This window comes from Accipiter gentilis, chromosome 34 (assembly GCF_929443795.1).
Source record: "Accipiter gentilis chromosome 34, bAccGen1.1, whole genome shotgun sequence".
NCBI lineage: Eukaryota > Metazoa > Chordata > Aves > Accipitriformes > Accipitridae > Astur > Astur gentilis.
Window position 1 is genome coordinate 12032879 of NC_064913.1, and position 72089 is coordinate 12104967.

General features: G+C 40.2%; 1 long non-coding RNA gene across 2 annotated transcripts; it reads left to right on the top strand.

Moving 5' to 3' along the window:
• Nucleotides 1-19822: 19822 nt before the first annotated feature.
• LOC126034427 (uncharacterized) lies at nucleotides 19823-41075 on the top strand. 2 transcript variants are annotated; one of them, XR_007504623.1, is made up of 6 exons: nucleotides 19823-21081; nucleotides 21509-21575; nucleotides 30274-30727; nucleotides 36982-37176; nucleotides 38248-39181; nucleotides 39314-41075. It is a non-coding gene; the product is annotated as an uncharacterized LOC126034427 (long non-coding RNA). The 2 variants fall into 2 exon arrangements; XR_007504622.1 differs by lacking the exon at nucleotides 30274-30727 and having other exon boundaries at nucleotides 19831-21081; nucleotides 36982-37145.
• The last annotated feature ends 31014 nt before the right edge of the window (nucleotides 41076-72089 follow it).

The following is a 72089-nucleotide window of genomic DNA, read 5'->3' on the forward strand; positions in this document are numbered from 1 at the left end:
AGAAATGTGTGAGTGTGCATATGTGAGAGTGGGGGAGCACATCCTCCCCCATTTCTTGAATGTAGAGCAGTAAAATATATCAATAGGGCAAAAGACAGTAATTTAAATACAGTTTAGTTTTGTCTGTCACATAAAAAAACTGTCTGGAGTTCAAATTTGTTCCATTTGCCCAGTGTCTGTCAATGTCTTGCCAACAACTGAACAGAGGATGAAAGATTTTATTTTTCTTCTTTCAGGTGTAACAAAATTGCTCTCCAACAAGTAAGAATCCAGAAATTTAACTCAGTTTTGTCCCGAGAAGGCACCTCATTAAGCTTCCTGACAGGAGAAAGCAGTCTGTTAAATGTTGCTCAGCAGCATGCCAGAGCTTCAAAGAGATAGTACTTTCCTTCTCAGAGGGGCCTTATTCTTAAAGTATGCACTCATAAAAAAATGAGGATTTAACACAATGAACTCCTGTGGTTTAAGAGTTAGTTGGAGCTAAAAAAGTAAATAAATTCTATCTACTAGACTTTGGTATCAGTTAGATCAGTACACTCACCATTGAGAACATGTGTTTAAAGCTTCTTTATCAGGCAAACAATGACCAGATATACCTTCTGTGCTGATGCTAAAAAGCAATAATCTTACAAAGGGCTTCCTTCCATCTACAAAGTTCAAAGGAGGAAAAAAACTCAAAAACCAAACTCACATCATGAACACAAAACAAACTCCAGGTTGACTAATGAATGCATGCACAGAAACTCATCTGTTAACAATATCAGCTTACAAAATCAACTGGTTTAATGCATGTGAAAACATGTAGGAGGGATCACACATCAGCAGAGCTATTTAAATTAGAAAAACTTGTGCTTCAAGCAGAGAAGTTTTTGATGTACGATAAAAAAAAATAATTATATTGGCCATAATATGTCTTATTTTGTTATCAGACCTCAGCTCAGCTGACACATTAAATCATCTCTCTTGTACCTATTAGACATGGAACAAAACCAGATCCAAGCCTTAGTCCAAACTTTGGGAAACTTCGTTTGAGATACAGACTTTGCACTTTCACCATTTCTGATTATTTGGTTTTCAGGTTTTGGCTTTAGTTTTTATTAACTGTAACAAATAGTTCTGATTCACCAAAGTCGCCGTCCAAGTCTATTGAGCTTGTCCCTGAGTAGTGATTAAGGACCACTAAGCTAATTCACTCTGTCTTCCCTTTCAGCCTTCTGCTTGGTCTCATGTACTCTCATTGAATTTTTTCTGCACTTACTTTATTCTCATCTTCTTGTTACCACAGGAAAAATTTATGGATGTCTTACAGAGCTACATTGACTTGTTCGGTGTAACCTTTGTACTGACATCCTGAAGCTTCCCTCTAGGCACTGAATTCAGGTATGAATCATTATGAACAATCCGAGGAGCTATCCTAACTCAGACCTCCCTATCTCCTCTTTTTTTTCTTGTCTGTCAATTGACCAGTACAAATGGCACCTAAAGAAGTCTATCAAATAATTCCTTCCTTTTTTTTGTTTACTTTTTGCCAAATGTCAAGGCATAACCTTGGATCGTGCCTATCATAGCAAGGCTGTCCAAGTCATTTCCCATCCAAGAAGAAGAGAAGATTTTGAAGCAAGCCTGCCTGAATTTTCTCAAAGGATAAACACACAAAGTGTCTGTGAACTACCCACACAGTCATGGGTTTGCCAAACAACTTTCTTTCTTTGGCCATACCTGTTCTGAAAGCTGAACAAAATACCACAGGTATTCAAATTCGTGACTGCAATTGCAGTTGCACCTCCCTGACGCTGAAATGGCTGAAACAGCTTCAACAACTGGAACTGCCATATATAGTCCACTCATGGGGTCGTGGTCAGTAAGTCATTTGACTTTCAGGAACACCATCCTAATTTTCAGCCACGGTCAAACAGAGAAATTGATGAGATCTATAGAGATATTGAGCAAAATTCCACCTTACTAGGGAATACCATGAGATATTGTGGTGAAGGTAGAAGAAAAGTTATTTCAATTATGCCTTTCCTTTAGATCAGACCTTTTATTCTCTTTTCCAACATTTTCTAAGAACTATAGTTAGATTTGTAATGGCATACATAGTTGTTATTTTCTTTGAAGGTTGGGTAAAAACTTTCAGCAGCTTTCCATCACTGTGTCTTTAACCTTATATTGTCTTTCCTGAAAAAAAATATCCACTTAAATATTGGATGCTGCAGAACCTGACTCATTTTTCCCCTTTGGAAGAGTAAGTAGTGTGTTAGCGCCAAACAAAAGGTGATGAAAGGTCTGTCTCCAGATGGCATTGTAAAAGCTATAAGCTTTGCTTTGTCAAAGACAAGCTCAGTTTGCCAAATCCACCAGCTGCACATAATGAAGTATTGCTGTACCAGTTTTCTTGAACCCATGTCTTGCAAGGTGAGAAGGATTTATTGATCCTTTCTTACTATTTCAGTCCCTTTGCCTGTTTAGCATCCAGCTGATAAGAGCACATGTGCATTTTTCATTAAAAGTATCAGAGGGACACCACTTCTCTGGATTAGGGAAGTATCAAGCACTTTTCTTCAGTGGTATTCTGCCAAATCACTGCTTCACAATCTACCCGTTTTGGAGACTGGTAAGCTCAGGACCCTTGAAGAGACACTGGACTACAGATCATGGCCAATTCTTTGAATGTGATCAACACCACCTCTTAACTTGTGCAGGCTATATCCAGTTTCTGTGGTTGTGATCTGAATTTTAGGAAATTATTTTTAATGAACCACATAAGCATAAGTTAAAGAACATGAAACTTGTACCAATGTTAAGAAAGCCAAGAAGTTATAGGTTTCCCTGGACTATTTTCACAGTTGCTGTGAGTATATCAGATTAGGGTACATTTCTTCTAAACCTCTTGAGAAATTGGTTATTTCTGATCCAAGTTTGATTTTAAATGAAATATTCATGTATATTTTGATTCTAATTGTTCAGCCTGTTCAGGTGGGGGATCTGAGTGGTTGAACAATAACCTGAATCTTTAGGACAGAAACTTCAGAAAATAAGTCAAATAAATGTAAGAAGTAACAGTGATACTGGTTTTTTTTGGTCTGGCAAACACATTTACAAGGTCTTTTTTCTTATATTTCTCTATACGCTTCTGTTCAATGAGACTATCTCAGGCCAGAATAGCTTCAGTTTGTCCCAGGATAATTACTGTGAAAGCATTAATACAAGTACACTCATCTTTTAACAATACCTGGGTAAAACTGCTTTGAGCAGCACACATTGTCCTACTGCTTAGAGGTAAAGCCATTAAGTAAGCAACCAGTTCCACTTAGTGTCTTGGCTTATGTAGAAGGTCATAAAGAAGAGGAGAGAGGGAGCTGGTGCTGGTGTCTCCTTGGATGGAGATCCCACTGGTTTCCTTGCCAATGCCTTGATCCTGTCAGTTATGCTACACGACAGGTGCATAAAATGATAGCCAGTGTCTGGACCCATTTTGGCATTATTAGGTCCATCACTAGACCCTTGGAAATATGAACATGTCATTAAAATACATAAATATATATCAATGGAAAATTATCTATAATATCCATCCAACCCTCACATGAGAATTTGAAATCCTCTTTATATTAATGGTACATAATGAATTGAACATACCCAACGCAGGCAGATGGAAAATCAATGAACAACGTGTACATATTTTTAAGGTGGTCTTGAAGTCTCTCCAACATAAAAAGGAACTTCCCAAGAGCGAACTTGTACTTTTTCTCATTTGTGAATAGCATACCCAGACAATAAATCACGCATAAATTTCCAGCTTGTGATGGTCAGAATTTTAAACAATTCTGACTTCAGCTGGTTTGTTCATTTGTTTCTCTTCTAAACTTGGGGGAAACATTTCAGTGATTATGAATTTGGGCTTAATTTCTATCTTATGTTCCACAGACTGACTTCCAAGAATGGCTGCAGTGCAAAGGTATGATTACTGTGTGAGACAGGTGCTTGTAAAACCCTTGAGCAAGAAAATCAAGGTCAGTGTTACTGATCCAATAGGAAATTCCATTTTGAATGTTTTTCTTTCTCCTAATGCTTTCCAGTAATGTCACTTTACAGAATACAAGCAAACCACAGTTAGTATAGAAACCAAGTATTCTATAGAACCCTTTACGCACAGAAAATTACTATCTATGTATAAGTTTGAAATACTCCTGAAAAGAGTAATTATTTTGGCTGTCATAAACATTGTGTCTGCCACATCTCTAGAGGTGATTCTCGTCTTTAGCTGAGTGACTGATTCATCTTTAACAGACTCTAAGAATCAGAAATTGAATTAAAACAAATATATTGCCTGGATTCAAGTGCTCTTGTACTTCTCAGAGTAATATTCTATATTTACTTTTCAATTGGAGGACGTTCTGGTTTCGTCTGGGCCAGCCAGCTGGGATAAGCCACGAGTTTCACTTGGTTTTGATTCTCTTCCCCATCCCACTGCGGGCAGGGGGAGAGGAGTGAGCCAGCAGCTGCGTGGCACTTAGTTGCTGGCTGGGGTTAAACCACGACAGAGGATCATGTCTTCTCCTCTGATTGAAAGAATATAATCTCTTATTATGCCACACAATCTGCTTCAAATTCTGTGCGCAAGGCACAGCCTTCTTCACATCATTCCAGGCCAAATGCAACAGTTGCTCAGTGGTAAAACTACACAAATTAAACAAACCACAAGAAACGGATTGTGTTGCGGGGAGCACAGAACAGGGGAAAGGAAAGCAGGGGCTCAAGTAAATGTTGTGTTTGCTGAAGTGAATCATCTAAAGGAAGGTTATGTCATGGATCTAACTTCAGGAAGAACAGGGGACACAGAAGTCCAACCAAAAAATATCAACATTTGAGATATTAATTTCTGACCTTTTCTTAAGGTTTTTCCTTTAACAAACCCGGTTGATTTTTCCATTCAGTGACATTTCCACAGCACCTTGCAGCAAAACCCCTTAGGATTACAGAAAACAAACAAAATCTTTGCTCAGATAGCATGTGGTCCATGATATTTCCCAGTGCATCATATGCACAGGACCATGTGGCTGGTCATGCCCCGTGGAAGGATGGTCCTTCCAGTTACAGATGTCACACCCCTTCCATTACCCCAAGGTGGTGATGATCCAGGATGATTCATGTTGGATCCCAAGTTCTACCTGTCCCCCCTCTCTCCCTGCTGCTTAAACCCCCTCAGTTCCCTGGCTTGAAATTCATTTACATGACTAAGATTTATAGAAGCAGCTTTCATTTCCTTCGATTAATAATTTTTCTCTAACCAAAAACACAGGGTAAAGTTTAGTAATGATGGCTTAGACCTTCTTCTCCAGAGAGCAAATCTGTGCTTCTTTTCTGCTAATCTCTAAAGAATATCTGCAGAAACAGACACATAGTCCATGGGCATGGGGATGGCTGGTAAAACAGACAATATGTACAACTGAAAGAAAAATCAAACCTTTTCTTACTTTTTCAAAGTTTATCATTTAAAAATGCTCAGGTATTCACATCAGATTTAGATTACTTGAAATTTCTGGCCACAAAATAGCACAGTCATGCTGAAAGGACTAATGAATCCAAATTATAAATAGAATGTTCTTTCAGCTGTAAGAAAGTTAAGACATCTGCGTCTTTTGTGGTTTAGAGGTGAAAGTCGATTTTGAGGAAGAAGCTGTTTGCAGCCAAAAAGGTTGAATATCTTTTAACTATGATCCACTGTATGAGGTTAGGAACTACAGGGTCTGCTTGCAAATACTTCTGTTTGGCTGAAATATTTCCATTTCATTTTAAGGTCTGGCACAAATGTCTGTTTGGCTATCCATGGATGCTCCTACAGAAACTGATGTAAAACTAGTGGAGTTAAAGTCAATTTATGCTAGGGCAGCTGAAAAATATAATGTAGTTCTTGATGTCTGTGATCTGGGATGAAATGATGAAACAAAGCCACCCTGTTATTTCAGCCTTGAATGGTGGATTTAAAGCTAGTAGTACCATCTAGTGGGCAAAGAAAGAATTGAAGAGTACAGATACAAGCAGCCAGAATCCTGAAAATCTATTGTATTGAGATTTAGGAAATATAATGGCAATAGACACCACTTATAAGATTATAAGATTTATCAGATTTTAAATTAATGTGACAAATATATTTAATTGAAGACATTTGGGAAAAAAATGTAAAAGATTTTGGTACAAATTTTTCATTACCAGTGACATATTTCAGCCAAATGTGATTGCTCTATAGATTCTTTCACATAATTGTCAAACCTGCTGGTTTAGCCCTTTAACTCTGTTGGTTTTGGACTGTCTCATAAATCTGCATAGATTCATTTAACTTTGGTTTAGATTCTTTCTTCTCTTTCTTTTCCAAAATCTACATCATAGTTCTTATTGCCTAATTGTTATTTTAATGTAGCTCAAGAGAAAGTACAACATATTTCAGTTTTCTTTTCGAATTTATATAGGAGATTTTGTCTTTTTATCATCATCTGGCTTAGCTATTTTCACAGCTCCTGGCTACGTATAGTATGTCAGTCTTAAGAACTACTGAATTCTTACAGTACAGACTGCTCAGTACACTTGGTACTGTAAAACGGGAGGGTAAAATGCTATTTCCAATTCTTCATCTCACTCTTTGTGTGACTCTGGGTAAACAAATTTATAGATTGCTCTTTCCTTTCCCTGTCTCTGAAAACTGATGAATCTTTTTGTCTCTTCTAGGAAATCTGAATTAAGTTTTGATAAAAATTCTTCACAAAATAGCTTCCCTTTTCAATGACTTCTGCTTTTCTTCCTTCATAAAAGACATTTATGTTTATGCATACAAATCACTACAGAAAAATAACATTCTTCAACAAGTAGAGTGCTAGTAACTGATAACTAGTTCTTCACTTGGGACAGTGTCTCATGAGCAAGGATAACTGCAGTATTTCATGAACATTTCTGTGTGCCAGCCAATATTCTTCTCTGATCTTTTACTTCTGTCTTGCTGATGGTGAGTCACCAAATTACAGCTATCTCAAGAGGACCATGCTATTCTCACAGGATGATTTATGAGTGAAGAGTGTGAGCAAAATTCCCCTTGAGTGCCCATCCCTGTTCGCAGCCAGGCTGAGGAACCTGAGAGGACTACGCATTCCTGGATAGCTTCAACCAGCCAGTAGTGCCTGAGGATGTCTCAGAGCAGCAAAGTTTGTACAGGTTTACTTAAACTTCCTGGGGCAAATTCTTAGCTCACGTTAATTGTCATCTGTTCATCTCAGACAGAGCTAAGTCCATTTACAACGTCTGTGTATCTTCCTCTCCCTGCCCCCCCCCCCCCCCGCCCAACTTATGCAGTGAGTTATTAATAATGAACATGTAGCATATGTTCCTGGGGTTTATGGGACTTTTCTTGCCAGTCATGAAACGGTAGTCAGTTATGAGCAAAAGCACAGAGGAGGGACAAGACTAAAGATTATTTGGAAGGATGCTACTGCAGAAGTTGCTGAAACGGCTGTGAACGTCTGGATTATTGCTATTAGACAGTATTTGAATCTGGTGGCAATGGCAAGAAGGTGGCAGACAGAACTTGTCCTATAAAGAGCTTACAAGCCATTCACCTCCTTTTACTGAAATGAAACTCAGGTTTAACTTACAGAAAATGCAGACGTTTAATAAAACACAAAATCAGCAGGTGACAACTCCCTGTGTTGAATCGCAAATTTAATTTCAGTTAGAGTAGGTTCTACAGGCTTCAATTTTACACTGTCACTTTTGGGGGAACTAGAAATAAATCAATAAATAGTAGTCTTAGCTTTAAAGTGTTCTCCATGTAAAAGGTAATACAAGCCCTTAGTAGGAGACTTTTTCACGTGTCGTATATAAATTCTCCTACAAAATCCATACTCTAGTCATAACCTGCCATTTACCACCTCGTAGGGTATCCAGGACTTTAAAACTACATTCTTCTTTTATTGCTGTTTGCTTCAGGGGAGAGCAAGGGTGACATCCAGTGGTCTATTAAGTTATCTGTACAGATGGACTCAGCCTTCAGTGAAGTGAGATCTCACTGAGGCCTTAGAGACATGACATGGTAGCTATTAAAGCTTTGATCAAATTGAGACTGCATGATTTCCCACGTGGGTCCCAGACTGTCTCTTCTAATAAATCATTTCCATTTGTCCATACATTTTAATTCAGAATTAGAAAGCAGACAGTAAACAACAGGAGGCTAAAGAAATATTCTGAAAACTGACTTTTGGTCAGATGAAATAATAAGGTTTCTCCCCAAATTCAGCAGCTTCCCTAGGATGGATGTTCAAGCCAGAACTGTCACTGATCAATGGTATCTGTGGATGTGTCATTTATATTTGTAGGGCTTCCCCACCCCAGCTTTGCAACAGAGAAACAGTGAGAAAAACTCGCTATTTTCTTTGTTTCCTTATTTTCTTGCTGGTTTTGAGTTTTTCAATATCAGAGCAGGTATTATATAGAAGTATGAAGAGGGCAGTATTATTTCAGCTTAAATCACTTAAATTAATTCTTCCAAACAATATATTACAGAAGGCTATCTCTGTCATTCCATATTCACAGAGCTCCTAGAACTGGGGTCACTTTACTGGCCAGAAGTATGCAGTGAATATATTTCTGAAACTCATAGCAGCACGTATTCAACATTTAATTTTGGGAACAGAAGTAAGCATAATGTTTCCCCTGATCTGCCTGCCTTCCAGCCCTATATATGCCTCAGGGACAGCCTGCAGCATCCCTAAGGCTGATCAGGCATGTATTACAGCATGGAAAAATGCCATACGTGTGGGGTCTTGTATGCTCTGCAGGGCATCTTCCAGCTGTATGTCAGGCTGTCTTTGGGAGTGTGCTCGCTGTAGGTCTCGATGATCCACAGAAGACAGACTAGATATCATACAGGGGAGGTAGATTACTCAGTATTAAGTAACTTTCACAAATGAGACAGGCCTAAAATTTGGGGGTTATATGAGAGCCTGCCTTTCCCTGAAATATAATATAGTCAACATTACAACTACTAAAAGTATTCCTGTTACCTTCCCTTTAGGGGAAAAAAAAGGTGGCTTTTAAATCTCAAACAGGATTTGAAAAATTTACAGTGAGGCCAAAATAGAAAGATTTTTTTTTAAACAAAAGCAAATAGCTTTGCAAATAGATTAATTAATTACTGGAAAAACTGGGAGAAAAAATTATTGAAGTACATCTGTTCATTCTAATATTTCTATCTATGTCCCCAGTTCTGTAATGTCAGGATAAGAATTTCTATGACAAGCGGATTGACTCCATCTCTCTTCAATGTACTTAAAGGTTAATTAACTCCTGAAGATTTGACAGTTGGTACATTCATTCACTAATAATCTGGACTGCATCCGCTTTATCAGAATGTCTTTTCTGGACATATGACATTGTGATACAACTTCTGATGTCAGGGTTAACAAAAAGCAATCTTAATAAGGTCTGTAAAACCAAACCTCCAATAAAAAGGTGATTTTGCATGCACCTTCATGTACCATTTCTGTCTGATGCTGGCAATGCCAAGAGTACCATGATCCAGATCAACAAAATTACCTCTGTGTCCAAACTGCCTGGTGGTATCCCAAGCCCTGATTTAGGCAGGTAGGACACCAATAAAGTGAGGAGGTCTCGGAGAGTGAAGTAGCATCTTTCATTAGACCAGCTGATGCTGTTAGAAAAAGTAGATGAGCCTCTGACCTCATGACTCCAGACTGAACTTGGTGTAATGATTGAGGCATCCTACAAACAGAAGCAGAAAACCCCATGAGGGGGGATATGCCTGCACTTTAGAAGTTCAGATGTATTATTTGAGCTGCTTCTCTGCAAGAAGGTGTTACATGGGGCTGACAGGACGTGCTGGTCTCAAGATGATGATTTTGAGCACTAACCTTGATCCCTGTCCGTCACACAAAGCCAAGGGGGAGGAAGGAGTACATCTCCTCCTTCTGCATGGTGATCCACTGCTAGGTCTCCACTCCAGCAGGAGGGAGACCTAGGCTACGTTCCTCTTTGGTGCCTGTGGAGAACTGAAGGTCCATCTAAAAAAAAGCCCCAAGTGGATGCTCCAGCAAAAAAGGTATTTTGAGTTACAGAGGAGAGACAAGGCTTCCGCCTCTGCTCTCGCAAGTGTCTGAGTATTTTACATTTAGTGTTCAATAGAGCTTGTGCAGGAGTCAAGCCACCCCCATCCTTGTCCCCAGGCCACAGACTCATGCTTTCTCTGCCCTAATAATTACTTAATTATTGCCGCATGGAAAAGTTTCAACAGATGGTCTGGAGCTGAATAAATTCTATTCCTGCAGGCCAAGGATTCAACAAAATTTGGACCCCACGCCCCAGTGAGCCCTCTAGCAGCTGAGCCTGTGGAGCTGGCAACAAGCCCTGAGCTGGCAACAAGCCCTAAGTGGGATGACGTATTTTGTGGGTGTTTTCTGTGAGTGCCTACCAAGATTGTAGATAAAGGGGCACAGGGATCTGGGCAGCAGCTGAGCAAGCATTTTAAGGATGTAAGTTTTAGATCTACATGCCAGTGAGGTAGTTCACAGGCACCTGTGTCCTTTATTGAACTAACTGGAAACAGCTAAGTTGTGGGCATATTTATAGTTTAAATCCAATTGATAATATTTAGGATAACTCCTTTTTACCAATGAATACGAAAGGCTTGCCTCATATCTGATCCTATCAGTATTTTGTTTCCCCCACATTCCCCCTTGCCCTCCCCACAGTTTTGCCCCTAGTCACTCACAGCCTTGCTGCTCCTTCCCCGAGTCCTGGGTTTACAGCAATATTCTGTATTGTGGAATGATGCTGTCCACTGAGATAATTTTTCCTTTCTCTTTTATTTTTTTTTTAACAGTAGTATTTGAACAAAGCAGGAAGTCCATTAATAGATTTTAAACCAAGAGGCCATTACAATCAGCTGCCTTGACCAGTTGTACAAAACATTCCTAGGAACCTCACGTGGTCCTTTCCGCAAACAAATGCACGGGCCAGGGATGGGCATGTCACGTAGCACAGATTAGTCCTTAGCAGCAACCTGGGAATACCTTAGGATGATCTGACAGAGCAAACAAAGCTATGGGATGGCAGCCCAAGATGCCAGAATAATACCATGTGGCAGCTCAAACAGCAACATTTATTTCAGGACTGGCTTAAATATCACAGATATTCAAAAGCAATTTCTGGGGATGAAAATGAAATTTGTCTTAGATGCAATGATAGTAAGCATATTGAAAAAGATTGAGGGCCTGTTGTATGGTTTAAATACTTTTAAATTGGGCTGTGATCTGGGGTATGACAAGACAGAAGGATTTGATACAAATTCTTGTTGGAAAAACCTATCAGCATATTCTGTCTCTGTTGGTGTTGTCAAAGTTACACAAGATATGAGTGAAATCAACTCAGCATCATCTGGAAAGCACTATGTAACAGCTAGAGACTGTTATATAATATGTCCAAGGGAAAAGCAGCTTATTTTTAGCTGACCGTGTGTAGCAAACAGGCCTAAAAACTGGGACTGAAATATGACAAAACAGCATTAGCCTGAAAAGAGAAATGCAGTAACTAAAAACAAACAAACATATAGTGAATAATGAGAAAAAATTCAGGATTGACTACACAGAGCAGGAAGTCTTGATGCGTTCAAAGTAAGGAAGAGTTAAAAAGAAAATGACTTATTAAAATGAGCTTTGTATGCTGTGCTTGTATTTTTACAGATCATTAATGAGGCACCTACACTGGCTTCACACCACACCACCTTGAGATTTTCACCTCAAGTATGATTACTTTTTGCTCCTGCTCCAATCCATTTTATTTCTGACTCCTTACACATGGTCTCAACACCCAGCCAGGGATGAAGGTCTGGGATACAGTGAAATGGGTTGCAAAGCTCTGTGCTTGGGCTGACCAAAGACAATTCTATTTTGTTGCAACTTACAAAGGTATAGCGTGTGATTTTTCCCACCAGTTTGCTAAAAACAAAACCTTTCAGTCCACGACATGAAAATGCAGTGTTAAAGTCAGTGTCCCCTCCGGCTCTGTAGCAGGTGTCTACCTAGATCCTCCAGCACACTCTGCTAAAGCCCTTCCCAGAGCTGAAATACACAGGTGGGATATTTGGGTCTCCATCAAAGGGACTTTTGCAAATGCCACTTCCACGAGGGGTAAGAAGAGTCACACCTGGAGGAGGACAAGCACTTTGTTGCAGAGGGCAGGAGGAGCAGCCCTGGGTTCCTTATCCTGACCTGTGCTGCTGCACAAGCTTTTGCCTGGTAGATGTTGCTCAAAATTTCACTCCTTAGCATTATTTAAAGTGCAACGTTTGGACAGGTCTATGGGTGCTATCAGTGGTCGCTTTGTCACGTGGGGTCTGGTTAGACAGTGGGGACTAGAGGCAGCCTGTGCCACCTCCTCCCTGGTCCCCACCAGCCCGACACTGGGCTCCCACAGAGCCGCACTGGTGAGGAGGCCATCGGCCACAGCGCGGCAGGAGGGACAGCACAAGGCAAACACATCTGCACCGAAAGGCTCATCTCTACCAAAAACCTCCTCCCACAGGAGGAAATTAATGAAGGAAAAAGAAACGAAGCTTTCGGGGCCTGTTATCAGTTCAAACACTTGTGTTAATAAGAATCTCAGGTTTAGCTGTTGTTATTTCTGTGCAAAGTACCCTTTCCAAATAACCATGATCTAATGAAAGATAAACCATCCAGATGTGCTTGTATAACAAAATAAAACATAAGAGACACTTTGCACTCAATAAACCCTCTAACAATAATAAAAACAGCAAAAAGTTGACAGAGGAACTTAAGAATCATTGAAAATTTTCCAAAGGAAGAAAACAAATCCAGTAGGGTCAGCCCTAAATATTTGAAGTCTAAAGCAATCATCTGAAATGTGGTTTTCATACTATAGATTTTGCTGGCACATCTTTCCACATCCTGCTTAGAGCTACCTGCATAAGTAATGCATGCATTAATTAGCTAGAGATACATAGGCTGTGATATATATATATATATATGAATTTTATGTAAATTGTCTATAGCATACAGCTTGACTTTTGTGTCTTTGATCTGCTGATAATCTCCAAGTGTGTGGATTTCAGCGGGCCAAATAATTTTTATCTCTTCTGGGAGTACTTTTGGCAAGTTTTCCATCAGTAGGAAATGAGCTGGAAAACTCTGGTGAGACTTCAAAGCAACAGCTTAAGGTGATCTTTCATTTCATGAATTTCAGACTGTCTCTGCTCTTTAACAACATACTGAGTTCTTTCTCTCTAATACACTTTTTAAAACTGTGAATAAGATGACTTTATGAAAATCATACATGAGATATGTGAGAGATTCTGTCACTTTGGAACACAGGGCATTTTCCAAATTATAAAGATACTAAGGGAAGTATTAAAGCCTCAAATGCTCTTGCTAGTATATTCATTTGTACAAGTAAATGCACTTCAAATCCTTTTACACCTCAGAGTCATATTTGCTGGAGCAGGAGATGTGTTGTTCATTTGTTTGATTGATTTCTGCTTTATTTTTTCTCCCTATTTTGTTAGAAATATCCATTCTTCTCCATCCCACATCCTGTGAAAGCACATTTCTGAGCTCTGGTAATGCCCTCAGGTACACCTCACATGGCTACAATAAATTAGGAACAACATGAAGCCTGCTGTAACTCATACTAGGAAGGGGGGCAATCTAGCTAAAAATCCAAAGGGCACAAAAGCAATCTCTTCCAGGGCTTAAATTCTAAGGTAAGGCAAGACACAAGTAGGTATAATTAGAGGGAGAATGAAGAGAAGTCTCAGTAGTCATCTCTTCAAAAATATCGTAAAAGGTCACCTGGACTCAGAGGTGAATGATGTGTGGAGAGCATTTAACTGCGCTTTCTCTTGGAGCTACTGATCCAGTTATTAATTGACCAGTCATTAACTGGGGCTGTGCAAACAGCTTCACATGCCAAGCGAGGTCAGGATATATTTGACTTTTGAACATTATTTGCAATTGCATTTCTCTCACTTTTCGTGCAATCATTATTCTTAAAACAGTCTGCTTTCTTCTCAGAAGTAAGTGTCACTTCACAGCAAAAATGCTACTGAAAGTCACAGAAAAGAAGACTGCATTTACATAATTATTGTTCCAATTCTTGGCTAAACACCTACAAAACAACACAACAGGGTCTGAACTAATTGGTCGCAATAATGCATAATCCTAGCCCAGGAGAAAGTAGAAAGGAAAAAACCTTTAAAGTGACCAGTTAAAAAAAGAAACTGTATCAATATGAACAGTTTCAATGTTTGTTCACTTGGTGATAGTAATCTTGAAGGAAAAACAAGGAGAGGACACAGCTCTGGGAGACCATTTATTTTTTCAGAGCACTGGAAAAACGTGGGATCTGTTGACCTGGAACAGCAGCAAGAATGAAAAACAAGTCCAACGACAGTGCCCTTGGCAGCAGCTAAAAGCTGATGTTTCAGGGAAGGGGGAGGCCAGGACCCAGCACACACCAGTGAGCTTGCCAGAGCCGCAGCACCACCGGCAACAGGGATGAATTTGGGCTTTATCTCAGATGTTACCTTGCTGTACAGCTGCTTCCGCCGTATGGTACAGCAAGATTTCTCTAATCCACACTGGGTTATGTGCCCTGCTTCTGCCTAAAGCCATCTGCAGACAGAGGAAGGATACACCCAGAGATCTGATTACCTCCTCCTCAGTTCATAAAAGGATGCATCAAAGCAATGAGGAAGCAGGGAGAGAGGCAAGGCAGGTTAACTATTCTCTGGTTAAAAGAAGCATTGGCAAGAAAGAAAGGGAGGAGTCATATCAGACCCCCAAGGCAGAATCGGCTTCTGCACCCCCCCAAGCAAAGGAGAATAGAGCAGGTACCCCAGAGATCTGTAGGTAACTTGTGTAACAGAAAAAACTCTCCATATCACTCAAAGCAGGAATTAACCCAAATGTTATTCCTCAGGTCTAAAGGACCATTACAGATGGCTCTATCGAACTGGCAGCAGCACCAAGGAAGCAAAGGACTCCAGACAGCACTGGATGGAGAAATGGGTCTGGAATACAGCCTCAAACGTGTGGCTGGGGGCAGTCAGTAACCCAGACTCGTTAACTTGGGTAAGAACTGACACTAAGGGCAGGTTAGTCAGCCCTTGGACATGAGCCACAGCTGGAAAAGGATGGGATCAGTCCCCATCTTTACATTGTTCCACTACAGTGATTGTACTGTAAATGCTATCGAACTCGTTCCCAGTCCTTAAGGCAGAGCACATTACTACACTCTCACAAACGGACAGAATACAAAGCTGACCAGATCGACTGATGTAGCCAGATATGCTGGCTGTGTATCAGAGATGGGGATGGAACGTGGATCTCTGGATTTCCTCAAGGGATGCGCCTTCCCCATCAAAGAACTGCTTTTCAGAAGTGGTTCAGATGTAGCATAGAGCAGAGGAAATCAGCTTCTATTTCTAGTACCAAAATGAATGCTCCCAAAAGACCGATCTCTTCTTTTGATAAATGCTCATCAGTAATGCTTCCACCATTTGAGGCTGCAAGACGATGCTGAAAATTAGTCCAATTTGGTCAGAACCAAATTCAAATACTAATGCCCTCCTAAACCTGCACTAACAACTGCAAAAAACCCACCCTGTATTCCCTCTCTTCCAAGGGCTAGGATGCAGCCATTAATGAGGTCTCATGGCGAGCTGTGGTAGCTGCTTTCACTCCACTGACATTTTAAAGGCAAGCCATCATAGGATTGTGCAACAAACAATATAATTAAGGGTAGGCCAGGTTTACTTATCTCTTACTGCTCAACCAGGAACAACAAATAGGTGAGTTTGTCCTTAGATGACTGAAACAACGCATTTTTGCCTGTGTAAACAGTTGCTATGCCTCCATTGCAAATATAAAACAATCACAGGGTGTCACATTAGTTTAAAAATTTTATGACACATTAATGTTTCTCTGAACTTGAAGTCCTTTTAAAAGTGGCTTGGAGAAAAAAGAAAAGCAGCTTCCAGAGTGTTTCACTGGCACATTAAGTTATGCATTCTAAGTCCTGGAGGTGAAATGCTTTTAGCATTTATGGGAGTCTGGGCTTCCAGTCCTCATGCTGAGCTGGCTATTAATACGTGACAGAAAGCATCTGTGATCTACTGCTCGCAGGGCTCAAGCCCCAAAGCATCCAGAAAGCCTGTGCATAATCCTTCACTCACACGGCTGATTGACCGCACCACACATAAGTCAATGTGATGTATACACTCTGATGTGACAGGTCCAAAATATAATGTACTTTACGAATGATTTGATCTTAATTAGAAGAACAAGGGTCTTTTACATGACAATTTTCTTTTAGAAAAAGGCATAGGGCACTGAGAGATATGAATGTTAGCATCAGTCATCATAAAACACAGAGACAAGATCTATTTTAAGGCTTGTGGATATGAAGTACACATTAAAAAAGGGATTATGCTACAGCTAATGGGAAAATTATTGCCATTCTAACTTCCTACTAAACCAGACTGGGGCATCATTATGAACATAGTAGCTCTTTAGAGAGAGAATAACAGCCCAGTCTTCTGTTGGAAAACACCTGGCCCATTTCTTTGATGTCCAGGTTTCTGTTAGTCTCTGTGTGAGCACACAGGCAAGTACATTGGTGCAGGACCAGGGCCAAGCAGCTGGCCCAAAGTCAGGCAGTAACAAACCTTTCCGAATCATCAGCCTTCATCACATGAATGTTTCTACCCTGCACTGTTTTTTTTTTTGCTGGAGGATTGGATCAAAGCTGTCTAGCTGGAAAGAGATTTCATTGACTTCAGTCAGCATGGAAACATGTCTGGTTTAAACCTGAATTTCAAGGAGAGCATATTTTCACCACTTTGGTCTTCCTTGAGTAATATGATTGCTCTTTTTTACCTGTTGTGGCATTGGTGCCTGCTATCTAGGAGCTTTTCCCTGTTGGTGCAGTTACTGCAATTAAGATGTCAAGCTGATAAGCAGGGAAATTATGTAAGTGGTGTCTGGTGGGATTTCTGATGATGAAAAAAACAGGAAAGAAGAAAAGTGTTATGATAATACCTGGCAAAAGTAGACATCTTTTAAGTAGAAAATTGTGTCTCCCTTTGCCAGCTTGTCTCAGAGCACTGCATGGGAGAACAGGCTGTGCTCTCCAATGCTTTGCCCAAGGAAAGCTTCGGGAAGGTCTGCTGCAGCACAGCCTGTGAAGTGGCTCGTCGCACTCTTGCCACAGGGATGCATCCCTGCAGTGCCTCTTGCCCTTCTCTGGCAGCTGCTTGCTTTGGTTGGCAGGGTGGGTTTTCTTCTGTAGGAGAGCTCTGTATTAAGGAGCTGTGACTGCAAGACTGAGCCACTAAAAAACTTATCTTGCTCATGTCCCTGAAGTCACAGCATGGAAGCATGGATGTGAGACCCCATGAGCTGGAGAATGATTTCCCCGGGGTGGTCATTTCTTGCATTTCAGGGTGCTGACTCTGTGCTTTTCCCAAATATAAGTAACTCAGCTGCATAACTGGGGGGTGGGGGGCAAACTCATGCACACTCTTCCCTGAAACCAAACAGCTAATGTGCACAGCACAGCCATCACATCCTCAGTTAAGTACGCTCCACACACTGCAATGCCAATGGAGGGGGATGGGGATGCAATCCCCTCAGCTCACCTAGAAAATCTGTGCCTGTTCTCACGTGCTGGAAACACACAGGCTGAAACACAAGGCAGTACATCTGGGAATGGACCTCAGTAACAATTTCCTTTACTGGCTGGATTAACAATTGTGGGGAGTAGACGTACATATCCCAGGACCTGTTGAGGATTCACAAGAGAATTGTGGTCAATTTTACCATGTTTTGGCTAAATCCTCTAATGTGTAGTTATTTTAACTCACGTGATATGGAAAAAGCCCTTGATTTGACTCCTTGCCTGCACAAAAACACATCACATGGTTTATGTTATTTTCACCAATTCCAGTTCACCTCAATGCACAAGCAGAGCCTTTGGGTTGGGGATTGATAGAAACTGCACTAAAAAAAAATCACTGATACAATTCAAAACCTACTGGAATTAAACCAGGAAAAACTTACAATTTGGACCTGGAGTGACCAGAGAGAAAATTGGGGCGCTGGCACCACCCATGTGTTCAGTATGGCCTCTGTGTGAGCCAGAGGCCATGACATTTGCAGAGAAAAATGCACATCAATTCCAAATAGCACGTTAGATCATTTTAATATCCACAGCTATACATTGCAATGGGCTGCAACTTGTCCTAGTGACAATCCATGAGTCCAGAGCTGTTTGGGTATTTTAGTCTTGCAAATACATTTTTCTCCAAATGGGTTGCTCAGCAGTAATGATTATTCAGAGAAAAGTGGCAGACAGGGTCAGGCTGCAGCAGAATGAAAAGTGAAAACTTGAAAGATGCTAGATGAATATTTATGCAGAGCAATCTTCACTCTCGCATTATGGTGCATAATGGGATCAGCAAAGCTAACGGAATTCACGCTGCGTGAACTTCCTCTGTGAGAACTTAGTTTAATCTGCTCATAAGACTGACAACCCGTGAACACAGAGAAAATGTTCAATGGCATGTAAAAACTTCATTGAAATAATGTTTCTGACTATATCAATGTTCTGGCAATGACAGAATAAACAACATTATTTTCCGGGCAGATTTTAAATCCACAGGCCACTTTTTTGAAATGGCATCCAAACATTGTCACAGCAGACTTTGTTCTTTTGTTTCGCTGCCGATTTGGTATGTCCTACTGGCAACTGGGGGATCGAGTAATGAGGACAAGGATTTCAGAACAGCCTGACACTGACCATCACTTAAGGGCTGGTGATGATGAGGAGCAGCCAGGCAAATATCTGCTCCGATATTGCAAGATTTGTCAGGGAATACTTTTCATTGCAAAACGAATGGCTGTTGGCTGACTTTGTAGTCTGTCTCACTTTGCAAGATTTTCTTCTCAAGGTGTCCAAACTCTACCTCAGTGCACATGGGCAATGAAATCCATTCCTGTGCGATAGGGTTAGCACAAGACCTACAATCAGTTCACTCCTTTTGGGGGCTGCAGACTTACTGCACAGATAGGTCTCCATTTCATCCACTCTTCGTATTTTTTGTCAGCAGGTCACTATGAAGCTACTACAATCCATCATTATGCACAAGCCCGCAAATAGTTGATCACCTGTGGCTAAGTACCCATATATTTAGAGAGATATCTAAACTCACTATGTTTATATAGGAGTCTTAAAAATTTGCTTAGCAAGACCAGTTTTTTCCTTGACATTTCTACAATAGTCTGGTATTGTTACTGGTTTAAGTCTTGAATTAAATACTAGAAGGGCAGTTTTCCTTACTGTACTTTAGCATTTCCTTTTCTAAACTAGGGGCCCTGTTTCATCCCTGTACTTCACTGCATGCTGCAGCCCTTGTCTAATCCTTCTGAATTCACGGATATATGAAAACACTCTATTGAATCTGGACCTCTGTGAGAAACAGGAAAATAATGCAATTCCACTTACCTGAAATATCTGAACCCTCCAAAATACTGAATGTAAGTATTATCTAAGAGTTGATGTCTAATCTTTTTTCCCCAGAGCCTACATATCTATCATTATTCAATAGTGACCAACAACGTATCAGAAGCACCTCAGCTACAGAGATAACCAGCTACCTTATGCGTGACTTTAATTAAATGAGAACATTCAAAATAAACTTTAAAAGATGCAGAATTTAGCTCACGCTAATCATCTGAACTTTCCCTTCTGCTGCTTATTTGTTCAAGAGGCCACCTACCACCTGTACGATCGGTACAGTGATTTTGTGCGGGCACATCAGCCATTTTGCATGCTGCACCCGGCCATCCCACTCAATGTTTCAAGGCCGGAGAGAACGAAGGTGGGCGGACAGGGGATGGAGCGGTCTGCAGAGCCATTCTCGGTTGCAACCGCCATTGCAATTAATTTTTTTTTTTAACAGAATACTTCTTTTTTCAACATTTTCTTTAGAAAGCGTTGCTTGAAGCACATTGCAATTATTTTATTTTTTTTTTTAACAGAATACTTCTTGTTTCAACGTTTTCTTTAAAAAACATTGCTTGAAGCGGTGGGGTTGGGGTTCCCCCCCCCTCCACAGGAAGGTGCACGGCAGCCCGGCTCTGACGCTGCTTTCCAGCACCCTTCCGCTCGCTCGGGCTTTAGTCAACGCTACAGCTAGCTCACTGCCTCCCACCCTTCCCTTTCGGCCGTGGGAGTGCCTGTCTGTCCCAGTCTGTCCGTCCCTGTCAGTCTGTCCGTCCCTGTCAGCCCGTCCGTCCCTGTCAGTCAGTCACGGGCACCCGCCACCCTCCGCCTCCCTCGGTGCAGGCTAAAAATAGACGGCAGCGCCTGACAACTGCCTTCTGATTGGCTGCCGCGGAGCTGCCGCCAGCCTATGGGAGAGCGGGGCGCGGCGGCGGGGCGAGGAGGTCGATGGTCGCCTCAGTGGGGCCGGGCCGGGCCGAACCGGGGCGGGCCTGGACCCGCCGTTCGTTTTCCGTTCTGGTCGTTAACTTTCACCTCCGTAGAGCCTCAAACCACAGAATTAACGAGACCAGCGGTGCCGCTCCAACCCCGGACGCAAACGCAGCCCGAGAACCGCCCTTACCGCTCGCCGCCGGCCGGTGGGGGCCGCTGCCCGCCCGCCACGACGGCGACAGCCGCCCGCTCCTCCGAGCCGGCAGGGGGCGCTCGTCGCCGTAGCGGAGCTCCGGGGGGGGGGGGGGGGGGGGCTGCCCGCTTCCGGGCTGTCGGGCCTGGCCGTGTCGGCAGTGCTGAGGGCCGTCTCTCAGGGATTTATTTTTCAGCATTTCTTTCCTCACTAGTGCCCTAAGGTGCCAAAAGCGGTTCCTGGTAAATTTAGCCTCCCTGAAGCTATTTGTTACCGAGCTGTTTGCATGTATTTTGGAGATCCTGAGGGCATTTCGTGGACTTCTGTGGATGAAGTAGTGCCTGAGGTGACAAATCGAGAAATGGGGGAAAGAACAGGTAGCTGAAAGGGCCAAAATGGCGTGGGAATGTAATTTTTTTTTTTTTTTTTTTTCATGGAAGTGTCAAGAAACAGGGTTAAAACAGTTGCAGCGGAGAATTAGGAGAATGCTCTCAAATCTAATTTCAGATAAAATATATGTTCAATGTACCATAAATGCAGCAAGTCAGTAGCTTCACTGGAAAGAAGCATCAGCTTTATATATAAATAGGGTTATATAGGTACATATTAAAAATAAAGTTTGATATCAGCTAGTGTTTTATAGTCACAAAAGGTGTGCTGGGGGAACTTGGAAGGCAGAAGCCGGAGCTGGTTAGCAGGATACTGTGTCCTAATTTATTCAAGCACTGGCTAGCACCTCTGGAACCACTGTTAAAAGATCTCACAATCTCGAGGAGTGGTTTGACTCTTATATCTCTTTTCCAGAACCTCTTGTTTCATGGGTGCCACACAGACTGAGCATCACAGAGGTGTGAGTCCAAGTGTCGCGAAGGTAAGAACTGTATAAAGAAGGGAAGTGAAAGAAAGTCTTCTGAAGAAATTTGCGTCTTCCAGTTTTCACTGAACCTGTGCCTTGGTTCACACCAATAGAAGGAAGCAAGCAGTTCTGTGTTCTGATCCACTCTAAGTTAAATGCTTTGAAACTTACAAAAATCATTATTTTATATTGTTTTTACATTAAGCACAGGTAGCCTTCAGTGCATGAGCATTATCTTGTCCATATGAGCTGTCGATGCCAACTTGTAATTTACATACTAATTGCTTGCAATCTTTAGCAATAGAAAAGTTAACTGTCCACAATTCAAAGGATTTCTTAATTATAAAAGGAAAGTACTTAATGGCAAAGAGTGTAGCCAATAATTATCTACTGCCAAGTGCCAAAACACATGTGAAATGAATGTTAACTGCTGGGAACAGAACGAAGCTGATTTCTTGTGTGGCAGTTTGAGGCTTCTAGCATGAAAAAGAAAATCATTGTTCACGTATTCTGTTAACTTCAAATGTAACGGTATTTTCTGTGTGGTGATGGCATTCAGGAGAAACAGCATAAGAACTCTGGTGCTGTTAATTCAGAGGTGGTGCACGTTATATACAGACGGACCATTCTCCACGTGGGTTCTGAGCACTTCTGAGGGCTTGTATCACCCCTTGCTCCTGGTGGGACTTTTTGAGTGTGCACACAGTCACCCTTCCTGTCTCTGGGCAGCAGCAAAAATGCTGTGGTTTTTAACCAGTCCCACCATCTGATCATAACCTAATCCTCTCCTGTGTCATCACCTCACAGAGCCAGAATGAAGGGGTTAAGGCTTTTTATCAGGGTAAATGTTTCTGTTTGAGTTTAGCTGAAGGATTTCTCATGCAAGTCATAAATGTGAAACTTCTTTAGATTTGCCCTTTTGCTGTATAAGAGAGTCCAGCTGGTTTTGGTTTTGCTGTGTGCAGCTGCAGATACTTCCAAAGTTTAGGAAAGTGTAATAGCTTGGAGGTCTGTGTCTAAAGAAGTTTGTACTGACTTTTAATATGACATCTGCACACTTTCAGTGCCACTACTTGAAGATTTATCACAACACTAGAGGTAACTTTTTAGATTAGTCCTTCAACAAGAACATCTTCAGCTTTTATTATTTTTTATGCATTGCTTAGTAAACTTTTAACAGTTTTATTTGCAGATTAATCCCACCTATATTTTAAATTTTCTTCTTAATTTTTGTCATACATTTTATTTTCATCTTAAACACTGTTTCTTGTAATGTCATTTATAGCTTCAGTCTCTTATCTTTTACAACTTCTGAATAGCCAATTTATGGTGACATGTCTTGCTGTACATGCTCTGTTGTGTAAATATGATATTTTATAATGGTTAAGGTATACAGTTCTTCAGGGCATCTGTTCAGGGATGCATGTATAATTTCTTTCCCTAGAATGCTTTATTTAGTCCGTTTCTGAGATGCCTGTATTATATTTTCTTTACCTTTCTCCACAGCCAGTTGCCTCTGGGCTGATTTTCTGAGGGCTTTAATTATCGTGCTGTCTCTAAGACAATTACATAATTAAGTGTTTTTCATTTTCATTTTGAATTTGGTAATTATAACTAAAACACTGAAAAGTGCATCAGCTGCAATATGAGGAAACTCAATCATTAAAAGAAAATGTACCTAGAAGAGAAACATGGTTGAGAAGATTCTACTAATAACCAATAAATGAAATGAAAATTAAAAAGAAGTAGGGAGAATTGAGCTTACTGAACTCCTTCAGTCTGTTGTTTTAAATGATAAACTTTTTGTAGCTTTGATGATTACAAAAATGTGATGCTCCAAGGAAAATTTACAAATATAATTGTAGTAGTTAAAAGAAACATTTCCCCAAGTATTGAAGAATAGAGTGCTGAAAGGACAGGTGGTTTATTGTTTCATAATTTTCCTTGTTTAATATTTTAAAGATAGATTCTTGATTTGCTCTCCCTAGTTCTAGCACTGCCCCAGTCATGTGTTTGTTTATATACATATTTACTTCTCATTTTTTATTGAAACAGATGGCATATCTCCTCTTTCAAGGCTCAGGCAAGGGGGGCATAGGAGATATGATAGGATTAAAAGTATTTTGAAACAAGAAGACATCTTTCTCATATCCTATTTCCCATACACCTGTTTGTCTTTCAAACAAGCAGTGACAGTAAACACCGAGAAATAGGGAGTGTGTTTCAGTTGTGGTGTTCTGAAAACCCTGCCCTGTTCTTTGAGTGTTCTTTGGTATTCAGTTCCTATGACTACCCATTTTTGAAAACAGAAGTCTAAAAGTTAGCAGCTGAGCTCCACTGAGCTCAACGGTAATACTCCTACCAACTGAAAAGGGAGCAGATTAGGCATTTGTTCCAGCTCTATTAGAAAACCTCTCCCCTAAATCCACCAAAGTCACCTGAGGCTCAGTGCTTTTAAAAATCAGGTCATTTCTTAAAGCACATAAACATGACTTCAGAAGTCTGATTTTCAGTTCTTCATTGTGAAAACATTAGACAAGCTTAATTTCTGCAGAAATACTACAAAGTCAGGGTTTCTAGAATTTATGTATATGTGCTCCAGGGAAGATTTGGAATGCTATGAGTAAAATGCATTTTTCCGGCCTCTGGAGTCTGTATATATCATATGTGTACATATGAAACATTATCCATGTGCCCATGCCATGCAGGACATGTGAGTGGAATGGTAGTGACATCTCTGGAAGTCCAGATGAAAATATGGCTTGAAGCAGTTAGAGGTCCTGATTCAGTCAGAAGGTTCACATACGGTTATGCTGCCAACATCAGTGGGTGTTTAGGCAAGCATTTATGCTCTTTGATGAATTTCCATTCGGTCCTGCAGGAATGTCTGCTCAAATGTTTTTTTGAGGTATTTACATTTCTATCAGAGTAATGGCTGTGAATATTTTGAATTTTAACATCTACTTTAACACTTATTAGGTGAATACAAGAGTTACATAAAATGTACAAGACGTTTATTTGGGGGCTCAGTCCTAACCTACTACGAGTAAAGCATTTCCCAGAGCATGGGGGGTTCTGTATTTGTGTCGGCATGCTTGTGGATATAGTGTATGATCATAGAGGAAACCTGGGCAGGCAATCGTTTAAAATTATGCTCTTTCCTCATGTGAACATAAGCCATAGAATTGAGACCTTCAGAAGATGTTTTGAAATATTTATCAAGATTGTAAAGCTATAACTCACATCCAGATTTATGATAATAAAAATGCAGAATGAAGAGCAAAGCCTGCAATTTTGCCTTTAAGTCAATCTCTTGAGTTACACTGAAAATCAGAGTGAAACCTATCCTGGTGGTCATGAGTGCCTAGCTTCTTAAGTCTTCATGTTACCAGAGAAAGGATTAAATGGGTCAGGGGTCTGATTTAGTAAAACAATTCCTGTTTTCTCAGAGGTTTCCAGGGACGTTCTTGGTGAATACTGGGTTATTTTGAGAGACAAAGCATCAGAAATTCGAGCTGGCGAAATGAAGTGTGCATAGTCCAGAGCTGTGCATCTCTAACTCTGACTCACACGGCTTTGATATGTGGCCCATAGCTAATCTGTGGTGTTCTGTTAAACAGCAAAATTAGTAGTGTTTTCAGTTACGACTTTGGTGAGCAGGCTGTATGGTAATCCACAAGAAACTTGAAAAGATTGATGATTGTCCTTTGGCTCCAAAACCTGGGGAGTTGGTGTGAAGGACTAAGGTCTTGTGAGATTTTTTTAGGGCCTTAACCATGCATGTGTCAAGCTATACTTCCTATCAGAAATGTAATAACCACAATCAACTGTTTCTCTAGTTTTTCCCATAGTCGCATTTTACAGTTGTATCGTTTTTCTGGTAAACCATACTTCAAACATCATATTTTTATTCAACTTTCACCAGCCCACATTTGCCACTCAACTTTCAGCGAGCAGCCGCTGCTGGCAGAGTGCCAAGAAGGTGTCAGTACTAATGCACACTTGAGAAGGCAGAAGATCCCATAGACATGTTAAGATTCATTATTGATCAGGACTTTGTCTCCACAAACTGAGGTTATTATTTGCACTGGAGTCAGGAGTCATGCTGCTTTGATGAGGAAGTAACTTGGACCTTATCCAGCTATTGATATTTCTAAAGTGATGATCTGGCTCTAAATCTGGCCACAACGATGCAGTGCTTCACCACACAGATCTTATTACATGTGCCTGTCATTAGTAATGCTTCTGACTTCGACTTTTGAATGCCTTGAACACAGAGCCTAGTGGTTTTAGTTTTAATAGGTTTTGTGTGTAAGGCTGTTCATCCTTTTACTCCTGTATAGTGTTGCCAGTAGATTGCCCGTTATTCACAATCATGTAAGAAAGTTGCTGTATGTGCAAAATGTGCTGCTTGGGGGATTGTGTGGTACTGGAATACTTTCATATAAAAAGATAATCTGCACTGGTTTTCACCGCAAAAGTTCAGAATTTAATACTAAGATCAAAATCGTTGTCTTAAAAAAAATATCTAATTTTTCATATTCATAAACGTCCCTGTATGACTCACTCAGCAGTATTGTGGGCTAGTAAGAATATCTGCTGCAGCACAGAGGATTTCAGAGTCGATGGTCCAAAATTACTTTTTTCTTTGTTAGCGCTTGTATGAGTTGATGGAAATGTCACCGAGCTACAAAATGAGTAATGAAACCTGGATTTGGTCTGGTGTTTTTGGCTGCCGATGAGTGTGCCTCCCTCAGCTCACGCTGTGTGACAGCACCTGTAGCACTGCGGGAGTACCCGTGTTCCAGCAGAGCTCTGGCAGAGCACTCACTGCAAATCCATTCGCCCCTCCTGCACTGTCTGGCTGAAATGCAACCCGAGCAAGGCCAAGGTGATGTTGGTTAGAGAATGGAGGTGGTGTGAAAGCCAGGATCTTCATCCCTTTTTTACATGCACGCACATGTGCTACCATCAAGTCAGTGCTCTTGTCTGACTGCTGAGTCAGCCCAGATAACCAGATGCAAGGTGATACTCCTTTCACACTACTGGGTAATATTTTAAGTAAAAGCTTGACTACTGTACTGTATATGTTTGTCACTTCAGGTGAGATTTTTCTCACCAAATTTAGATACTTGCTTTATGGAGGCCTATTCTAGGTCACAGCCATCTCATTTTGGTGTACATGTCTAAGTGTACTGTTGTAGATGTCTTGTAGTAGTTTGAATCCCAGATTCCAAACTAGTGCAAAATATGAGTGCCTTACTCTTCGTATGCTGCTTTACCAGGAGTACTTTCCTTTTTTTTTTTTTTTTTTTTTTTTTTTTTATGCCCATGAATCTATTTGTGATGAACAAGCCTGTTCAAGGGCTTGGTCTTCAAGCTCATTAGTAAAAACACAAGCACATGTGATTCTAAAACTAATTGTGTCTTAACAGTTGTCCAACTTAACTGGCTCTACAGGGATCTTGCCAAAGCCTGATATGGGCAGAAGTCTTCTTGACATTAATTCCAATTGGGATATATGTGATAATAGGAAAGGGGTATTTATTAGTATTTCATTATTTAAGGGTATACCCAGACTTTCTGCTATGTGTTTGAAACCTCAAGATTTTTGTGTATTTTTTGTTTGTCTACATGTTTTGGTGGTAATAATAGTAGCCTGGCATGCCTTCTGCTATTTGCCCTGTGCTCACTCATATTTCACAAGTCAACTACAGAGTCATCACTGTAAATACAGTCATTTTTGCTTTTTTATTTTATTTGGCATGAGGAACAAAAACCCCAACCATATTTCTAGCTTTATATACCTTCTTAAATACATTTTATGCATAGTATGGATTCAATAAACCCTTTGGCCTGATCGAAAGGATTTTCTTGTTTGTTTTTCTTTCCTTTTCTTTAAATGAAGGTAAATCAATCCAATGTGAAACTGTTCAGTAGCAATATTTTTTAACCATTGTTTGGGTGCATAATAACAAGAGTCCCCTCACTTTTGCTTTATTTTTATTTAGAAGTACTGAAATATTCTTTAGATGAAACCTGAGCAGACTAAATTATAGCAATGCCTTGCTTCCCTGAGTCTTGCACTTCACCCGCTGCAGAAATTAGAATATGGAAAAAATAAAAATCTAATACCAATGAGATAAAACTAGCACAATGCAAAAGAAGGTAATTACATTGCTCAGCTGTCACAAGGCCAGTGTAAAAAAAATGAAGTGACTCATCTTCTTCACATGCACAGCCTGCTCAAACATACATATAATTATTTATTTGTGTGGTTTTGATTCTTTAGCCAAATGTCACTACTTTATAATGTGGTTTAACCACTTAGGGATTTTGTTCAAAGTGTTCATTTATAGTTTTATCATTGAACCACAAAAAAGTGTTCTAGGCTCAAATGTAATTATGTTGCATGCAAGTATTGTATATCATTAAATCTTACTTATGAGTATATGAGTTCAAAGACAGCTCTCCTGCAAAGATAAGATACAGTATGCAGTGAACAAGGGCTGCTTTCTAGTGAAGGCATATTCTTTACCAAAGCAGTGTATCAAGCAAGGGTATGCTCAAGACATAAACATCAAAAAATCTTCATATAACATTGTAATTTTGACTTTGGAGGTAAGTGGACTATTGTCTTAGACCAGTTTTTAAAAGAAAGGGACTAAGATTTATAAGTCATAAGTGGTTTTGAGAGTTTTACCTAGAAGCTTATTACCAAAATTGATAAAAAACTGCACCATTCAAAACTGCTGGAAAGGAAGAACAGTGGTATAAAACCTTTGAATAATAATTGCCAATGATTTCAAAATTTTGACAAAATGTGATACTCCCATTAGGTGGAGACTCAAGGAAGAAAGATTTTCAGGGTTGGAGCTGTAAATGTACTTTTGTAGAGAGTTTTTATGCAATCCTCAAGCTGAACAAAGTGTAACAGTTTTGCCTCATACAACTTAATGTAAAGGTTAAAGCTGAGCAAATAGTATTCATGCTAATTTAGCTTTTTTTCTTTTTTCTTTTTTTTTTTTTTTTTCTCCTGACTGGGAGTCATTCCTGGTTGTTGGGCAGTGTTTTTAGTGGTTCATGTTTGCTGAAGTCACTTGGATGAATTTGAATTTTCAGCCAGTGAGTTATTTACAAACTGTTTGCTTTGACTGTTCACCCTGCTCTATTAAATATTTGCTTTGGTTCATTCTATTGAATCTAATTAATCAGCATCAATTCCAATATGTGCAATGCCTACCAGTGCAAGTGAGAGGAATCCTTTTGCTTCTCTGACTGGCAATCAGGAGGTGCTTTGGCAAATCATACTGCACTGATACACTTCAGCATCTTTCTCTTTTTTGAAACAAAAATGAGGAAAAGAGGTAAACCTAGTACAAACAGATCTTTTTGTGATGTTAGTAGCAAAGCCAGAAAGCTACTGTTAAAATAGGAAACTTCCTGAGCTGTATGAAAGTTAAACCATTGAAGATAGTAGACTAGAGAGTGAAAGTAACTGTAAACAAAAAAATTTGCTGACTGGTGTCATTTTCTTGTCGATCTCGGCAAGTATCTACTCCTAGGCAAGCAGTATAAGTAGTGACCCACTTCCTAGAACTGATTTTCCCTTCTTTTATTTTTTACAAATCTTTTGAAAAATTAGTTCAAAGGGAATAAAAAGGGTGGCATTATGGTTGAACTTTCTGTAATCTAACTTGACTGAGGAAATGTGGCTGTTTGGTCTGAGTTCCCTCCCCAGTTAAAGAGGGAAAATAAGCGCTGTCAGAAATCTGTTCAGCCAGTGCAGTAATAGGTCTGTACGATGGGCTCTTCACAATGAGGCAACGTCCATAGGTTGAAAGAAGAGCAACTGAGACAGAATATAAGGAAAAACTTTCCACTGTAAGAACGGTCAAGCAGTCCCTTCCCATCTGAACTGTGATCCTATTTTACTGGAAGTTCTGACTATCCAGGCCAAATCTACTGTTGGGTGAGTTGATGGATCTCCACTGGTGTCTTCTGTCTCACAAAGTCATTAAAATGTTAGAAAAGGAACCCACATTGCTGCTGTAAAAACCTTCTAAGACAGTACACTGTTGGAAGATATATAGCCTCCAGTCTGGTTGAGAGCTGTTTATTGGAAGCTAATTTCACATCATTACAAAGGTGTGACATTACAATATTCCATTGTTTTCTCTATTTTTGGTGTGTTTAAGGTAACATTTGAACTATATTCACCAGACTTCATTGTGAGTTTTAGGAGCTTTTTAATACAAATACTGAGCTTTTACCTGATCTCTTTTCAGTCCTTGCACCTGTGGTATCATTATTCTCTCAGAGGCCAGCTGACATAGCTCTTTGAACATATGTATCTTGACATGTCTTGTTCATCTCTGCTTTTCTGTCTCTCAGAGTTCCCCTATTAATCTCTGTTCAGTATTGCCAAGGTAATGAGTTTATTACCAACCCTGAAGTAGATCAGAAATGAAGCAAAGCTCTTGTGGCCTCTGTGAATCCTGTCCCCCTTAAAAAATTCCTAATTCTCCATCCAAAATTCTTTTTTCCTCACACTACAGAACTCATCCCATCATCGCTAAAAAAAATAAAGTCAATAGGTTAGAAATGTATCCAGAGACCTAAACCTGTCCACTAATGCTATTTTTTTTCTGGAGTTTGTTGATTTTGTCCAGTTGGTTAAGTGTGGTATCTTATTTTTATGTCTTCCCCTCAGCTTCTGTGTGAGAACCCTGGTATGTGCAGCTTAGCATACAAAGATGCTAACAACACAAACAAGCTGCAAGTGTCAGACTTGTAACGAAGGAACACAAAATGCACTCTGAAGGTCAGAATCAAAGTGACAGCTCAACTGTGAGTAGTCCATTCCCACTTTTGGAGAGGTGAGAGTTTTCTGAGGAGAGATACAGTGCGCTCTAACAGGATCAACTTCACATACTTACTGACAGCTAAGTACGGCAGATACCGCCTGGGCAAAAAAACAGCTACAGGTTTAATTCCACCTTTCCTTTCAGACACAATACAGCTCATTTCTTGTTTCGTGGGTGGTGTGGTGGCAGGGGATGGAGGAGGAAGACCTTCTTCTTGCATTGTTTTTTCAAAGAGATGTGATGCCTGGGTTTCAGTACAAGGGAGTAGATGACGGATCGCCATCTTGTGAACCTGGAGAGGTGAGACTGAGTCCTGGGTCTGTAAATTACACAGGGCAATTTCACATTTTACTTTGCTGATCTGTTGGCCCTCTTACAATTTGCTTGTGTGCTTTTATAGGAATACTTTCAGGAAAGGGATGGAGTCTGGCTGTGTGTTGAGACCCTCTAAGGTTCTCTAAAATGTTTGAAAATCATATTCTGGCTATTTCAAAAAACTAACTCCGGTCATAAAGACAACCTGTGTTCTCCACAGCTTGGTGGATTTTACCAATACCAGTTCTTGATTTGATGGCCTTAGTTTCTAATCAATGCAAACGTGTTCCCGTCATAAGTGACCTGTGCTAGTTTCACACTAAAAGAACCACTTACGAAGAAAAAGTCCAAGGTGGTTAAAATATTTTTGCATCGTGGCTCAAAATCTGAGTCTTACACAGTCAGTTCTCCTTGCAGTCCCTTCACGGGAACTGGTTGTGTTCATAGTGCCATCAGCATGCTTTATGTGGAACAAGGCTCTTTTGAAAGTTGCTTGTGTTAAATCTGCAGGGATTTGCCTCACTTTGTGGAGAAGGCACAGAAAAAGGCATTTGGAATTGAAAGTGGAGGTTACCTACTCTGTATCTGATACTGAAAGCAAATACAAACTCAAACCATGCTTTCGCTTACATTGTATATCCTCTGTGTGTGCCTTAGTACTAGCTGCTACAGCTGTTTTTTTGACCAATTTCATTGTCTTATTTCTCATTGCTGCTATTACTGGGAGTTTTCTGGGGCTTGCTACAGCACCAGGATGCAACTGCTGTTTCAGGAAAAACTCCTTCAATAAAGCAACCACTGAAAGGTGACTTTAAGCCTAAAGGAATACATCTGGTGGAGTGCTTGCTCCTGAATTAATATTTTGGAGGGCATACTATTAATGCTCTCAGTGCCTTCAGGCTCAATGCCTGCTGTTTTCTTGCTCATTTGGAGGATTAACATCTGAAGAGATTCTTTGGGACACATGCTCCTTAACGTGTGGTGAAGGTCAAAAATCTACCTCTGCTCTGCCTCCTCTCCATGATCCAGTAGAGATTTTTCCAACTTTGTGCAATGTTTTCAGGGAGAGGGGAGAGTTTCCAGTGTCTGCTGGTCTCTGCCATTGTCCAAAGTCATGTCTGAAGGCAACGTGGCTGGACGTGTCCTGTCACACGCCCTGGTTCCAGAGCTCTCCTTCGAGGTGGTGTACAAGGCAGCTGGAGCCTGTGAAGCCCTGTGGGGCTGTCGGTGGGCAGAGTGGTGGTGGCTGGATGTCAGAAGTAATTGGTGCTGGGGCTTTCTATGAATCTTGAGCCGTAGCTGAGGGTGTAAGCCCTCGCTCCTGGCAAAGAAAACCCTGCTCCGTCTTACAAAAAATGAAAGGAACAAAAAAATACTTTGAGCTGAGATACAGATCGCATTTCTCTCACATCTGGGTTACTCATTTGCCGGGGAGGGCAGAGCCCATGTGATTTTGAGAGTAATGAGGAATGCCTCTTGAATGAACTGATGTGCAGGCTGAAGAAGAGTGATACAGAAGGCTGAGGGATAGGCTTAGAATTATGAACCCTAGCTCTAAGTTAAGACTGGAACTCAGATTTTAATTTAAGGCTTAAAGTGAAATCAGGGGGGGGAGGGTACGTGTTCTTTTTTCTGAAAGGTAATATTGGATTTGGTGCTACTAGCCCATGAAAGTTAGGTTTTGCAAGAAGAACCGTAAGAGAATATAGAAGTTTAAAAAAATCAAATTGCCAGAAATGCCTGCCATTTTCAATACACATTTCTAAAGATCACCTGTAGCCAAGAAATGAAAAGGCATTTGAGTCAGATGACAAAAAAACCTTGTTGATAAGACCCTTTTATGGTATCCTTGTGCCACCTCAGAGTTTTTATTGTATTCCTAAAACCTCTTCAGTTACCTTTCTGTAATGATGAATTTGAGGGCATGGTATTGCCTTTACATCTGTCTCATCCTTCAAATCTGTTATAATAACATGTGTTCCAAAGCTCAATTTAATGTCTATAGGGTTTCTGAAAAAAGAGAAATAAATAGGGAGACAAGAAAAAAACCACCAATCTTTAATTGAAATAAGCTGCAGAATCATGATGTGGAGCAACATGAGTGCACAATGAAATTAGGAAACTTAAGGGAAGGAGACGGATCACAGAGAAAGAAAAAGGAATGGGTTAGTGTGTGATGTCCGTGTTACATACGAGAGGTTTTCCTAGCATAACCAACACTCATTTTCCAGACAGCCAAGTGTTTCACATTACAGAATGCACTATTCAGCACTTGGAATTAGCCAGACAAACTGAGTTTTCTTATGCTGGGTGTCTGCCACAGTCTGGGGGGTTTCTTCTCTTCAAAAGGCTTAGCTGATTTTGTGAGAGTTGTTCATTTTGCCTTCTGTTTAAAAATCCGTCCATACTTCACCATGCTATACACCAGGTAAAACTGTCCACTGTATCTGCTGAGCCCTGCTAGACATTAAAACTGAGGTATCGGGGTGGGTTAAATATATTTCTTGTTCTCTCTTCTTTGCTCTGTAACCCATGCACATGGGAAGAAAGCCATCTGAGTTGGATGCTGATGGCACAGAGATCTGATCTAAACTAATTGGGGTGAAGAACATGAGATAAATTGAGACTAGACATTGTTGGTGCTGCAAAGAAGGGCTGCATTTGAAGGCTGGCACTTGCTGAGAAGGGAAAGGCAGGCTGGTAACTGGGGAGGAAAATAAGTGATACTGGGAATCAGTGATGCCGAGAAACATATCGCGCACTTCAGCACTTGGTGGAAAACAAAGGGGAACATATGCTTAAAATTGGTAAAGTAATGCCCTATCCCACTGATTTAAGGTGTCTCATTACATTTCCTTAACCCTTGTGAGCTCGAAATTATACATTAATGTCCTTTTAAGGCAGTTGAGTATAGCCCTCCACAAACATGCACTTTAAAAGAGTCACGGTTTGTGGTTTTCCGCCCATATATACGTGCATTGCATCTAAACTGTCCACTTCCATCAGCTGAGCTGTAAAACATGGAGTGATCTTCACTGCTGTATCACAGAGCTGAGAGTAAAGAAAATATTCTTAATTGTTGGCAGTGGTCAGAGCGCTACAGAATAGTGCTTGAACAGAAGCATTCCTTCTTTTTCCATTCTGCATTTCTCTAGAAAGCTGGTAATACCTCCAAAAGTTTAATATTATTAAAAAACACTATATAAAAAATAAATCATTAGCAGTACAATTTGAAAAGAAACCTAAATGATTTAAAAAGAAGGGTGAAAGAAATATAGCAGTCTTTTAATAAGCTCAAATAAAATACAATGACTAATAGAGATACAAATGTCATGAACTTTTCTGGCTACAGAAATCCATAAGCAGCTCAGAAGCAGTTGATGTAATGTGTTTGGTTCGTTCATGTTAATAAAGACCTCATTTGTTTTACTACTAGGGTTTTTTTCATCAGCTCAAATATGCCTTTTTTTTTGACTTTTTTTTTTCACATGCTTTAATTGCCAAAGGGTATCTCAAATGTTCCGTTTTCCAGAGGGGAGAAAAAATCTTTAGAAATAAATTGTCCGTTCTTTCAATGACAGTATTTGAAAAATCTGGGTACACTGAGACAGGAAATCTAAAAACCCAAGACCTCACTATGCTGCTTTCACCTGAATTCAGTCATCTGTCATATATGAGGAGGGAGTTCTGAATTCACAGAGTTGAAAAAAGGCCAGTTTGAGAAACTGTGGCTTACTGGCCTACTTCCAGATAGTATCTTCTCAAAAATAGCTTTAATCCATTTGTTTAGTGTGTTATCCTTGAAATAAAGAGCTGAAGAATGAGTAATCCATTTCTGTACAAAAAATACTTGATGTTCCTGTAGCCTTCCCTACAATACTCAATCACTTTAATCTTTTGCCACTGTTCCCTAATGTATATTTCATAATGTAATTCAGATATTACTGCAATATTCAGAATTCACCAATAAACCCCCTTCTTTAAAGAAGGACATTCTCCTGTGCTGGATGCTCACAGCACTGAATATCCCCTTCGCTCTCCAGGTGGGCACTTTGCTGAACTTCTTCCTCAGCCCTTTCTAGCCCAAACATGGGATGGTTTCTCACAAAACCACTGGTGACCCGGTGGTTCAAACACAGGGCTAGCAAACTTTACCTGGTTTATGATAACTGCCTCATGAGTGATGCCATCACTGATAAACGAATTTCCATTTGTTTTAAAAACATACAGGCCCCTTTTTGTAAAAGTAATCCACGTTCTCCACCTGACTCTCCTGTAGCAGAGATCACTCGTAAAAGATGTCTGAGACCACCTCTTTTAAATGTCCCGGATTTTAGCTCTGGTCTTTAGTGTGGTTTGTAGCGAATTAGGGCTCGAAATGTCATCTTTAGCTTTTCTGAATCAAAACATAATGTGCTGAGCTCGGAGGTGCTAGATATCATCAGTACCAAGAAAATAGTTCCAGATGGCAAATGGTTCAGCCACTGTGAGCTAAAAGTGTGTTGTTCAGCAATCCCATCCCTCTCTTTGAAGTAATCAATGTCTGTTCTTCCTGACCTAGTGACATTTTTTTGTCTTTTTCATATTGAGCCTCGAGTATATGAAATATGAACAATATCTTTCTCAGTCTTGAAAGGTCTTTTAATACATCCAGAGATAAAAATCATATTATTCACAGCGGCCTCGGTGCTTGTTAATGTGAGGAAAAAATCTGTATAATTCCAGCTACCAACACTACTGCGAGAAAATAAGAGAAAGGCAATGTTGTGTATGAATCTTATTGAATTGCAAACTGCTTTCTCAGCAATCAGAGCTGTACGCTGATGCAAATCAGATGCTTACATAATGCCGTTATGCAAGGAGGGTGACAAGAGCTGCAGTGATTAAGACACTCTTTGTGTGTTCATACTGTGTTGTCCTTTCACTTCAGAAAAAACACTGACAAATTAACTGCTTGAAATGAACCATTCTAAAGCGACCCACGGTCAAACACATCTCTGTACAGTGCTGACTTTTCACCTACTTCTTTTTGGGTTTGGTTTGGTTTTCCCCCCCACCCCCAAGGTCCTTCATGGAGCACAGCAAGATGAACAGCCCCTTGTCCATGCCACATCTTGGGACAGCGCTCTCATCTCGGCTGCAGACACATGTGCTGTGCAGAGTGGCACATGGCTAAGATTAGGATGTGGTCTTTAGCTGACACACTGATGAAAAGGCAGCTTCTAATTTAAGACATGTGTGCTCTGCATCACTACACATCCTGACTAATACAAATTATAGCGCTTGTGTATGGTCTTGCAGTAGCTGTTTTTCAATAGAGCCGTGTCAAGAATCGGATTAGAATCTTAATTGTTATTCTTTTAGTTATTTAGTATCAAAATAACCATATATATATTAAATGCATCTAACACTGGTTTAAATATCTAAAGATATTTTTTCCCTTCTTATTTGTCTTCCTCCACCATTATCCCTTTGCAAAGTTCTCTGGCAGATGAGCCAAAAAGCACATCAAATAGTAAAGACTTTGTTGATAATCAATTTATTTAGAACTGATAAATGTGATATCATAATGGAAACTGCATTTGTGGAACTTTGTGTGTCTGTATCCAACTACAGTGTAAAAATGCAGTGTGATTTTTTACATTTCAGATATTCAGTGGTATCAATGAACTGCTTGTGCAGAGTCAAAAGACCAAGGATTGATGACAGAGATGGTAGAACTACTGTAACCAACTAATTAGAGATAGAAAGATGTCTCCTAGTAACTCTTTTTCATTTCTAGATGACATGCATAAGCATCAAAGCTAGCTCAAACGGCCTTAATCGTTTTGAACTGATGATTTTCTCCATGTTTCTTGGTTTAATCTTAGCATAGTATAAGATAAAGTAAGTAACGTTTCATGCAGAATGAATTCAGATAAAGTTAGTAGGGAACTGAAATAAAAGCTTATTTGCAGCTTTGTGATAATAGCAGAAACAAAATGGAATATATTGAGTTTTGGGTAAAAATGCTGAGAACGTTTTTATGTTGAAAAGGATGTTTGTAAGGATATTAATCTGTAGATATTTTTTTAAGTTCCTTTAGCATGCTCCTTTCCAATAAAATATTTTTACAGCAATGCGCATAGCTAAGGCCAAGTCACGAACAAGGCAAAATGTGAGATAGTAAAGAAGAAAACATATCAGTAATTTGGATGATCTCCTTTTCCTTCTTCCATGTTTCTCCTGGGGTCACCAAGAACAAGAGTGCAGAGTCCTTTTGGGGCAAAGAGTGATGACTGAAGCACCAGTAGCTGCACCAAGCCAGGAAAGGAAATAGGAGGAAGAAGACAAAAGAGGAAACAATGATTGAAAGAGTGCCGGATATATTTGTCCAAAAGTTTATACTATCCATATGGCGATGGTACAGTATTGCTATTATTTGCATCATACCTGTAGGTTTCAGCTGAGATCCTGCTGTGTTGGCTGTTATAAAAGCACATAGAAATGAGAATCTGTATCTAAAATATGCTGAGCATTTGAGACAGAGAGGGTTTAGAAGAAAAGCAGGTGCCTAACATACCTTAGATTCTGTTTTTGATTGTGGTATTGATCTGCTTTTGATTGTGGTCTGACTGCTGGCCAGAAACAATGTATTTTAAATGTCTATTTATATATAAAATGGTTCACTATATGTCAGAGCCAGAAATAGATACAGGTCACCTGGGAAACTAGTTTATTTCCTTATCCTGAGGTTAACTTATTATATATAATGTAGTGATAAATCAGCTGAATGAAATCCTCTTCCACCTCCCTTCCTTGTAACTATTTGGTGACATTAATTGTATTTCCACATTATCTGACCTTCCATATTTATTCCAGTATATTAACACTCTTCCCAGAGAATTTAATCTCTGTGTAAAATATAGAAAAAAACACTATTAAGAACACTACTAAGAAATGGCAAACAAAAAGAACTTGGTACCAGCTGTCTGATCTTACATCAGATGCATCTTCTAATTCATAGTGCCATAAATTAAAAAAAAAAAAAAATATCGATGATGTGAATTGCATTATGTCTTTCAAGCCTGCTGCTGTAAGTGAAACTTGGATAGAAGACAGTCAAAATCAAAAGAAGTAGAGACATTCCATCCTTCTCTGAGCTTCTACTACAAGCACAGATCCAAGTGAATTGGGGCGTTTTAATGTAGTGTTTGTCTCTTTTTGTATTTAATAAAATGTGAAAAAAAGATTTGCTTTGTTACATGAAATAGGCAACATGTTCAATAGTGGGGTGCATCTTTACCTAAGGTACTATTGTGTGTAGCTGTTCTTTTGGTAGGCTACTGCCAGATATTATAAATATTTTCATGTCTAGAGTGTGGATGAAAACTCAGTCCCTGACTACCTGGAGTATATTGGAAAATGAGTAAACACAAAGGGTTTCTGTGTACATTGTCTGGAAATGGGAGGTAATAAAGTAGCAGGGGCATGGCAAAAATGCTATTTCTGCATTCCCTTTGCAGGGCTGCTTTCTTTCTGATGGGGAGAAGAGAGGTTGCCCTGAGAGGAGCCCAGCCTCAAAGACTGGAGTGGAGCTCTGCTGTCGCACAGAGCCAGACGAGCCAAACCCACAGCATGAGCTCCTGCTTCAGAAACGAGGAAAGGTATTTGGCACTGGTAGGCACCAAACTTAAGTCCTATTTGTAGTCACTCATTCAAGCCGGGTATCTCAGGTGGAGCTGAGCTGTGGGCAGGAGAGGAAGATGTCATGACTAAAGCTTTTGACAGTTGGTTCTTAAGGAAATTCCTGATTTTTCCAGTACTACTTTCGCTTTCCATTCAAGATGCAATATTTTGCTTGGGATTTCACATTCCCAAGTTAAATCAAACACACAAAAAAGCTTTTGCTTTAAATTCAGTCTGCTTCAGTGTCAGGCTTTGTGAGCTAGGCAGTTACCACACAAACTGGGATTAAGGAAGACGTTTTGCAGTGGTGTCTGGGAATGATACTTCCTGAGCTTATATGTTTGCAGACAAAATCCTATCATGTGTGCATTTTGTCATGACACTGCTGTCAGTGATAGAGCAATGATTGGCAAGACGTTTTCTCTGTTTTTCAGGAAAATTTATACTCTAAAAATGGATTAATTTTTTTCTGTATTTTCCTCACAACTTTAAGAATATCGTAAAATGGGTTCTGTTTTTTAATGTGCTTTTCTGTTCTTATTACTCTCTCTGTCTCCACAATGAGTCTACAACCAGAATTGCTGCCGTTGCGGTGTTGCTATAACTCATTATCCACAGACAGAAATAAGAACTGACCACAGCACAAGATGAATCCGTTCCCATCCCAGCACCTTCGACTGTAACACAAATGGAAGACAGCAGCATGTTTGTTCATTCAGGCTGTGACAGGAATGGGAAATAGGACAAGGGCAGCTCTGTTTCCATCTAGGGGTATGTTTTGAAATGTTTTGAGTCCTGAAAATCTCAAACAACACCTGGTTTATAGAGCTTTTTCTACTTGCCCATCTTTTTAAGCAAAATATTAACCAGAAGAAAAACTAAATGCACTTTCCTTTTCACTAGGGCTTGATCCTACAAGAAGCTGGCAAACTGCTTGTAAAAACAGTGAAGGTGACAGAGAGTATACAGAAAAGACACCCAGGATGTGGGAATCATTCAGAAACAATCTGTAAAGCTTCTCCATCTTCTCACCAGTGTAATATTGGCAAAGAACTGTATTGGTCTTGTTCATGGTAAGAATAGTCAAAGTTGAATTGAAAAAGAGCCTGTTCTTGGTCCATTGTGTGAACATTATTGTAAGGATTTTTGTATGTCTGCACCATGTCTGGATCATTAAGTTCCAGCTTGAAAATTTCCCTGAGAGGCCGCACCTTTGGAACAAATTTGTGTTGCTAATTTACAGTTGCAGCTACTTCTAAAGTGTTGTCCTAGATTTTTTTGTTCCTTGGCCATCATCATGGCATATGCCAATACTTGGTGACAGTCCTATCCACATACCTCAGCTCTGTTCCCTTCGTGTACTGTGTGTTTCTGTGTTGTTCTTTCAAAAGCATTACATAAAATGAGTCGATAAAAAGACATATGATAATAAGCATACATGCCTCGGGCTTCATGGTTTTAAAATGTCATGCTTACACAGAGAGCATTGTTTGTTAGAAGTCAGCAGTCTCAATAACCCATTATAGCTTTGCTTACTCAAGGGCACACAATAAGCTCTAATTTCAACTCTCAGCCAAACACTCCTTTGCTTAAACCCACAGTACCCCATCACACACTCAGGCTGCCATTCACCTCACGGGCATTATTTCGGCACATATTTTCCGTAATGTCATATTGCACCTCCTGCCAGCCCCAAACCAAAACCATTCCGTGAATCAAGGGCACAATTATTTTGTGACTTCAGCCTTCAGTTAATTAGCCCAAGTTTCTCTTGCTCTGGATCAAGAGAGCACAGTAAGTGCCATGCTCTGAGATGCTCTGAGATGATGGGAGTGATGATGAGACACTGGAGTAGCCACATTTTCAGAATTGCAGAGACCATCCTTGCAACACTCCAAAGGACAGGAGAACCTCAGAACTGGTTGTGGGTGGAGTGAATTATGTGGAATCATTTTGGTAAAGGAATTGTGCACAGGAGGATATTCTCACATCGGGGGGGGGGGGGAGGGGGCAGAAAAAAGGAAAAACAGAAATCAAGCCATCAAATTCCTTTGTTTCCTCCTCTTTCCTATTTTGAGGATAAAATACAGCAGCCAGCAGTAAAAAAAACAGGTGAGAAAAAGTGCACTTTTATGCCTTTTTATACTCTTGTCAGTTCCAGTCCATGCCTGGGATTGTCTGTCCCCTGCCTGTTCTGGTAATGCCCTCAGTCAAGTCAGAAGTCAGCTGCAATTTCAGAAGTTTTGGTGGAAAACATTTTGTGTCATTCACATAACTGCACCGAAACAGGTTCTAGGACAGTTTTGGCATTCCAGCCTCTAATTCCAGGAACTGTAAGGAGGCATGTAGCAGTTAGAAAATTAGCAGAGTTATCTGAACTTTGTGAACCTCAGATGATGTTTAGTTTGGGTTCAGACCAAGTTTTGGGCAAAGGTACCAAGGATTCTTGCTTAGTAAGAGCTGGTTTTATGCTCCATGTAATTTGGACTTTGACTGGAGCTGCTTTTCATTTTCATTGTGCTAGATGTGTATATTAAATAAATATCATTCAGGTTATGAATTTTGGCAACTTTGATCATGGCTTATATTTGAAAGTAATTTGTAATTTTGTCATTTTCATAACTACATTTAAATTTTGTTAACTGCTAGAGGAATTATTTAGGGATTTCCCCCCCCCCCCCCCCCCCCCTTAATTTTATTAAGCTGCAAAACAGAATCAAGCAGGTAATAGAGAACACTGTGCCAAAGCAATTTCTCAGGGCAGTAGTGAGTGGCACAGTGACCACCTTTCCTCCTAACCCACTGGGCATACTGCAATTGCTCTTGTTGCACAATCTGTATCTTTCAGCATATTCTCTCCTTATTTTCTCTGAAAGACTGTTATTTGCCCCCTTTATTCCTGCCCAGCTCCTGGCCTCTTTTTCTGGACTGTGATTGAAGCTGAGCCACATTTAGTGATGCAGTAATTTGCCTACACTTTTTTTTTATTAGAAATCATGGTCTTGGCTCTGCTGTTTGCCAAGTCCTATTGCCATTTCTAGCTGCTTGTTTGTTGTTTTTTTTTCTCCCCATTTTGTCTTTTTTACTGGTGTTCTCACTAGAAGTTCCAGATAATACTGGCATCCCTGTGCAGTGGTGTGGGTCTTCAAATACCCAGTTGGAGTGGGACCCTTCCCCACTGAGCTTAGGATTTAATGCCCATTTTATAATGCTGTTGAGTTTGGCTTTGTGCAGATACATAAACATAGAAAGAGACTTTGCCTGCCCAAGAAGTGTACAGAGCAAGCAGATGTACAAAACAGAAGAAACCCAGAAGGAGATACGCAAATGAAGGGGCTCACTGTATTGCAGAAAATATTCCTTTACTTTTCTGAGATATTTCCATTTAATTCCTTCCTTTCAGTATCTTAAACTGAGTTTGGAGTCTATGTCAGGGGATCCTGAATTGTAGGATAGAAACCACTAATGGTACTTAAAGATTATTCAACTTTCTTCCACAAACCTGTATGGCTGAGAATTGGGCTCTTGTTGCCACCAAGACCGATTATATTAAATGGCATAGTTGAGCAAGGTATCAGTATCTGGTATACAAACAGCTTCTCCAGCCTGGGCAATCTGAAATACTGCAATGTTTCCAAGCTACTGGGGAAGCTGTTCCTCTTTAAATGAGGATGTCCTACCAAATACAACCGAAAGCCAAGGCAGCCTGGTGTCCTGACAGTGATGGGGCCCATAGTACTGCCTCCAGAAGAACAGGACAATGTTCTGCCTCCTGCCATGGGGTGTTCTCCCAGCCCCCAGCAGTTTGAAGCCCAAGAACTTTCTGTGTTTTTGTATTCCCATGGCTTGCCACAGCCAGATGAACGGGCAGACGTTACTCTGGGGGGTTTAGATAGAGAACACGGAGCCGAATTTAACTGTAGACATCCCAGCAGAGCTGGGAGAACAGTTCATGGGAACGTTTGCTTCACTGCAAAGATGGCCAACGTAGGAAACGTCTCAGTGAAATCCCTCCTGGGCATAAGCCATGGCATTCCGTATCATGTCCTCTTCCCTTCATGAGGGACAGGCTTTTGGAAAGCCACCCCACTTCCAGTCACTTCCAGTCAGGCAAGCACCAGGAGTAAGATCCCCCCTCTCCTTGAGCACACCCATGGCAGCATCTCATTCCTCTGCCATGGGTAAGAGAGGAATGTGCTCGCTCCGTTTTGGGGGTGGCAGGTGACCCGGGAGTCTCTTCCTGAGCTAGACTGTTTTACGAGCATCACAGAAGACCGATGCAGTGCCTTATACACCCGTGTGAAAATAAACATGAATTGGGAGGGTGTGCATTTAATGCATGCTGCGGTTCACCGGCTTCTGAAAAGCTATTGCTTTGCTTGCTGAATTTCTGGCAGATAAAATGTTAATCTGACTATCTCAGGAAGAACACTGAGGAAAAGAAGAGGTTAAAAAAAACAAAATCGGCACAATGCTGGGCTGATCTTGAATCTTTCCATAAAACATAAACCTGGCTCCTCTACCTGGTAGGGGGACCAACGCTCGGCTGTGTGTCACAGCTCACTGGGTGTGACATTCTGAAAAAAAACAACCGCTCCGCTCCTGGCAATGATTTTCAAAAACAATTTGCACTTTATCTCTGTGACACCAAGAGATCACACATCAGCCAACACAGTCAGGTATCAGGAGCAAATCAATGGCTGGCTTACCTCCCAAGGTCTGTCCCCTAGTTTTATTACTGCTGACAGTGGAGCCAGCACTTAAAGGGCAGCGTGAGATGACCAATTTGGAGATAACACTAGGTTTTGCACACCAGCTGAGCCTACTGGGGCACGGTTTCCTTCAGAGTGATGATAGTATCAAAGAACTTCCAGCGTAAACTTGCAGAGAGGTTACTCGGTTTTGTCTGCTATTTGAAGCCCCACAAATGTTTTCTTAAACAGCAGGGTAAAAGACAGCAACAATAAGAATAACAAACCCAATAGCTATCCACAAAATACAGCAAGAAGCAGTATCTTGAGAAAACCGTGCTTTTTAGCAACCAGAAGCAAAAGCCCAACATAAACACATGAAGTGGGTATAAGACATGTGGTACTGGGATATAGTACTACATTTTCCATCCTCTTTAGGGAAGGCCACACATACTGTCTGTGAATGGGAAGCAGCTGGGAAGTAATCTTTATCAGCCTGAAATGTATGCTGGCAATCTTCGGAGCAAGCTATATTTTGCAAATTACACTACTTGCACTGCCAAGTGGAAAGATGTTTAATGTGAAGAGTTCAATAATGAAAGGATTTTAAAATAAAAATAAAAGATCCATTCTTAGCTCATTATTTTCTGATCTGGGAACATAAATACTTAAGGATAGTTGAAGACTACCCCTACTCAAAAAACGCTAGCTGAGTGGCCTTTTGTGGTCCGATTGAAACCAGCAGTAAATCCACTGACTTACGTCATTTCTTTGCATAGTCTTCCATCAGCTCATCTGAGTATGAAATTCTGTCAAAACTTCGGTTATTTCAACCATTTTTTCATAATTTATTGCATTTTGTAACTCTCCATAACTTGCGCTCATCTTTGCTTCCCTCTCATTCTCTAGGTCTCACGGTCTTTTTGCTTCTAAAGATTTAGAATTATTCTGCAGTCCTAATCCTAAATAACCCTGAGCATTAGTGGGGAAAGAAGTCTCTTTCAAATATTAGTACAAACTTATTCAGTCCCTTGCTGGCCACGACTCGAGAGCCCATTTTAGTCCCACACGTTTTAGATGACTGATGTGTGTGTGAATTAGCAGCGCTTTATGTTGGCTCTTTGTTACAAATCGGATGAAGAATGTGCAGCCAGGATGAATAAATAAAAGGAAGTCCTACAAAATCACTCAGCTTTTTAAAAATACCTTGGACCGTGGTGCTGTATTTTCAATAGACTCTTTCCAGTTTGATGTGAGTCGTGTCGTTTGGAGTTCAAGGAGAAAGATGCCTCTGCGTGTCAGGGCAGCTGCTTTTCCTAAATAGGGAAATGTGAAGGATCTAAGGTGAAAGTGTCTGTCGCTCTTCTCTCCACAAGCCCATTAGTTGTTTAGAATAACCTGGCTTTAGCAGGAATGGCTTTAAAATAATGCTTGTGAACACGCAAATAAAAGGTGGCTGTGACTGCGAGTGGGAGCGAGAGCCTTTGGATGATTTGTCAAAGAGGAATCTGGGCAAGCTTTGTGCCTTGCCTGTGGTATTGCCCAAAGCTGGCCGATCTAAAGGTGATGTGGAATAGTTATGGGGTGTTTGTGAAGGGCTGGGAACAGAGCGAGGGAGCACCTCAGCCCAGGACTGATAGACATCTTAGTACTGAACGGAAAGGATCTCGTCATCCTCTCCCTGCCCCATCAACTTTGTGCTTCCAATTTTGCACAGTATTTTTACTTTCGCATCTTTCCCCCATAATTATTGAATTCCCTGTCTTCTGCTTTCCATCCTGTCAGCCTTGGATTTGACAGGAAACTTCTGGTGACATCTGAATATGAGTCAGAACCCATCCAGAAACACAGCTTACTTACCATATTGATAGCCTTGGGCTTTTGCTGAGTTCTTACTACCCATTGTATAGAGCCATTTTGAAAGCACAGAGTGGCTTTAAACAAATATTAGATCTAAAATCTAGGTCACCCTTCTTACTGAAGGGCAGATAAGAGGTTTGCTCATTTCCTAGTGAAAAATCACTTTTACTGGTTGACTTGATGATTTGAATAGGAAAATAATTTAAAATAGCAATAGTGTAGATAATTATGCAGTTTGAGTTCAGGAGTGGTTTCTCAGCATTAGGCAGAGTATTGTTTAAATGCTGTGGATGACAATGATTAAGGCAAATAATTGATACCCTCTTTAGAGTGCTGCATCTGTATCCCAATATTCTCCTAGGATACGGTCAGGTGCATACTAATGAGGAATTATTAATAGTCGGTGGGGGTTTTGAGTGTATGGAAACTGTGAAGACAGGACTGGGTGCAGAAAATCATCTTTTGAGCAGTCCATAACTGTTTTGAAGCATCAGACATGTTTGATTTTAGATAAACTGCAATTTCCTGTGGGGCACTGGGTATCTGTTAATAATTTTTCATCACTTCAATGAACGGTCAGATTTCAGCCTTCTTTCCTTGTTTGACATTTGTGTGATACTCAACCAATCCTTCATTACTGTGTACCCAATCTTTTGCACGTACACACATACAGAAAAATAGGCATACTTTTATATACATATTTGTTCATATTAGGAATACATATGGATGTGGAAACTCTTTACCATACAAGAGTTACAATATGGCCTCATATACAGTAAACTACTTTCTGGAATTTCTGGTTTTAAAATAAATAACACAAAGGGTTTTTTCAACAATGTGTCATTGCTGTTGTTACGCAAGTGTGTAGGACCAACCCGATGGTAAGCAGGTCAGAAATTTTGAGGTAAATCTATTGCTGAACAGCATCAAGGTCTTCCACCCTAAAACCATTAGAGAACACTGTAGGAGCTCTGAGAGGGTCAAAAAGTACCATTCTTTACAGCACTGAAGATGACGATGAAGTTTCAAATAGAAATTTCACTGTGCAAAGGTCAGTGCAACATGCTCTCTTAGAACAACATAATTAGAAAGAACCCCAAAGCTGTTTTAAACTCATTCCAAGTATCTTCTGGATGCCCTTGAGAGTGAAAGAGCAGAAACTGGGTAGGAATTCACATGTTGGAGAGAAATAAAAAAAAACAACTGAAGCCATGGCCTAGTTGAAAAATTCAGTCTAGAAGCTGTCTTCAGTTCTCTGCATCCAATCTCCTAGCACTCAATTTTGTTGATGCCTAGGAGAAACCGGGGGTCAATCTGTGCCCTCAGAATGGCATCTTAAAGGGAAATTAGTACCCGCTTTGCAGACGCCACAAATGTAAAGTCTGCAAAATGCTCAGTGGAGTTCAGTCTGGCCAACAACCTGTCAGAGGAAGAAATGTAAACAGTGCTGAAAAGATCTCTGGTGCTGAATTCACATTTTAATTAACTCTGCAGAACAATAGTGACTCTAAAAAAGAATACTACTTTGTACTACCCCTTATAATGCCCTCATTTTTTTTTTTTAAATATACCATTTTATTGGTGGGATTAAAATTCACACAAATGCCCAGAGCTTCCATAGATCCCCATCCCAGAAGTGAGGAGCCTGTGCTCAAAGCATTTGGAGCAAAGAGCTTCATTCCACCAGATGTTCGACGATGTCTCTATGGCCAGGAAAGTTAGAATTCATCACACAGCTCTTGAAGGATCTCTGTCAGAAGTCTAGAGTCCTTTTATTGTCGAAGGAAAGAAAAAGACATTTCTAGGACATGATTTCTCTCATCCCAAAGTAGATAGGTCAGATTAATCATTTCCCAAGAGTACCCGTTTCTCCCAGTTTTCTATAAAAGGAGCTCAAAAAGGAGACATCTGAATCATAGATACTGAAGCTTTCATGAGATCAGTCTCAGCCAGACTGTCTTGGCATGTCACATAGCTTCCGTGGGAACACTTGTAAATTTATCCAAGGGGAGTTTTAGGATAACAGCACTGTAGATAGCGATGTGCTGAGGTACTAAGTTAATAAAGTTATTAACAAACAGCCTTATGAATACAATTAATGAATGATTAGCTTGAAATTAATAGCCTGAATATATTTCTAACTTACGGTGTAGCCTAAAACATATTAACTGAAAGGTCAAGATTCTGATTTTCAGTTACTTTCTCAAAAGGGAATACTTGGGTATGAGGAAAATTAACAGTATTTTTTAGTGTTGACGTTGATGAAATTGGAAACTGGAAAATGGAGAAGCAGAGAAAATGGCAACTCAGCTTTCATAATTTTTTTGCCTGAGTTTGAATTCGCTGTGGTGGTGTAAAAAATAGGTAAAAGTGTTGAGAAAAAAGAAACAGTAGAAGACAAAAGGAGAAAACCTGTCTTTGACTACAAAACTGAGGGGTTTTTTTTCATTTATATCTATAAGGTCTATTTTTGTGGGTAAAGTTAATATGAAGATGTCTCACTTCTTTGGAGATCCATCTGTATGACGTGTGAGACTTTAGGCTGTAACTTTGACAGGAACCTCTCCAACCTTTTAAATTTTGATTCTTGGATAGAACCTTTTGATTCTGAACCGCCGTATTGCCAGAAACAGACAAATCCAAGCCAAAAAATTAAACCTTGCCCAAAGTGGTCTTTTCCCTAAACTAAACCGAAAGTGACACCCCTCCCCTCCTCCAAACAATCATGAATTACAGCCAGAAGTGTGACTTTCCTGACTCAGCTTGGCTTGATTTCGGAACCTTCATATTTCCTTAAGCTTTTCATACTTTGATTTCCTTTCTGCTGCCAAGAAAGAGGGAAAAAGAATCATGTTTCCACATAAATTCTTCTCCAGAGTCTGTAATGTGAGATTTGTTTAATAAATTACATAAACAGATACTCAAAGAGTACCTTGTCTACAGATTTTTGGCCTGAACCACTGACAATACCATTTTCTCTTGATCTTTCTGCTTGAAAAACGTTGACTTTTTGGTTCCGCAGATCTGCACATGTCCATTAACTCCTGTAGTAACAGAGTAGACTTTATTTTTTGTTGTGGGACCTTCAAGATTTTGCTGAGATGCCCAGTTCTGGGAGGACCTGAGCTACGTCTTGTCCCCTGTAGCATGCCCATGCTGCCGTCGTGCAACCCCCTGTGCAGGTAGCGGATCCAGGAGGATCTGGGACAGGATCCAGGGCAGGATCCAGGGCAGGATCCAGGAGGGAGCTGCCTGCACAGCGCTGGTCTCCAGCTGGGAATTCAGTCTGGCCAGTTGTGGAATCACGAGTATGTGAGGGTTGTGGTGTGGAGCACATCTTACCGTAGTCTAGATATTGTCTAATCCTGCTGGGTCTTTTATTTTAGGCGCATAGGTGGCGTTTTGGATAGAGGATGCAGAGCCACAGAAGATGCTATTCTGTGGTGTGAGATGGTGGTTGCCCAAGGCTGTATTTCAGCTGTGCGGTGTGAACAGATACCAGGGTACAATGAATTTCGTATCTCGCAGAGATTTTTTTGGTTGTAAAACAATCTCTCAGACACTGGCTAGTAAAATTAGTGGACTGTAAATCCCAGAATATAAATCACTTGTGGGAAGTGTTAAAAGACATAGTTGGAAACAACAGTAATTCATCTGAGGTAATTGAATTAGTTCATAAATAAAAGAAAGATGTGTGACCCTTACTGATTTTTTCCTCTCTGAATATAATGGCTGCTGTTCACAAGGAAAAAAGGGAACAGAAGGAAAGGGAAGGGAAAGGAAGGGAAGGGAATCAAAAGACCATGAGCATATGCATGTTTGTGTGTGTATTCAAAATATAATATGATCAGACCACTTGCTTTAAGTTAAGTTGATATGACAACCTATCCTGATGGAAATAGTCTGTAATCTGAATTACCTCTTGTTAAAAGAAAGGACAGACAGTTTAATTGATTTCTGTAATGCAAGGACTTCTCTGACTAGCAGGCTGAATTTGAGTGGCAGATCCCAGCTTCCTCCTCCTAATAGATATTCTTCTGCATTGCAATTATTGAAGTAATAAAAACTTAGATTAGTAAAAAAATGCAGTTTCTGGTGCTGATTTTATAAGGGTTACACACTATGCTGATTAATTCTAAAATGTATTTTAAAAGCCCCTTATCTTGCCCTTCTTTCTTGTAACCTTCCTTTTTATCCCATTCATCATTTAAACATTGTCTTTTCAGATGGGATTCACCTAACTTTAGCCATCTAGAAGTTAATAATCTAGTCTAAGTGAGAGTCAATGAAGAGTGACAGGAACTCCCTGAGGGTGATTCTGTTTATCCTAAAAAAGGCAACTTAGCCAGATTGGAATGAATTGGCTTCTGGAAGTGGGCTACCCACTTACCTGTTAGAGGGAATGCAGCCCTCTAGCTTGGAGTAGATGCCCAACTACTATATAGGTAAGGGCAGGTGAATCCCATCTTTAGAGTGGAAGCTGTTTGGGGAAGAAATTCAGGCCCACAGTTTAATATTTCCAAAGGTTCCTGTAGATACCTGTGGGTTTTAAAAAAAACCAACAAAACACACACACACACACAAAACCCAAACCCAAAAAACTCCACCATTCCAAAACAACAACAATAAACCTGTTAAACCCATACAGAGATGTTTGGCCTCTACCAATAATTTTCTGTTGGCATCTTCCTGAGCTATCTTGAGAACCTCAGAAAAGCTGGCCCTTTATGTCTAGATGCCCGAGTAAGGCATCAAGATCTTAGGGCTGTTTGAGACCTGCTGGAACTACTGGTAAGTCCAGATCTTAAACTTCCAATGGTACTGCACAGTCCTTGTGAGCTAGAGCACTTCTTATGTTGATCTGCTGAAGTTTATGGTGTGATTTTTTAAAATTAAAATTATTTTTGTGTGAAACTAGAGATATTGCATCAATTTTTTTGTCACTTCAAGTGGCTTCTTCTTAAAAGAAAATTTGTTTCCATTAAAAAAAGAAAATCATCCAAGAATTTCTTCCTCTTCGTGTCCTACATATAAGAGATTTTTAATTCACTTTGTTGAAGAATAAGAATTTTCAAGTAGTACCTTGAATTTTTTTACTTTTTTGGTAGCAAGGTTTCTGAGCACATATTCATCAGCTGTATTAGCCAAGCTGCTTAAGCAATCATTGGCCAAACACTTTGACTTCACTAATTATCTGGCAATATGGAGCTTCTTTCTGGAATTGATTTTTTCCACTGGCTGTGTTTAGGCAGAACACAGCCACTTTTCACTGCCTCAGAGATCTGAAACACTCAGAGAGAAACCAGGAATCTGCTTCCAAAACATAATGCCTGCAAGAATGATGGTGAAAAAATTGTGGTTTCTCTCTGATTATTTTGGAGGAAGGTGTCTTTACTCCAGGGTTATGAAGGTACTGTTCTGCAGTATTGTTATAACTGATGTTTACTAATTATTCTTTCAAGACTTCTTCCGTCTAGATTCTGCAAATAAGAATGAAGAATTAACAAACAATCTTCCCTTAAAATGGTCATGATTTTGTGCATTGCAACACTTGCTTTGCAACTTTTTTGATCCTCAATAGCAAAAGAAATATTGCTCCGTTACTTCTTCCTCACTTTGTAGAGAACATCATTTAATCCTTCCTTCTGCTGGAGCAAGAAACAGCTACCGAAGCCAATAACAAACACGTTTATGTCGGTCGTTCCCCCAAGATGTGCCTGTTTGCTACCCGCTGCTTTTCGGCGGTCAGAGGCTGCATGTGGCGAGTCTCCCACCCCGCGCATCCCGGGACGAAGGAGCCCCATCACCCCACTGCGACGGCTGGGGACAACCTGTGGGACACACGCTCGCTCGGCCACAAGACTTCTGTTCTGACATGCTGTGCCTTCCAAACCCAAGGTCTTTTTAAAAGACATCGTTAAGGCTCGTAAACACCAAAATCGGGTTTGAGTCTAACGGCCCCAGATCCTTCGCTTAGCTGTTTCTTGCCTCCGTAGGTGCCTCTCGGGCTTCAAAGGTTCCCTGGCAGCTAAAAGTCTGTTTTCTACAGGACCGTGAGTGTTGTGGTTGGATGTTTCAGCATCTATCTTCCATTCAAACTTGAAAGGAATCCAGCAACATGGCACTTCTCAACATGAATCCCCTCAAGGGAGTAACCTGCTAGCTATCCTCACGACATCGCCAATGTAAATCAACAAGATGTGACTTTTCATAAGAGGTAGTTGCAACAACTTATCACTACAAATTACTTCTAATGCTACAGCTTACTGGCAAGGGCACTTTTCCAGGATGTGTAGGGTTCCCGGGCTGGACATCTCCTCAGTCTAACAAAGTTCAAAGGCACGGTTCTTGCTTCTGAAGTGGTGGCTTTAACCATCAGGTTACGTGCACTTTTGGAAAGGGCAAGCTCTCCACCTCTCCTTCCGAAGACATTACAGCCAAGGCTCCAGAAGAGGTTAAGCAAACAATACAGAGAAGCTAAATCTGCATTGTAGATATTGGGCTGCTTATTTTTCACTGAGGCAGCCTGCATTGTGATCCTCACATTTAAAGTCAACAGCCATTAATTAAGGAAAACAGAGAAGAAAAAATCCTAGGATCAAAATCTAACACCTGGTGAGAACCGCAGACACTAGTCAGGTCAATTTACCACATACGCTTTTGTTCTATCCCTTTCTATCCCTCTATCCCCTTCCAGCCTTGGGACCCTAGAGACCAGATTTAAAAAAGCAGTCTTTTTCTCTTGGAGTTTTCTACATGAATGACACCTTTTCACAATGCACTTTTACAATGTTGCTTTCTGTAATTACAGTGGAGAAGTGCTTAAGGAAAGGAAGAAGAATAACATTTTTAGAGTGGAGAAAATATCTGATGAAATCTGAATGCTGTAGAATTGGAAACCCAGCTCAGTTGCAAGCAAAGTTTAAGTGGATGAAGCCAGGAGGTGGAAAAGCTGTGGTCCTCATCATAACTGCCACAAAGGTCCTGAAAGAAGAAAATGTTGAAAGCTACAGTTTCTTAGAGCTGAAGCTGCCTTCAGAGAGCAGCTCTGTTATTTTCTATACGTAAGAATTGTATGTTTTGGCTCAGGCTTTGTAAAATCTAAAAGTTACTGATAGTCTCATACAACATTGCACAAATGATATCTTGACACTAAACAACTCCTGAACGATAAACCTAAACTCATCATATTGGACTATTCCTTGGCCTTAATTCTGTATTCATTCACTCGCTGCATAATTGAGATTGATTTTCATGGGAAAGCTGTCATCCATTCCCCCTGACCCCAGAAAAAACTTACGCATGTTGTGAGTAACGTATGTACATAAATCCCTTAGATGAACTAACGATCCCGTATACCACATATTTTTTTTTTTTTTTTCAGACACATCAGTATTACTAGTACTTTTGAGTAGATTTTGTACTTTTGAGGTTGAGGGTGATTGAGGCAGTTTCTGACATGACATCATCCCAACTCTGACGGGCCAATGGAGACTGGCATTTTAAAGTGCTACTATTTAAAAGCAGAGCAGTAAAATGCTAAGAGCATTTGCCAGGTTAAAGCCTTATAAAAGTAAGTAGAGTGCTCTTCAGATACGAGTGACTGGATAATATACAAAGAATACGATGTATGAAAATATGATCTGCAAGTCTTTGCTGTCATTTATTGAGTTTGTGCTGAAAATCCTAAAATTATTTACCTTTTCTAACCCTCTGGTGTATTGAAAGCATTTTGCCCATTTTGCCTGTTGTCACAAACGTCGTGTCTGACAGAATCACTCGTCTGCAGAACGTCATCTGTCCCCTTTCCCACCACCACATCTGTTTGTGCTAACTTGCCCCCCCCCCCCCCCAAACACCTCCCCTCCTTTCATAGGCTGAAATACTCAAGTACAATAAAGAGCCTTCTCACACAGGCTGAGACACAAACACATGCTGCCAATGGAGGGATTTTTCTACGAAGTAACCCCTAAACCTAATTTTTTTCCTTTAGCTGCTGCTAAATGGGTGACCTCAGCCATGCAGACCCTCCAGTTTAATTTCCCAAAGCAGTTCTAGGCTTGAGCTCTTAGATATATTTTTCATATACCAGAATGGCTGTGTATACTCTTGTAGAGTGGCACAAAGGTTAATCTAAATAAATTTGTGAGAGTTCTGATGGAGACTTGGTTTTGAATGAATTGCGAGAATCTGCTGTTAAACAAGGTCTCCTGTTTTAGCGGCCGGCTAAAATACTCTCAGGTGAAATCCTTCAAGAATCCCATAGCTTATACTTAATAAGATTTAATTATTTTACAACTTATCTCTTTCACATTAGTGCTCCCCCTGCATTCGCCACATCCGAAGGAGCAATCCAAGTGTTGAATTATGAAAAATAATTCCAGTGTAGAAATATGGGTAATATACACAAGGTCAAAAAACAGGCAAGAGTAATTTGCAACAACTAAATTGCTTGATGTAATACTTCGGCTTGATAGTCTTTAAGAGGAGGCTTTACATAAGTCAAAGGTCTTTGGAGTAATATGCAAATCAAAATCCTACCACTCTCCTAAATCCTTTTAATCCAGTCGTTAATCTCAATAATGACCTAGTTTTTGGAACCTTTAGTGTGTTCAGCCACTTAATCACATTACCTAGTTTGCCCTTTGAAAACTTTTAGAGGAGAAATACGTGCACATAAATAACATCCTGCTAAAATGTAACGGAAGCCCTCCTGAACAAGTGCAGTTTTATAGTCTCGTGTAGCCTCTCTCCTTACTGTAACACTACAACTTTTAGCAGATAGTAGAGCTTTGCATAATACAAAGGAAGAAAGAGGTAGGTACCAAATTCTTACACTTAGCTGACGATTGTTAGAGAAACAGCCAAGTGAAGAACGAGCAGTCATTACATAGTCTGAATTTTTTTCTCTGTATCAGTTGCTGTGCATTGTATGATCACTGACATACCTGTTTTTCTGCAAAAATAAATAATGGAGAAAATCACCAGATTCATGTGAGTTTTGAAATTGCAGAGGAAGAAAATTATTAACCATGAAAACACACACAGTAACTTCTTTCACGTAATTCTCCTACAGTGGATAAGAACTGGTTTAGATTTAGTGGAAGACATTTCATTAATGTCAGAATTCTTCAACAAGGGAACCACAGACCAGCTAAACCACAGCATGTACAGCACTAAAATGCTCTCCAATACCAAGCACAGGTGCTCATCAAAGCCTGAAGTTCACTTACAGTGATTGCTTGGCTGGCAGACAGGCTCTCTACTCTGTGTCTGGGGAAGCATGTCAGAAGAGTTTTACACAATCGGATGATGCACTTTCTGTGTAATTCCACCAATGAGATAATCACATGCCTGCCTGATTGTCAAATAACTGTCAAAAAATGTTAAGCACATTTTCAGATGAATTGGTAGAACAGTGGGTGGGGTTTGGTGTTGTTTGTTTTATTTTATTTTATAATTTAATTTTATTTTCTTTTACTTTTGAAAGAAAATTCTTAAGCCAAACATTTTTTATTTTTTTTTTTTTTTAAAAAAGAAAAAGCAAGCTCTTCTATCTCTGATCTTTCATAGCCATCCTGCACTAGAATTGAAGTTAAATAGTGGTTTTAACTGTTATGCCTCAGAGACAATACTGGAGAGTAAAAAAAGAACTGCACCCCCATGAAGTGGGTATAAAAACAGACAGTAATGTATGCACTCTCTATAAGGAGTCACAAAGGCTAAAAGCATTTGTTAGTTCTCTGAGGCCTAAAAGACCATGACAGGTACAATGCATGCTCTACTAACTAGACAAAGCAACTCTGACTCGAGTTTATCATTATTAGGAGTTTTGGGTTTTTATCCAATGAAAGTAAAAGAAAGCCAAAAATAATAACAATAAAATAAAAGCTTGTTCACTCTACTGTTGAGCATCTGAATGACATAGGGAAGCCAAGAGTCTTCTATAGAGAAGTAATACGGCTCTATGAAAATTATCAGATTTAATAGAAAATTAAAATCTTTGTCTAGATTTTCTGAAGTATGCCACAGAATTCTGTGGAAATGTTATAATTTTCCATTATATTGCATGGCCTGGTGCAAAAACCTTTCAAAAGGTTAGCATTTTCTATCACATTAATGTATTTTCCAGGACTTTTCTCTAAAGAATGGTTTGTTCAGCTCATAAATTCCCTTCTTTTTTAATGCCTTTTTTAGCCTTTATATTATTTCAGAATAGTTGTCCATATGTAATGAGTTTCTACATTTAATTACTTGAGTGAATAGCTATGAAGTTTTGTATGTCCTTGCTTTACCTTTCTTTTTAAGACTACACATGTTCTATTTTTAAGGAGAGTTAGTCTGTTGCACAGGTCTGATTTGAAATTCAGATAGATCCAACTTTTAATGAGCATGCTGAACAATGGTCCTCAGTAATTATTCAGGGTAGCTAACTCACAAGGTTTTTAGATCATTTTTTTATCATATTGCCCGAGTTCATGACTATGCCAACCACTACTCTTTGATATTTGTGAAATAACGGAGAACCAGAGAATGGTTGAGGTTGGCAGGGACCTCTGGAGATCATCTACCGAGACCCCCTCCTCAAAGCAGGGTCAGCTTCAGCAGATTACTCACGGCTGTGTCCAGTTGGGATTTGAGTATCTCCAAGGATGGAGATTCTACAACCTCACTGAGCAACCTCGTTCAGTGTTTGGTCACTCTCGCAGTAAAAAATATTTTTGCGTTTGAGTTTCCTGCATTTGAATTTGTGCCCATTGCCTGTCAACTTGTTGCTGGGCACCGCTCAGAAGAGCCTGGCTCCATCTTTTTTACTTCCCCCATCAGGTCTTTACACTCATGGATAAGATCCCCTTGAGCCTTCTCTGCTCCAGGCTGAACACTCCCAGCTCTCTCAGCCTCTCCTCATATGTGAGATGCTCCTGTCCTTTGGTGGACCTGGTCCAGTATGTCTTTGTCTCTCTTTTACTGGGGAGTCCAGAACTGGACCCAGCACTCCAGCTGTGTCTCACCAGGGGTGAGTCAAGCAGAAGGATCACCTCCCTCGACCCATAGGTCTTCCTAGCGCAACCCAGGACTCTGTTGGACGTCTTTGCTGCAGGGGCACATTGCTGGCTCATGGTCAGCTTGCTGTCCACCAGGACTCCAAGGTCCTTCCCTGTAGAGCTGCTTTCCAGTCAGCTTGCCTCCAGCCTCTACTGGTGCATGGGGTTATTCCTGCTGAGGTGGAGGGCTTGGTATTTGCCTTTGTCGAACTTCACGAGGTTCCTGCTAGCCCATTTCTCGTACCTGTTGAGGTTCTTCTGAATGGCAGCACACCCATCTGGGGTATCAACTGCTCCTCCCAGTTTTGTGTCATCTGCAAACGCGCTGAGGCTACCTTTGGTCCCACTATCCAGATCATTAATGAAGATCTTCAACAGTATTGTCTCCAATATTGACCCCCCAGGGTGCGTTGCTAGTGACTGGCTTCCAGCTGGACTTTGTGCTGCTGATCACAACTTGTTAAGTTTGGCACCTCAGCCAGTTCATTGTCCTCTTATCTAGCCTGTACTAAAGTCAATAAAAAGTAGCAATTGCTCTGCCTTCCCATTCTTTTGAAGAAAAGATGAATATGTACTAAGGGTAAAATTAGACACACATATATGGATATATTTTTATGAGAAGAGCATGTACAGTCTCTTATAGTTAGCATTCACAAAACTGCATGCATTGGCCTCTGTATAGCTCAAAATATGCTTTCTACTGAGTTTATGTAGCTAAGTAAATTTAACTTGATCCTGCAAGGCTCTGCAGATTTTATCAGACGCTGTATGTTTTTTTACCACCTCTGGTAAAGATTTTCTGTAACGTTTAACATAAATAATACACCTTTGACCATTTGAAGTACAATAGTAAATAGAATTTGCATGAAGTGTAATGTAGGAGAGCACAGTGCTAGTATATGAAGATTACATCAAGGTAACATTTCAGTCAGTGTAATGACAAACAGAAAGGAGAAGAACCGCTTATTGGCATTTTCAAGGTTGCATTTGCCAGTTCTAGTGACTCATCTTTGAGGCAGTCTCTGAACATCGACAGATATCGTTCAAACAGTTACCTTTCCTATTCAAAAATGACAAGCCACTTCTGAGGCACCCAAAGGAATGTCTTTTTTTCAGTCATTTTCAAGATGTTTTCTTGATGAGCGTAGAAAAAGATCACAGATTTTTTATTTCTGTATCAGTGGCAACTACAATCTCAGTCGAAGCAAGACAGGAATCAGTGAGAAAGATAAAGGGCTATAGCAATATGCAAATGTAGCAATTGAAATGGGAGTTGGCAAAAAAAAAAATTTAAAAACTTTCGAAGCATTTGTGGAAAGCGGAAAGGTAGGCTAGGGAAAAGATTGTACCAATATCCACATATTTATATATATATAGTTATATATATAGCTCTGTTCCATGAATATGCTTAGTTTGATGCATACAAATACTCTTAACGAGATCAGTGACCAAGTACACCTGTAAATACATCCAGGAGCAGTACTACTGTAAAAAGAAGAAGATTTGCAGTGAGGGGTAAAGGCATAGTACCTAAGCTAAGAATATGCAGAACCATAGGAAGACTGAGGTTGGTTCCAGCTGGAGGACTCTCGTCCAACCTCTTCTCTGACCACGTGCTCAAAGCAACACTAACTTCAAAGCCAGGTGAATTTGCTCAGGGCCTCACCTACAGCTTCCCTGTCTGTTCCAGTGCTTAACCACCCTCATCCTGAAGAGGTTTTGTTCTGAAACCCGACTGGATTTCCTCTCTTGGGACTTTCCACTGGTGCCTCTTGTGTATATCCTAAATTATCCATGGGGATTACGGGCAACTCTAGAAGGCAATCCAGCACATGTGAGTTGAAGCTACCTTCTTGCATTTCCTATCTCTCTCCATGCAAGGAGATTCAGGTGACTGTTCTTCCAAGGCTGGCACTTCACTACACTACATGGAACTGTCTTCACTACTGCTCTTCCTCAGAAGGAGAAATAAGTGAACTACATGTAGGAATTCTGTCGCTTGCTGTACCTTATGTACCAGATTTCTTAAACTCTGTGTTTGAAAGAGTCTTAGTCGTTCAGCTGTACCCATTGTACCTGTACTGCTTTATGTTGGTTTATGTCTTAGGCTCTCTTTATTTTTTCTCAGCCATGTTTCATAACTACCTCGTGAAAATACTACAATATTGTCTCTCCTTTCCAATGCATATTTTCCAGGCTTTATAAAATTAGAGTTCTGCATGCATTCCTGTCTTAAAAGGTTGGCACTCATGGATGACCCCTTTAAAATAATAATATAAGACAAAAAATTGCTCTGGTTAATAACACAACATGCTGCTGGCGAATCAATACCGCATACTACTGTGTTCTGCGTGCACACCCCCACCATGAGAATCCATCAAAGTCATTTGCATTTCCACGCATGATGTGGTGAGTCACCTTCAGATTCGACTGACAAAAAGGCACTTTAAAATGAGGTTGAATGCTGCCATGTTTAATTCTTTTTGTGAACCAAGCCTAACGGTCATGACCAAGTTTCCCCCAATTTGATCTCATTTAAATCACTGCACTTGTATCAGTAACCGTGGAGCACGTGGTTTTCCTACTTGTTTGTCATAGAAGAAAGGCCTGAAACAGACCTCGGTGTCACTTAGTCCTTCCCAACACACACACCTCCTGTCAAAAGAGGCTGGACAGTGTCTGATGGGCATCAAAGACAGAGGGAGGTTTTGGTCCTTTTGCTAACATCCATTCAGACAACGGCAGCGCAGCTTTCCCCACAGTACAGCAGGTTCCGTGTCTCCACCCGGGGATTTGTGAATGGAGATGTCTCTGGCAGAAGAAGAAACGTCTGGTTAACGTGGAGTCAGTCTGCTGCTAATCGATAACCCAAAGCCCAGCGCTACGTGATTCTAATGCAATCTGCCAGAGCAAGAAATCTATGCTGGCTCATAATTCAGACAGATATGATTCAGACGTGGAAAGAAAAGAAATGGGGGGAGAGGGGATCAATATTGGGAAATCTCATCTATAGCTGCCATATGAAAGCTCCAACGACTGAGCTTTCTGTAACTTGAAACATTAATCTTGATGATGTGCAGAGGTTGGGAAGGTGAAAAGGGAACACTAGATAACAATGAAACCTCTTAACAATTTTATCAGGGCCAGCTTTTACTGTCACTCACATAAAAACTGAAAGGCCAAGCATAAAGATCTGCAGCCTTCCAATACAGAAGGCCTTCAAAGTATGCTCATATTGTTCAGGAAAGTTATGTTGCTTGGTCAGCAAAATAACAGCTGAGGGAAAACAAAAGGAAAAAAAAACCCCGTTACCAGGAGCATCCTTCTGAAAAGCCCGATATGAAGATAGCGCTCATTCCACCACCATCAAGAAAATGCACACAACAGTTTGATTTAAAGCTTTTTTTTGTGAATACACACTTCACATATACTGAAAAAGTGGTAAGTTCTTGCGCTCATTGGAATTCAGCACAGAATGAGCCTTAATAAGGCAGCTATTTTTATAGGGAGTGGTGAGAGCCATGGTGGTTTAAGACAGAGGCAAGATTAATATATTCAAAATATGAAACTAATTTAAAGTGGAAAAGGGCAGCAGACCTAAATTTGTAATCATCTCAGACCCTTTCTAGGTTGAAAGTCATTCACTCACTGGAAAGAAAAGAGAAAAATAGATGTTGGCTAATTTGAATTGTCATTTGTTTGATTCAATTTTGATTGCATCAGGATTGTCTGGTTTTTATGTGCAAAATTTTCCTCTTTTGATTAGTGTTCCTCCGTCCTCTGGATATCAGCTATAAATCAGAGAACAATCATGACAAAGTTTGGTTTTGTTTGAATACCTATTATCATTCCATTTTGTCTCATTTATACCGTAATCAAATAAATCCCACTGGAAGTTAGCCAAGGGACAGAGCTAAAGCAAATGACAGTAAATCAAGAACCGATCTTCCTGACATACAAAGTTTTAACCTTGGTGGGACAAGTGTTTAGCCTGTAATGAAGAAGAAATGCCGCAAAAGTGAAGGCTGAGCTATCTGAACAGCTTTGAGGATGAAAACAACTCCTCTGCTGCCTTCGGAGTCCAGCGTCAGCCCTCCACATTGGCTTACACGGTGCAAACAGGAGAGGACACGGCTCATCGGGACTTGCAGGCCGGGTGGTTTCCTGGGAGTGAAATAAATATTTGTGTGCCGTTATCTACAGGTTCCATTCCTCAGCTGTGACAAGCACGCCGCTGGAGGTATAAGGTTACAAACAAGGTGTACGATTACAAACACCGGGTACGTGCCTTGAGGTTCTCACAAGAGCGCAAACTGGTCCTCTACTTCGCGGAGGCAGCACAGACCTGTAGCCACGACCCTGCAGGTGCCTGTGAGATCATCTCATGTACCTAAGCGCCCACTGGCAAGGGAGGAAGCAATAGCAGGTTGCATGCCCCAAAAGAAAACTTAAAGTCTTGAGCTAGAAATTTACCATCGTAAATTAAACTTCTGGCTAATGAGATGTTTAGGGGTTCTGTTTTTTGGCTCAAAAACTTGTGTTGATGACAGAAGGCAATGTAGAAATTCTGAAATATCTCTGCACATTGGAGCTGGATGGTTCTGCCACTGGAAAATATCCTTACCCCTGAGTTAAGGATATTCTCCCAGGATCTCTGGGAGGTAGATGTTGCATCATACGGCCAAAACCTTGCAGTAGTCTCCATTGTGCCAGGCGTCATACAAGCACGCACAAAAATATGAGCCTGAAAGAAGTTTCCATGTGGGAAGGCATGTTGACTCCTTGTCCCAGAAGGGACAGAGGTGCAAAAGGAGATTTGGGAAGAGATTAATTTCATCTGACTTCAGACATCTACAGTGCAGATCCTCTGTTTTAGTCACCTTGGGTTCCCCTCGTGCAACAGTGCAGAAGTAGATATTTTATGGCACGATTTGTCTGACCTGTTTTGGATGTCCACTTTAGGACGAGAAAAATTGCTCTCTAGAAATTCCCATTTCTCTCCATGAATCTGTCGAACAGCCTACGTGGCAACTGTGCTGTAGGTATCTACACTTGGTCAGATGAATCCTCAGCCTTGTTGCTTTCTCCTCCCCTCGCGTACACAAGCTGAGGCAAATACAATCTGCTGTTAAGGTTGCTTTCCAAATTTCTGTTTGGAGAGTCTACAGAAGACTGTCACCCAATCTGTGTAGCTTAAAAAAGAAAAAAAAAAAAAAAAAAAAGCATAGATTCAATGTTTTTAATTATTCTTTAGCAGCAAGACATCTAGTGAGTATTACATAGGTGCTTTTGGCCAGAAGGAGAGCAGGAGGCTTTGCCTGCGTAGCAGCAGCAGCTTGGAGCCTGAAAACTTGATGCGCCTCTCCTGACCTCCTTGTGCTCTCACCGGTGTTTCTCATGGGCTAGCACTAGCCTGTCAGCATCACGTTCTCTCCTTTCTTGAAATAACTTACTTCACACAGGGCAGGGATTAAAACGTGAATTAACAGTACCTTCCTCTCTACCCAAGCCAAGATACTTACATATGATCACTTAAAACACCCCTGGTATTTGTTTTGATTATACACAGCATATAAGAAAACAAAATCAGTTTAAAAAATGGGCATTAACCAATATGTAAGAAACTAGTCAGAAATATTACTATACTCAGGCCAAGTGTGTCTATATACTAACATCTTTTTGTGAATAGAGTTGTCTGATTTTGTTTTGGGTGTTTTTTAAAATCTAGCCACAAGTATGAAGAGGCATGAAAGCTAAAATAAATCTGGATTAAAAATATTTACTTTGTGTAGAATTTATTATGTACTTAAGCATATATATGCCTCGCTTTAGTCATAACATGAGAAGAGGCGATCCATGTGAATGTAATGGGATGCCTGGCTAAACTGTAAATTCCTCAAGGACAGAACAGAACAGCAACTGTGCATTAGTGCCATTCTGAGCCTGACAACAATACAGCGAGAGCTGGAGAAATCTTTCCAATCACGAGGTTATTCAACAGAAAAGAGTTTCATGACATTTAAATTAATTCGTTATTTTGGTCTTGAACTGACTGAGGAAAAAAAAAATGAAGTTAATTTTTTTTTAAGGAATCAGCAGATTCATTCAGATGTGCTGTATGCAAAATGTTACACCTTCTTCAGAAAAATTCCAAAGTCAAATTTTAGGTAAATGCAACTTTTCACATTCCACCAAAATTTTTTCTTTGTTTTTCCTGGCTTTCAGTTTTGTCATCAAAACAAGGAGTAGTTCTCACAGCCATGTTCCTATGCTGCCATGTGCTATCACAAACACATTTCTCTGAAAGTTTTAAAACAGCTCAGGCTTGCTTACCACTATCAGGCTCTATTCCAATATGTAGGGGGAAAAAAGAAGATATTAAATATAGAGCAAAATGACCAGTACTATAAACTAGTATTTCTCAGTGTGCCAATGTTTTCTTTGACCTTTCTGATGATGTTATGATGTCACAACTCTGCAGCTTTGGCCTATTTTCTGCATAGCCTGCACTGGGTTAGATTTGATGGAAATAAACATCTTACATAACAGTCCGGCTGTGCACTCAGCTTTTTTTCTTCTCTATTTTTTTGGATTTTTTTTTTTTTTTTTTTTTTTTTCTGGAGGAGATTTTCCCAGCATGAATTCTGCACATACAATTAACATTTGCCAAATTTCATCTTCAAAATCTGTTAGGGTTTATAAGAAGATTAAGAGACAGAGCTGATGTGCTTCATCACCCTTCCCCTGTAATCACCCAGCTTTGCACTAGGAAAGAGAGCAAGAGGCAGGTTAAAACTGCAGTAATTCCCTTGAAAGGAGAACTAAAATAGAAGACTGTGATGTGAGACTTTGTACTACTGGGATTATTTAAACCAAACGCTTTCAGGAAAGAGCAAAGATCAGATACAGACTACATTCACAGGCATAAAAAATACCCTGACCTCATAGCTTTTGCTGTTATTTTAATAGCAAAGACAAGGAAGAACAGTATTGCACAGGAGAATCTTTAACACTTTCTTTTCTTGTTTCCTGTATTTGTTTTGACTGAATATGTAACAGGTATGTGTACGGACAAAGACTGGATAGGAAATCTTCCTAATGAGTAAAGGATGAAATACATATACAGAAATACTTTTAAACAAAGTGAATACAGAAATAGGCACATATATACCAAGAAAAAACATTATGCCAGAATATGTACAATGAATTGGCGTTAACCAGGTTAGATACACAGGTTTTCAAAACTGGGAAAGTTTGCAGATTTTTCAGACTTGTTTACTTTTGCAACTGAAGTCACAGGAGATACCATCAACCTCTGCTTTCAAAATCACTGAACAGTTTAAAAATAGTGACGATTAAAACCCAGCATTTGGGGTTTTCTTGTAGTTTGTTTTCTGTGTTTCCATCCTTGTGGCTTTAAGTTACCACATTTTACTCCACAAAACACAGGCAAGAGAAAAAACTTACTTAAAAGAAAATGAGGAAGCTGAAATTTAGGGTAGTCATTGGGCACTTAAGCTAGGGTGTTTTGGGTTTTTTTTAAGTTTATGGTACCAGCTCTTCTCTATCTTACACTGATTTCTCACACACACACACACACACACACACCCCCCCCGTATCTCTGTTGGCATTAGCGGGATGACCTGATCAGATAAACAGCGTACTAAATGATCAGGCCTATAATTTCCAAATCAGAAGTGTTATGCGCTCTGTAGTAGAAAAGAAAGAATTGGCATGACACAGTGGAAATGAAACAGCTCCTTTCCATTTTTAATAATTAAATACTACCTAAGCCTATGGCCTTTAATTAACCTAATCACTTGTGTGCTTGCAAGAACAGCCTGTCGTCCTACAGAACTCCGTCAGCAGACTCACTCACCCTCCACAAGTTTGGGAAGAGCCTGTTTCCAACTGCAAACTCCAGGATAAATGCAGGCTGACTTCCTCCACTGGCCAATCCACTGCATAAACAACCATGGAATCCGTTTACAGCACGCAAGCCAGGGTTTTCCAAGCATTGTTGAACTCATTACCTCTATCAGCAGGACATGTTAGTAAGTAAGTTTAACAGACCTCTTAAATATTTACTTTTCTCTGGAAATAACACCTCTTCAACTCAACGTTCTGTTTAAAGTTACAGCATTTTAGGAATAATTCTTTAACTGGTATGCTTCCTGCCTTGGGAAAAGCTATGCAAGGAACAATTTAACCTATGGTCCTCGCTATATCAGATCATTTAAATGTTCTTTCTGAGACACAAATCCTCCACTTCCCACTTTCTTTCAATCTTCCTTTTTCACTGTAAATTACATGATCACGTTGGAAGCATTAGGAATGATACTGCAAAGGGAATCCTTGCCCGTCTTCTAAATGGCCTCCCAGTTTTTGAGGTGAATCAAACCAAAGAATTGGAATTGCAAATATAACTTAACGTTTATATTATCTAACTTGCCTTCAAGTTATGTATATTTTTATGTCCATAAAACATGAAAACAATAATTTAAAGGTTTGATTAATGGATGTTGGTTTTACTTAATTTATCCCATGGCTCTAATACCTATAAAGCAAGAACACTCTGGACTGATTCTTAAGATAATATGTTTATTGCATTGGATACAAGCCACACCGCAAATCCTAGTGTTGCCAGAAAATGCTAAACTACAGACCAATACATCACATCAATTGAGAATGTATCACTGAACTTCAGAGTTGGCAGAGACATTTACCTCTTAATTCGTGTTTAATTTCAAAAGAAGAACATTTAGTGAAGGGTCCCCCAAATAAGTAAAATTAAATTAAATCCAGGCAAGTAAAAAAGCATTCACTGTCTATCAAAATAAACTTCTTCTATGCACCAGACTATCAGGATTGCGTTGTTTTTAAACTGGACTCGAAATGGCAAGGAGAATGTATTCTAGCAACCTAAAGGCTGTGTCGCTAGCATTCGGTTGTAATGAGTGTCTTCGGCAGAGTGTTGCAGCCAAGTAACACCAAAGCCAGTCCACAAAGGAACCACTTTTAAGCCGGGTTGATTTCCTGATGAGAGAGAATTCAAACAAAGAAATTCTGGAGGAGTACGCAGGTAAACTTGACAAGTCCGTGCCATGGGGAAATTGATCTCACAATTTCTCTCCTGTCTGAGCTGAGGAGAGAAAAGCTTTCGATTCTCCTCTGCTTCTGCATGTCCTTGATCATAGACTGGCTTCAGTTTCTCAGAAAATCCTTCTGAAAGACAATTAGCTGAAACAGAAGCTGCTACGGAGTCTGCAGAGTAGGAATAGGGGAAAAAACCCCACCTGCTAGTGGTGTTTATGGAATCCCACTGCCCTGTTCAGTCATATTCCCTCCCTTGCAAACCCTGATTTTGCTTCCACCTGTGAGCCTGACTTCGGGAATTGAATTCCCCTTGGGCTTGCATTCCTTGTAAGAGTCACAAATAAAAAGTGACAAAGTGTCATGACTTGAGGTCAGGACCATAATTTTGGAAATACTAGTTTAGGAAGAACAAGCACAGCAGCTCAATAAAAGATGATCATTATCCCAGACTGCAGCTGAAAAACGCAGCTCCTTCTTAAAGCGGGAACTCAACTTCTACCCATATGATGTATATTAGAGCTAAAAATGCATTGGTTACAGCATTCAAGAGGTAAAAAGAAAAAAATGGGCACACAATCATTTCTGTGTCAAATGGAAGTGGAAGCTCTTAATGAAATAATTTGTGTAAATTTTTCCTGTGCGAATGGAAATCTCTGGATCTAAACAACTGCAGTTTTACGAGGCTTCAACCTAAAACAGATATAAATTCCCCTTGCAAAACCAGATACGAGAGATCCAGGTACCAGATCACTGTACTGTGTATATATGAAGAGCTCAGAAAACATGGAGAAACTGCAACAGTTAATTACCCTTTAAAGAGGAAGGGTGATTTTTTTGAAGTTCATAGCTAACCAAGAAAAAGATTATTCACTTCGTGGAAATAAGAAAAAGTGAAGTCTTAAATGTCTTAAAGCAGCACATAAATTTAATGTAATCAGAAGTCCAAAATTTAAATTGCATGAACTCCAAGCATATTATCAGACATGTTTTGTTTTAAATTAAAGCACTGTTATATAATTTTTTTATGAAAAGATTTTTAATTGATCCCCCCCCAAACGTCAATATGACTTTATGAAAATACTTTGATTTTTCCTGACAGTTGAGTTCTCAAAAATTTCAGTAGTGACCATTTTTCCTTTAGATATGCACTAAGCATCACATGTGCATTTCAGTAGGCTGATAAAGTATTTCATTAGTGTTGTTTGAAATCAGCACTGTTTCTATAAAGGAAATGTCTCATTCGTCCAGAAACAACAAAAATGTCAATTCAACCTCAGAAATGATGGTCAGCCTCGGTACGTGGGTAAAACTCTTCCTGATATGATAGAACTATCATATCAAAGATATTTTCCTGGGAGAAGATGTCCTTTCTCCAATACTCGCCTTTAAGAGATCTGTACTGGTTTGGTTCCTGGGCGGAGAACTTTAAAATTCTGAGCCATTGAAGTTTTCTAAGAGTTGCCTAAGAGGTGAGAAAACTGATGTGAAAAAGCAAAAAGACAAAGATACAACTTTGGTGAACAAAAGTGCAAGTTGATATCACAGCTCTGCCAGAAATCAGTGGCATACAGAGTGGTTCTGCAGCTTTCAGATTCAAACTTTCATAGCTAATTTAGGAAAGTAAACCTTCACCTTCATCCCATCCGTGTACCGCAATATTGTTCCCTTTATCAGTATAATCAGATAGAAAAAAATCTGTCAGGCTTACTAATGCCAAGTTTCTAATAAAATGAATAAACAGATGCAATTCATGACCTCTTTATGGTAAATCATGTTTTAAAGTTTCATCTGAGGCTTAGTCAAAGTTACAGAAAAATGGAAGTGGAAACTGTATGCCCACATTATTACAAGCTGGGTTTCCAGGAGAATTTATGAGCTGCGAGGAATTCATAAGCCTTGGGCATCCGTGCCTTTTCCTCTTAAAACGGATACATATTGTGTATGATTTATGAGCAACACTGGTTAAAAATTGGATACCAAATTGAATCTGTTCCTTAAACCAATTTTATGTACATCTATAAAAATGACAGATACAAGATACAATGTCAAAATGGAAAGGATAAACCAACCAAAAGTATTAACAAAATTTAATGCATCGCCTCCCACTTCTCCAACTACCGTTCAAGAGAGTAGAAAGTCACAGAGTGGATGGGAGATGGTCTCAAGTCTCAAACTTTAACAGCACTCCCTTCCCTGTGACAGTACACAGCTTTGGAACATAGAAGCTGGAAGTGAAAACATGGAAACATCTGCTTGTAAAGGATCGTACTTTAAGGGGCTCTCACATTAGCTCTTGCTTGGCTATCGCTAAGTGACATAAACTCTTACGTTACACGAGGATTCGCGGTTGAATCTCAGACACTGAAATACGCAGATTCTGTCCCACTCAATGGCTATGAGTGATAATTAAACAATACGAGTCCCCAGGCATAATTTAGAAGGTTTTCCAGACCTAAAAGACATCCTCCTTTACCTCATGCTGCCCAATGGACCAAAGTGTCCCTCAGTTCTCCATCACTACCGCTGTCCTACGCCGAACATACCCCCACCGTTTCCAGGCCTTAAGAGACCAAAAACTTCTGACTGCTTTCTGTGGCACTTAAGCCAGAGGAATTACCCTCCTGTGAAAGCAGAGTTTTAGCAATGCCTACAGAACACCTCCTGCTGCATCATCCCTTTTACATGATGTGAAGAGGCTGGACTAACGTGAAGCTCTCACAAGAAATCTTCAAAATGAATTCAAGTAATTTGTTTTTTATCCTGTTATTGGTGGCTTTCCTTGCTTTTTAAGCCCTGTATTCATACCTATCACATGAAGATATTAATGGGCAGGCAAAACAGATGCCATCACCCTTTTGAGTTAATGGGAATTTACACAGGGAATGAAACCGGCTTTATGCAGATGGTGTGAAAAATAAAATCTCTTTGGGGCTCCTTAGGTTTAGTATGGAACTGGGTGAATTCCCTAGGTTTCTTGTATTTGCTTTTACTTCTGCAGGGACCTAGGAAATATTCCAGGAAAAATTATGAGCCCCGATATAACCTTTCTGGCAAATAAGTCAGAAGATACAGAATACCTACAATTATGCAAGTATGTCTGCCTTATGAAAAGCCTCATTTTAAACTTTCTTGACCTGCATGTGCCCTTGACAAACACCTGCCTAACTGTAGTCCATGCTATTGATGGCAATATGACTACTCACGAGTTTGCAGTTAAGTGCATTTTTGGATCAAGATCTATGCTGATTGTATTGCATGTTTTTGTGGGAATATGGGAACAGAGGGCTCAAGAGGACTATCTGAACCCTCAAATCCAGGTCTCTGTGATCTTAGCAAACATAGCGTGATGTGTGCCACATCAAAAAAAAAGTCTGTTTTAGAAGGGTCCACATCTTCATCGCACGACCTCACCACTACACAGCACTTTCAAGAGTCCAGACTAGCATCTCAACAACGGCAAACCCAGCCAGAACCGTAACACAGCGCAGGAACAGGCCAGAATGGAAGGAGAGCAGAGGTGGAAATCTGGACACCTGTAAGAGTAGGGGACCTCACATAAAAATGTTCAGATGAGCCTAGAAAGAGGAGCAAATTCCCTACTTCACAGAGTGAAAAAATCCCAAAGTTCAGCCAATCTGGCTCAAATTACAAATATTCCTTACATCCACTGCTTGTGGTTTAGCCCCAGTGGATTAACAGAACAACCACTCAAGAGGTTGTAATGCATTTAGAAACGTGAGTCCATCTCAGCCATAACTACCTGTGGCACAAGTGTAATGCTTCATATGAAGGCAACCCCCCCCCCAAAAAAAAAAAAACCAAAAAGCCCTCAGATAAAACACTTCAAAACCCCAACTGTTGCTTATATTCAATGGAGCTTGGTTTTATTAGTCAATTAAAATAGAATTCATCAGACTACGGGTAGATGCCTACTTGTATGACACCATTTGATGGTCAGTGGGAAGAAACAAAGGACAAATTAATTTCTTCCTAAAGTGGATATCTAAAATAGGTTAGATTTTTGCACCTTAAAAGTGTTTAGTTCACTCTATTGATTGGAAAAGAGATCTTAGACAACTAGCTCCAAGGTAGGTGCTCACACTGTAAAGATAATTGAATTAGCTGAATCCCATGCTTAAACTGTAAGAAATATTTTATTGATTTGAATTGGAATTGCTGGCTTTTTTCTTCCAACAAATTTTCTTGCTTTCTTCTTTTTGCCTGAGTGACAGGCAAAACAGATACATTTCCTGAGCACATACATATTTTTGTCTTATTCATTCCACCAAAGTAAAAAAAAAAAGACTTCTAACTGAAAAGCAATGAAAAATCATAACCGCAAATAGTAGTTACCACCTGTGATTTGAGCTCAGATTCAAGTGTTAGAAGTACAGAAATTGAATTTTCTTGAGCGAAGAAGTGATATTACTCATTATAATATATATGATTAATGTGTGAGTATTTTGAAAGGAACATATCTTGTAATTCCAGGGTATTTTCTCTAGGCTCATTGTCAGGCAAATTCTTAAAGCTGTTATTTGAAGTTTCCCACAGACATCACTAAAAGCTCTTTTCAGCACCAAATACCTGCACAAGCCTGAACAAGCTGCACTGAAATGTTCATTCCCACAATCCATCCACGGGTGTTTCGAAATGGCTTGTTGCTTGCATTAATGTGTAAGGTAAAATTCTTCCTTAATAAAGCTGACAGTGGTTTATCTCACAGAAATCCAGCGTATTGTGTTACTGCGTAATGTAGGCAGGCTGGACAAGGATGATTCTTGACCAGTGCCAGCACAAAACAGATACACTGCCTTGGGTCAAAATCTTTCTCTTTCCCGTGCAAGCAGAAGTCAGTGTTACCGTGGTGGGATCTGGAGAGCAAAAGAGCTGATTCATCACGGGTCACTGCAATTTTAGGGACTCCGTCCTGCATGTCCGTGACCACATCCTCTGCTGGGGCACTGAGAAGATCCAGCTTTCCTCTACACTGTTGCTCCACAGCCTTGGGCAAGTCGCTCGGGGCCAACTCTAATTAAGAACTTTAGTGCCTCAACCAAAAGGGCTACAGAACAAAGTCATAACCTTGAAAATAAACCTCATAACTCCTGCCTAAGCCTGGATGTGCCGGAGCTTCCCGGGCCTCCTCTCTTTGTACTGCGAAGGTCTCCAAGCGCAGAGAAGTGCCCATACCCAGAGCTGATTCTGGTTTCTGAGTGGCTCAGCACCTTCTCGCGCCTGGGCACGGCTGTTCCTCGGCTCGCTTCACCCAGCAGGTCTGTTCAGCGTGCTGAAAAACAAACCCAGCAGGACAGGGGTCCTTGCAAAATGTGTCTGTGCTACCAACTTCGGCAAATGCTGAAAGTCTCCTTGAAGCAGAGATCAGAAGTCAAGGCATCTTCTCCGATGCAAGCACCCACTGCACCAAGCTGGTGAGCTGCACCTTCTCTTCTCTCCCTTCGTGTAAATCTTGAACATTCTGCTGCACAGTGACCCGCAGTAGAGCCTGTCTCCCACCGCAAGCTCTCGTCATCCAGAAACATCACCCAAAAGTTTGACCGTGTTCATGGTGGAACCTACGTGGATGGGGGGTGCATGAGAGTGAGGTGAGACTTACCCCCATGCCCCAGGTTTCCTACCCTCTACCTCTGTGAAGTTGCCTGCTAGATACCTGGCTTTAGAGACAGCCTCTTCCTCAACGTGCTGGCCGAAGGCAGCTCCTCCTCCCAGGTGTTTAACTCTCTCATCGTACCATCCCTGGAGCTTTAAAAGACTTAAAAATCCAAAGTTGTGCATCTGGTCTAAGTAATCAGTTCCTTGCCTTGTTTGCCTGCAGTAAGGGAAGAATCAGGATGTGTCTCAGACCTGCTTGCCAAGAAAATAGAATAGAAAATGGAAGCTGGATTTAAAAATTATATATCACCAGTATGTTTCCTGCCTCTGTACACAACTAAAATGAAATAGTTCAGAGTCAGACATCTGGGTACCTATAAGGATATTGTCCTTTGTTTCTGTTCCTAACCTAAAAAGAGGCGATTGTTGTACTCTTTCTCCTGATCCCCCTATATACCAAGGGTGCTACTAACTTTGTGGCAAGGGCCTGCCTTTTTTTTCCATTTGATATCTCATACAAGGTCTCTACAAGTCTTCCTGTTGTGCTTCAGTGGACTTGCAGTAGAAATAATAGATAATACTCCATGTCACTCCAAGGCTTATGTAAGTATTGCTCAGAAGCATCGGTACTTTCAACTTCTGAGACATTTAAACACATTCCTTAAAGGAAGATTCCTCTGCAAAACATTTACAATAAAAATCACACTTCCTGTATGCTTGCAAAGTGATTTTCTTGTTTTCAAGGAGCTGTTCTGGATTTCAGTCCTTTGCCCGTGATATATTCTGAGCCTTGCATTTTGTATTCTGAATCAGAAAGCTAAGCGTTGCTCGGACAGCTGAGAGATTTAGGTCTTCTGCATTAGCTGTGTGATGCTTAGCAGTAAATTTTCCGAAGCTACTGGATAAAATATGTTCAGCCAAAGCAAAAGTGCTTTAGAGTTGTGTTCTTTTTAACACAACAGGGACACCTCCCAGATGCTGCAGCAATAGAAATGAAAACAATAGTCATTCTTTTGCCAAGATTAGACTGAAGCCTAAGAAAGGACTTATTTTTTAACAGGATATTTTATAAATACATGAACATCTTCTGCTTCCTCAAAATGTCTTTGGCTTAGCCCTTACTGTGTGGCCTTTTCTCTATCTTTTCTGGCTTGTCTAGGTTAGGTATGAAAATGTAATTCTAGAAAATGTTGGCTGGCAGATGCTATGTCCACACATTTTGGAAGTCTAGTTTTGGCAAAGCAGTCTGCCTTTGTTATATACTAAACTTAAAGCTTAAGGGAACCTAAACTTAGTTTGATTAATTCAACAATAGTCTAAAGACATCCATTCTGCTTACAGTAGGACTTCAGCACAGTGAAATGGTGTTTATTA